The sequence below is a fragment of the Erinaceus europaeus genome, chromosome 3 (genome assembly GCF_950295315.1).
Source record: "Erinaceus europaeus chromosome 3, mEriEur2.1, whole genome shotgun sequence".
Taxonomy (NCBI): domain Eukaryota; kingdom Metazoa; phylum Chordata; class Mammalia; order Eulipotyphla; family Erinaceidae; genus Erinaceus; species Erinaceus europaeus.
The window spans coordinates 9,264,804-9,336,892 of NC_080164.1; the positions used below are offsets into that span (position 1 = coordinate 9,264,804).

The window sequence follows — 72,089 nt, forward strand, 5'->3', positions numbered from 1 at the left end:
GTGAGAGTGTTTTGCAGAAAACTGAGAAATGTTACATATGCACCAACAACAGTATTTACTGTTGACTATAAAGCATTAATTCCTTCCATTTTTTTTTTTTTGCCTCCAGGGCTATCACTGGGCCTCAGTGCTGGTGCTAGAATCCACTGTCCTAACAGCCTTTTTTTTTCTTTTCTTTCCTTTTATTTATTATTATTTTTTTTTGTATAGGACAGAAAGAAATTGAGAGAGGAGGGGATGGTAGAGAGGGCACCAGAATGCCAGGCTAGCATCACAGGCGAGAGACCAGGAACTCATGGTGGCATGGTAATACAATTCTTTATTAAGGCAGGAGCTCCAGAGTCAGGTGTGAGCACAGCAGGTTAAGCCACATGGCGCCAATCAGCAATGACTGCCTCTTTCTCTGCACACCAGCCCTTCTCCAGGTCAGGACACAGGAGAGAAAAAGAGTGAAACCAGGAACAGAAGTGGGTTTTATGGGATAAAACCACAAGTGGCAAGTCAGGAACAGAGATGGCTAGGAAAGGGGGCAGAGAACGAAAAAGGCATGCTGGGAACTTCCTTAACTACCATTGCTATGGTTTTAGCTGGCAGGAATAATGTACCCTGCAGGCAGGGTGGGTCTTGAGGTAGGAAGAAGATCAGGCAAAACAATGATTATGTAAATAGGCCATAATGTCAGCAGTGGAGGATGGAGCAGGGGGGCTGCCCAACATCAAAGAAAGATAGAAACCTGCAGACCTGCTTCACTGCCTGTGAAGTGACTCCCCTACAGGTGGGCAGCACAGAGCTTGAACTGGGATCTTTGAGCCGGTCCTTGTGCTTTGCACCACGTGTGCTTAAATCACTGCACTACTACCCAACTCCAGCCCAGTAATTTTTTTTAATGGCAGTCACACAGCCCCTTGCTGTGAGCCTTTTACCCTGAGCACTTTATCTGTATCCAGCCCTCACACTGTTTACACCACAAGTGGCAGAGCCAGGATGTGAACTGATGTCCCCTGGCCCTGAGCCTTGCCTACATCCACACAATCTGGACTGAAGTGAATGATTAAATCCCAGGCCCTCGGTAGCCCCCTCCCCAAATATGCTGACCTCCCAGGGGGAGCAGGAAGAAGAGAAACTATAGGGGTGTTTGTGGTTGTTATAAAAGCTATAGTAGTTATTGTTACAGTTGAGTAGGAGAAACAAAATTCACAAACTGAGATCTAATTAGCTTCATGAAAAAAAATCTGAGGGTCAGGGCAGCAGTGCACCTGGTGAAGAAAAATTGACTGGCAGGGCAGCACCAAGTGGAGGGGCCTTATAGATGGAAAGAGGGTGTGAGAGGGGCTATAACCAAAGACTCTCATGTGTGAGGCTCTGTGGTCCCGGGTTCGATCCCCAGCATCACCACCATAAGACAACAAAAATTCAATAATCCAAAGTTTGGGGGGTATAAAAGTGGTGTTGGGGTGGGAGGTAGGAAGTGGTGTAGATAGTAGTGTGCAGAGTTTACCATGCATAAGGACCTGAGTTCAAGCCTCCCGATCCTCATCTGGAAACACTGAAGCAAGGCTACAGGTGTCTGACTTTCTCTCCTCTCTATCTTTGCCTCCACTCTCCATTTCTTTCTGTCTTATTAAATTAAAAAAAAGAGAAGGGGGAGGAAGAAAGGAAGGAAGGAAGGAAGGAAGGAAGGAAAGAAGGAAGGAAGGAAGGAAGGAAGAAGGGAGGATAGAAGGGAGGGAGGGAAAACAAACATCTACCAGGAGCAGTAGATTTGCTATGTAGACATTAAGCCCCAGTGATAACAATGGTGAGAAATTTAAAAATTAAATAAAATAAAGCAGAGGAGATAGAATAATGGTTATGCAAAAGGCATTCATACCTAAAGTCCCAGGCTCAATCTAGCACTACCACAATAAGCCAGAGCTGAGATGTCTGTCATGCTACCTACCTATCTATCTATCTATCTATCTATCTATCTATCTATCTATCTATTTCCTATCTATCTAGCATCTATCTGTCTAATCTATCTACCTATCTATATCTCTCTCTTTAAATAACAAAATGTTCAAAATAACTTCAACAACAAAAGAGAAAGAGAGAGCACAATCATCCCAGAGGAGACTCTAGAACCTCAAAGTCAGTTTAACTATAAAAAAAAAATGGTGGTGACCTCCAGAGGCAGGGCTACAGAGCAGCAGCAGCTGTGTTTCTCTCCCCTCCTCTCCTGGGTCAACAAGGAATACCAAAGGAGACCACCTGGGACTGCAACAAGTCAATACTAGCATGGCTTCAGGAAGCCACCAAATCACCAGTGAGTACAAACACGTGTGAATTGTAGACAGAGAGGAGCCTAGGGAGAGATTAAGTGGCTGGTAACAGTCAGGCAGTTTACCAGTTAAGATGCCATCTCCAGTCTGTTTCACCAACAAAAAGATGGATGAAGGGAGGAGAGGACCCTCCCACAAGACTCACCAAATGCAACTGTGAGTCCCCAAGCTACTGTCCTCAGATTTTAGAGGAGAAGGGGAGAGGCCCTGTGCTGAAAGTAGGAGATAGAAAACTAACGAGGAAACTCAGGAGAAGATCTATAGGTCAGTGGCTTAGCGGTGGGACTGTGAGAGTCTCTGCATTACCAATGGATTATCTCTGCCCCCCTTTGCTTTATCTCTTGCTCAGTAGTCAGTGATTAAGTTAAGAAGCCAACTTATAGCTTAAATGCCCTCAGGCTCCCATAGCCTACAGGGAAGAAAAAGGACAAAAGAGGCTTTTAAGCCACTGTGCTCCAACTCAGGGATTAAAATAATATTCATATTGAAACAACTGTCAATTTCCACAACTGTGAACCCTTTAATTACTCATCACAGCTAATGAAGTTGAAACAGTTATCAAAAACCTTCCCAAGAATAAAATCCTGGACCAGATGGTTTTACTAATAAATTCTACAAAATCTTCAAAGAATAACTAATACTTCTACTTTTAAAAGTCATCCAGAAGATTGAAGATACTGGAATACTCCCAGATTCTATAAAGCCAGCATCACTTTGATTCCAAAAGCATACAGGGACACAACCAAAAAATAAAACTACAGACCAATATCTCTGATGAACATAGATGCTTAAATATTGAACAAAATTCTAGTGAACTGGAAACAGAAGTATATTAAAAAGACTGTTCATCATGACCAAATGGGGTTTATCCCAGGAATGCAAGCTTGATTTAATATATGTAAATCAATCAATGTGATCCACCACATCAATAAAAGCAAGAACAAAAACCACATGTTCATATCAATAGATGCAGAGAAAGCCTTTGACAAAATCCAGCATCCCTTTATGATCAAAATATTACAAGAAATGGGAATAGATGGAAAATTCCTGAAGATAGTGGAGTCTATATATAGCAAACCTACAGCCAACATCATACTCAATGGTGAAAAACAGGAAGTATGTCCTCTCAGATCAGGTACTAGACAGGGTTGTCCACTATCAACATTATTATTCAAAATAGTGTTGGAAGTTCTTGCCATAGCAATCAGGCAGGAGCAAGCAATCAAAAGGGTGCAGATTGGAAGAGAAGAAGTCAAACTCTCCCTATTTGCAAATGACATGGTAGTATACATAGAAAAACCTAAGGAATCCAGCAAGAAGCTTATGAAAATCATCAGGCAATACAGTAAGGTGTCAGGCTACAAAATTCACATTCAAAAGTCAGTGGCATTCCTCTATGCAAACACTAAGTTAGAAGAAATTGAAATCCAGAAATCAATTCCTTTTACTATAGCAACAAAAACAATAAAATATCTAAGAACAAGCCTAACCAAAGAAGTGAAAGATTTGTATATTGAAAATTATGAGTCACTACTCATGGAAATTGAAAAAGACACAAAGAAATGGAAAGATATTCCATGTTCATGGGTTGGAAGAACTAACATCATCAAAATGAATGTACTACCCAGAGCCATATACAAATTTAATGCTATCCCCATCAATATCCCAAACACATTCTTAGGAGATTAGAACAAATGCTACAAATGTTTATCTGGAACCAGAAAAGACCTAGAATTGCCAAAACAGTCTTGAGAAGATAGAACAGAACTGGAGGCATCACACTCCCAGATCTCAAATTGTATTACAGGGCCATTGTCATCAAAACTGCTTGGTGCTGGAACATGAATAGACACACTGACCAGTGGAATAGAATTTTGAGCCCAGAAGTAAGCCCCCACACCTATGGACATCTAATCTTTTACAAAGGTGCCCAGACTATTAAATGGGGGAAGCAGAGTCCCTTCAACAAATGGTGTTGGATAAAATGGGTTGAAACAAGCAGAAGAATGAAACTAAACCACTATATTTCACCAAATGCAAAAGTAAATTCCAAATGGATCAAGGACTTGGACGTTAGACCAGAAACTATCAGATACTCAGAGGAAAATATTAGCAGAACTCTTTTCCACACAAATTTTAAAGACATTTTCAATGAAACAAATCCAATTACAAAGAAAACTAAGGCAAGCATAAACCTATGGGACTACATCAAAGTAAAAAGCTTCTGCACAGCAAAAGAAACCACTGCCCAAAGAGACCCCTCACAGAATGGGAGAAGATCTTCACATGCCATTCATCAGATGATAGGCTAATAACCAAAATATAAAAATAGCTTGCCAAACTCAACAACAAGAAAAAAATAACCCCATCCAAAAATAGGGAGAGGACATGGACAGATTATCCACCACAGAAGAGATCCCAAAGGACGAGAAACACATGAAAAAATGCTCCAAGTCTTTGATTGTAAGAGAAATGCAAATAAGGAAAACAATGAGATAACACTTCACTCCTGTGAGAATGTCTTACATCAGAAAAAGTAACAGCAGCAAATTCTGGAGTTGTTGTGTGGTCAAAGGAACCCTTCTGCACTGCCGGTGGGAATGTCAATTGGTCCAAGCTCTGTGGAGAACAGTCTGGAAAATTCTCAGAAGGGTAGCAATGGACCTACCTTATGATCCTGAAATTCCCCTTCTGGGAATATCCTATGGAACCCAACACACCCATCCAAAAAGATCTGTGTACACGTATGTTCTTAGCAGCACAATTTGTAATAGCCAAAACCTTGATACAATCCATTTGTCCAACAACAGATGAGTGGCTGAGCAAGCTGTGGTTTATATACAATATGGAATACTACACAGCTATTAAAAACGGTGATTTCACGTTTTCAGCTCATCTTGGATGGACCTTGAAAAAATCATGTTAAGTAAAATAAGTCAGAAGTATGAATATGGAATAATCTCCATCTCAGGCAGAAGTTGAAAAACAAGTTCAGAAGAGAAAACACAAGTAGAACCTGAACTGGAATTGACCTATTGCACCAAAGTAAAAAACTCTGAGGTGCTTTAGGGGGAGAATACTGGTCCAGAAAGGATGACAGAGGACCTAGTGGGGGTTGTATTATTATGTAGAAAACTGGGAAATGTTATGCATGTACAAACTATTGTATTTACTATCAAATGTAAAACATTAATTCCCCAACAAAGAAATTTGAAAGAAAGAAAGGAAGGAAGGAAGGAAGGAAGGAAGGAAGGAAGGAAGGAAGGAAGAAAGGGGACTAAAATAGACCACCTCACCTCATGCATCTCTTGTGGAAATAAATGAGAGACTCCACACCCAGGCCTTAGTTCCTAAGCAGCTGATTCTCTATGGGTGATGTTAGATAATGACAGAAGCAGGTACACTATTTCTGGTGAGAGTGTGAAAGGCAGTGTTAGCCAGTGGGGGGGGGGGGGGGCGGGATTTGAACAGGTGCTGACAGTAGAGTGTGCCAGCCTGCAAGGAATCCCCAGACAGTCCGAGACGCTTCCCCATACCCACCTTCCCTGTCGCCTTCTCCAGAGCTTCAGCGCAACTGTGGGTGCTAGAATGGTTCAGTGCTGTCATCCTTGTCCTGCTTTCTGTGGATGCTCCCCTCAGCCCCTGCTTTCTCTTAATAGCCATCCTGTCATGCATTCAGCTAGCATTACTGGTTGGTTTTCTTTTCCTTTTTCTTAATTTATTTTATTTATTTTGGATAGAAACAGAAAGAAATCAAGAGGGAAGGGGAAGGTAGAAAGGAAGAGCAAGAAAGAGAAACACTCACAGCTCTTCTTCAAAGCTCATGAAGCTATCCCCACTCAGGTAGGGACCAGGGGCTGGACCTGGAGCTTTGCACATGGTGATATGAATGCTCAAGCAGATGCAGCACTGCCTAGCTTTGACTTCTTTTCTTGGGCAGCACAGGCAAGACAATTAAATACCCAGATGGGGTAAGAAGTTGTCAGTGGAATCACTGCTAACAGGTGTCCTGAGCCCTCAGGGTGAGGCCATGAGTTGGAACAACCTCTGTCCTAAGATCCTGGTTGCCCTCCAGAAAAGAGAGGACAGGGAAAGCCTCCGGCCTTATTGAATGTGGCTCAGGCTGGGGCCTCCTGGATGAGACTGGGATCTGGCAGGCCCCTCAGCTCTACCTTGGAAACTGCATCACTGTCCCCACCCAACCACTCACCAGCTCAGAGAGGTTGACCAGTGAGGTGTTACCTCACCCTGGTGCTGCCAGACATTGTAGGAATCTGAGTTCCAGTGCCAGCAGAGCAAGCTGACTGAACTACATGCCACTCATGCACCTATGCTTACTTTCTGTTCTTCTCAATCTGCCTGGTTCTTCTTAATTGTTCTGGTCTCTGCAGAAGCCAGGAAGGTTCTAGATGATCTAGCTGATGCTTCTCAGTGACCTCTCTGGAGCTTCAGTATAAAAATCAGAAACACTTCAAGACACTGTTTTCAGAGAGGGATGATGATTCTGGATAGAAGGGGTAAACTGAGCAATAGTGGGAAAAAATGATGGCAGAAAATACAAAAGGAAGGGGCCAGGTGGTGGTACACCTGGTTAAGTGCACACATTACAATGCATGAGGACCTGGGTTCAAGCCCCTGGTCCCCACTTGCAGGGGGCAAGCTCTCAATTTATCTTTGTCTCTATTAAATAAATAAATAAAAGTGTTTCTTAAGGTGCCAGGCTAGCTTCGCGGGCGGGAGACAGATGACCAGAGACTCATGGCTGAGCTGTACGCAGTTTCTCTGTATTCATGTAGAACGCAGCACAATCTAAGCCAAGCTATCTAAACTAACTATAATCACAATCCTGTCCTTATATATATATACTCGCCAAGTAGGGTGTAAACAGGATGTGATATAGAGAGGGTGGAGAGAAAAGAGACTGGTGAAAATCAGGGTGTGACGGGGGGGGGGGGGGAGCAAAAAGACATCATGAACCAGTGGGGATTAAACCAATGCCCTGCAGAAAGGGCGATGCTTAGTTAACAGTGGTTATGTAAATAGACTACAGTGTTAAGCAGGGGGGATTAAACCAATGAAACAGAAGGGGTTTCCGAAGCAGAATTAGAAGCAAACCAACATTAAAGGAAATACAAAAGGGCAGGCAGAAATGAGGGGGTTGAAAAGCACAAGTTGGGGACACAAAGAGGGACTCCTGGGACTCCAGAAAGTTCCCATCTGGTGTACCAAGATGGCGGGATGTTCTTCTCAGGAGCTCTCGTCGATCAGGCTAACTGTTCTCTCTTCTGCATGCAGTGGCGAGGCAGGGAGGCCTTGGGGACAGAACAGCAGGGGAGTCCTCTTGGCCAGGCTTTGCTGGCTGGGCTGGGCTGGTGAGCAAAGACCAAGGGAATAAATGCCACATCAGGAGACGTTCAAGGCAGACCCATGTAGTAGATTCTTCAAATGAATCCCAAAACCTATAAATGAGCGACGTTTTGTGAATCTAAACTATGTACATCTCCTGAGGGTCTGATTTTCCCTGTGCACCGCAACTGTGAGATTCCTAACCGAGTGGAGAAATCTCTTCCTTCTGCCCCAGCTGCAAATAAAATGACAGCTGTTGGTTCAAAAATTCAGGGCATGAGTGGCTTCTGCAGGAACCTTCCACTTAGTCCTGTGGCCTTCTGCTCCAGAAACCCACCGTCTTCTTTCTCTGGGCCTATTGAATTAACAGTGAGCGGGCTTGCGACCCTGTACAGCAACCTTCCCTGAGAATGCACACCTTAAGTGCCTCAAGATATCCTAGGAACATCAAAGCAGAGGAAAATTATTCTTTGACTATCCCATAGAATACAAATCCTGACATCCCACTGCTGGAAACAAAAGCTCAGGACTGCTCCTGCTGTGCCCACTAAGAAAAAAAAAAAAAAAGAGGAACTTGTTCCAGCCCTACAAGGCTTTAGCCTACCGTCACCTGCGTTTATTTTTTCCTTCAGGCTTTTCCCTGAGGCTCAGTGCCTGCACTACAAATTCACTGCTCCTGTGGCTAATTTTTGGATAGAACAGATAGAAATTTAGAGGCAAGGGGAAGATAGAAAAGAAGAGAGAAAGATAGACACCTGCAGACATGCTTTACGGCTTGTGAAATGACTCCTCTGCAGGTGGGGAGCTGGGGACTTGAACCGGGACCCTGGAGCGAGTCCTTGCACTTCATACTATGTGTGCTTAACAAGGTGAACCACCGCCTACCTCTGTCAGGGCATTTACAGTGAAGGAAGAAGAGAAAAGATGCCTTTATTTAGTATTGCCTGCCAAAATGGGCATGAAACCTGCGGAAGGACACGCTTTGGGCCTCTCTGCTCAAGCCGCATGCTAGAAGCTGTTGCCTCCTCTTTAAGGCAAGGTTCCCCTTTGGAAAAGGAAGAACCTGCTCCTGCAGAAATAATCAGCGCTTGCCATGCACCAGGCCAAGCCCAACAGGCCAGACCTCTTCACTTCTCTAAAGGCTCCCCATAAGTCTGTCTTGTCCCAGTGCTGATGGAGGAAGGAAAAATAGCACAGGCATTGTCTTACCACTATAGCATCTGAGACATGGCTGCTAGCATGGGAATGTTTCTAGAAACAGCTAGGACATGGTTCCTTGTGTGAGCCGAAAGGAGGGCAAGCAGTTCTGGATTCAACTGTGAAATCGTTCAAGCTATCTGATTTTTTTTTGTTTTGTTCTAGAAATGAAAACTAAAGAGTCACCAAAGACAAACATTTCATGGTTTCTCCTACAGCTGAAAGAGCTCTGTTGAATTCTGGGATTTCTGCCCATGCCTCCATGATGAGAGGCCAGCATCCATGAATAACTTTGCTGGCCTCCCCACTGGCAAATCTTTGTGTCACTAATGCCCATCAAGTTCGCAAGAATGAGAATTGTAGACAGATGGATTTCCCTCAAGCCACAGAGAATAAACATTTTTATTTAAAGAGTATATATTGGTGGTGGGGGGAGGGTTTCAGGCAACAGCACATCTGGTTGAGTACACAGGTTACAGTGCACAGGGACGCACGTTCAAGACGCCAGTCCCCACCTGCAGGAGGAAAATTTCTTGAGAGGTGAAGCAGTGCTGCAGATGTCTCTCTCTTCCTTTCTATCTCCCCTTTCCCTCTAAATTTATCTCTGCCTTTACCAAGTAAATAAATAATTTCTCTACTTTTCTCTCTACATCTTTCTGCTTCTCTCTCTCTCTCTCTCTCTCTGTCTTTCACCTTCTACCTATAGGGAAGACAAAAGAATGGCCTCTGGGATCAACGGAATTATGCAGGTACTAATCCCTAGTGATAACCCTGGTGGTAGAAAAAAAAAGAATAAATTAACTTAATAATAGCCTTTAATGCTTTAATGTTATTAATGCTTCTTTTGCAAAATGCCCAGGTTCTGAAGTGATGCCTTGAACTCTGGTTATGTACCTATGCATCAAGCTCAACCCCTGACTCTTTCATAGGGACACCATGTGACAAGGGCCCTACCACCTGTACTATGGAGGTCACTGGGAATTAGGCAGAAAGGACTCAAAGTGACCCCAAGTCAGTATCTTTCTAAGAGTGTCCTTTCAACTCTACCTCTGTAACCATGCTTTCTCTTCCTCTGTACCTGAGGGGCGTAGACATTCCCTAGTATCCTCCCCACTTCCAAACACTGCTAATCTCTCTCTCTGTCTCTATCTCTCTCTCTCTCCTCTTTCTTTTATTTCTTTATTAGGGGATTAATGGCTTATGGTCAACAGTAAATAAAATAGTTTGTACTTGCATAACATTTCCACTTAACAATAGCCTAGCCCTCACCAGGTCCTCCTCTGCCATCATGTTCCAGGGCCTGAAGCCCCCACCCCCCATCCCAAAGTCTTTTACTTTGGTGCAATACACCAACTCCAGTACAAGTTCTGCTTTGTGTTTTCCCTTATGATCTGTTTTTCAATTTCTGCTATGAGTGAGATCATCCCATATTCATCCTTCTGTTTCTGACTTATTTCACTTAAAATGACTTCTTCACACTCCATCTAAGATGGACAAAAATGGTGAAGTCACCTTTTTCATAGCTGGTAGTATTCCATTGTGTATATAAACCACAACTTGCTCAGCCACTCATCTGTTGTTGAACAGCTGGGTTGCTCCCATATTTTCAATATTAAAAATTATGCTCCTACCAACATAGGTGTATACAAATCTTTTTGGATAGGTGTGTTTGGTTCCTTAGGATCTATCCCCAGGAGAGGAATTGCAGGGCTATAGGACAGGCCTACATCTAGCCTTCTAAGGTTTTTCTGCTACTGATCTTCTCTTCAGATCCACTGCCCTGAATAGCTGAATCACCCAGTTATAATCTTGAGTTGATCCAAGGCTCAAGTGCAGAGATTGCCTTGCCTACCTTTCTACCTCTAATGGGAGAGAAATGCAGAATTACACTACTAAATGCTTCTATATAACAAGAGTGGTGGATGGATCTGTCAGTCATAAGTAAATGAATAAATCCAAGAAGAAATTCCCATGAAAGTTTTGAACCCTGATGGTGAGAGTACTGACCTCCCCCACCCCACCCCCAGAGTTCATCCCAAGTCGTCCAGCTTGACCAAATGAAGGTTGACCACCTTCATCACCAGGATTCATTCTGAATCATATATCTTCCCCAGAATGTCACTGTCTGTCTGGGTTGCATCGCAGGAGAGAGAAAAGACCAGGAACTAATGGCGGCATGGTAATACAATTCTTTATTGATGCGGGAGCTCCAGAGTTGGGTGTGAGCACAGCAGGTTTAGGCCACATGGAGCTAGCAAAATGGCTGCCTCCCACTATGCACACCAACCCTTCTCCACTATGCACACCAGCCCTTCTCCAGGTCTGGACACAGGAGAGAAAGAGAGTGAAACCAGAATAGCAGTGGGAATTATAGGGTAAAGACAGAAGTGGCAAGTCAGGAATGGGATTGGCTAGGAAAGGGGGTGGAGAGAGGCAAAAGGCATGCTGGGAAGGTGGAAGCATCCTTAACAACAGTTGCGATGGTTTTAACTGAATTAGCAATACCCTGAGGAGATAAAGTGGTGTGGATATTTCAGGCAAAACAATGATTATGTAAGCAGAGCAGGGGGGCTGGCTGTAAGGCTCAACAGCTGTCCCCATTACTTAGTCATGATGACAACTTAACCGGAGGAACAGCAGGTACTAGTGCTGTCACACCTGCTTGAGACTGGGAAGAGATGTGACCTCTCTGTTTGGAAGTTCCTTGAAGGTCATCTTCTGAGGGGCTAGAAATTCCCCAGCATCTTCTCCGCTTCCTTAGTATCAAGATCTTGAGCTCAATTTCTCATAGGAGGTTAGTGGTCCTCAGTGGACCCCAAATAAAGGTCTTTAGCTGAGCCTGACCCCTAAGCTAACCCACCCTCATCACCATACTCCCAAGAATAAGAGGATTTGGCTTGCATGGAAATACATCTCTCCCTGAATTGAGATGAAGATTTTCTTATGAGAGTAGCCTGCCAAGACAGAACAACTCCAATGATGGGATATGAATATAGAAGATACCTCTCTTGCTCCTCTCCCAGGAGACACCAAACTGAGTCTCCCTGAGGGCATGACCTGCAGAGCAGCAGAACCTAGATGGGACCAATATTCACGTCCACTGGTAGCCTTTTCCTCCAAGTGCCCAAATCGGTGGAACAACATACAGCAATGCCAAAGACACAGGACTATGTCCCAATCTCTCCCATCCCCAGTAGAACAAGATTAAAGAATGCCGTTGTCCTGTGATAGTCATTAGGATCGACCAGTCACATTCCTATTATACAGATGGGGAAAGTGAGTCACAGATTCCTGTTTTCTTGGCCCTGCAGAACTTACACATGATTTACCATGTGAGGGTCACTAGTGGTCAGCCAGTGGGGCTGGGCTGGAAGGCTGGGATTCTTCCACAATTCTTCCAGAAGATCCCCATTACCAGCCTGGGCTTCCTACTGAAGCCACTGAGTGGAGGAAATAGTAATGGAGATTGAAAGGCACTCTGCATTTGACCTTCTGCAACCCCACCTTTTTTTTTCAGTAGAACCCGATATGACTCAATCACATCTGTTCTCAATAGCAAATATAAAAAATGACCTGCAGTTTTAAGACCTGAAAAACATAAACTTATGTTAAGACTGGAGATAGATGGAGAGAGGAAAGAAGGGATATATATATATATATGTATATATATATATATATATGATAGATTATATATAATATATATATATATTAGATGATAGAGATTGAGATCTATGAACTTTGCAGATGATGTCATTCAAGTGCACACACTTTGCAGTAACAATCATCCTGAGGCCATACCCTGGACCTGAGCTCTCCTACCTGGAGAACATAAGCCATCCTGGTCCCCCTGAGTGGTATCCAGGAGACTGGTCATGTAGTAGGCCTATAGGGTCAGGGTCGGTCTTCTGGATACCACCAGGACCTGCACTACAGAAAATATCAACTTATCTCATTCCTCACTTGAAACTTGGGGCTAAACTCCAGAAAAGGTGTTGGGAATGACATTCTGAAAAGTTCAGAACAAGCTGGGCTCTGCCACAGTCCCAGGGAATCTCCCAGAATTGATCAGAGGTCAGTGAACCTTTTGAGAATCTAGAGGCTCCTCACCGGCCCTGGACTGGGTGCTCCTGGTGACTATTCTGAGTGTGGAAGTCAGTTAAAATGATGCTCAGACTGACCTGACAGTCAAGTGGAAATGCAGTGTGACCAGCTTCCTTCCCAAAGAATCTTGCCCACTTTACTCATTTCCAGTCTCACCTCCTGCATCACTCACTTTCATCAGGGGCTGTGGGAGCTCGTGAATAGTGGGAAGTTAAGAGAGACCCTTGGGGGACATTGGAAGGTTCAGTACGACAAGTCATCCTCAAGCTACACATGTCAGAGACTCCTTCTGGGCCAGGTACTGTGCCTGGGGCCAGGGACTTATGGACCTTCTGGAGTTCAATCCCAGATAAGACTCACACAGACCACACACATTCAAGGCTCAAATGAAACATCCTGAACTCCAGGAGGGAGAATGGATAGTTATGATGAAAATACATCTGTAAAGTCCAGAACCTGTCAAACACTGTCATTATATCAGTTTCTATGTGACACCAGTTATGACTAATATGTGGGTAGAGAACCTTTGCCAGTTGCCAGGACCCTGAGAATCAACACATGCCAGGGCTGAGGGAAATTCACTTCAGTCATATGCCATTGATCTGAAGAAATGTGGAGGGACCCACACAAGGCACTCTGAGCTGGGGCAGTACCAAGAGTGAGCTGCTGTTGCCAGCTTCTTTCAGAGTTCTTATTGATAAACTTACACATTATATCACAAAGGAATGAGGTACATTGAAGTTTTTCTTTTTTTAATTAAAACATACATCAGTGGTAAATGTCAAGGCACTAATAATAGGTAGTTAAACATCAGTATAAAAACATATTTAATAAGATATTTAATATCAGAATCAATAACATATTTTCATGGTGGTAGAAAACATTAGAAATTTATGTAAAGGTGTTTAAAACTACCATTGTCTTGGGAGCTGGGCAGGAGCACAGTTGGTTAAGCACACATAAAGTGCACTGACAAGCGTAAGGATACCAGTTCGATCCCTCAACTCCCCACCTGCAGAGGGGTTGCTTCCCAGGTTGTGAAGAAGGTCTGCATGTGTCTATCTTTCTCTCACCCTCTCTGTCTTCCCCTCCACTCTCGATTTCTCTCTGTCCTATGCTATAATAATGACAACAATAAAACTAATAACAGCAACTACAACAATGATAAACAAGGGCAACAAAAGGGAAAAAACAGCCTCCAGGGACAGTGGATTCATAGTGCAGGCACAAATCCCCAACAATAACCCTGGAGACAAAAAACAAAACAACAACAAAAAAAAAAACTGCCATTGTCCGAATGTCATTACATCTGATACATTCTTTTAATGTCATAAGATATTGAGCTTATGGACTTTCAGAGGCAGGGATATGGAGCAGCAGCAGCTGTGAGTCTCTCCTCTCCTCTCTTGGGTCAAGTAGGAATACCAAAGGAGATTACCAAGTACTGCAACAAGGCAGGACTAAAATGACTTCAGGAACCCATAAAACCACCGATGAGTGCAAACAAGTGTGGCTCATGGCCAGGGAGGAACCTAAGGAGAGATTGAGCGGTTGGTAACAGTCTGGCAGTTTACCAGTTGAGGCACCACTTCCAGTCTGGTTTACCAAAAAAAGATGGCGGAAGGGAAAAGAGAACTCCCCTAAGATAAGACTCACCAAATGCTACTGTGAGTCTCCATTGCTACTACCGTCAGAGGCTGGAACAGCAGAGGGGAGGCCCTTGTGCTGACATCTGGGAAAAGAAAACTGACCAGGAAACTCAGGGGAAGAGCTAAACCTCGGTGGCCTAGCAGTGGGGCAGTATAGTGGGAGACTTTCCACATTGTTCTCCTAATGAGAACATGGGGAATAATTACATCAGAATCTACAGACTATAAACGGGATATGTTTAGACACTCACAGGGCCCAGAAGTGCTGCCCAGCTTGACAGAGAGGCAGAATTGAGCTTGGAGCTTTGGATCCTTGGGGTGTGAGAGTCTCTTTGCATAACCACTGTGCTATCTCTCCCCCAATCCTGCTTTATCTTTTGGTCAGGAGGGAGTGATTAAGGTAAGAAGCCTACTTATAGCTTAAAAGCCCTCAGGCTCCCATAGTCTACAAGGGAAAAAAAGAACAAAAGATACTTCTAACAGCCTCTTTAATCAAACTCAGGGATTGAAATAATATTGAAACAACTGTTAGTTTGTGAACTCTTTAAGTACCTCATTTAGACACAAGTCAATCCAAGCAAGAGTGATCAGTAATTTGAAAAGTACTGAGATGCCGGGCTAGCATGGGGGTGCCTATTCCCAGGCGCATACTCTCTAGGTTGGAGAGAACATGACTGGAGCTACTCACTCAGTGACTTGAGGGAAATGACTCAGAAACCAAGCAAATGGCCTTCCTGGTCATTGGTACTGATGTTAAAGAAAAACTAAAATGAAACGGCCCCATCACTATTATGAACAGAGAAAGATTTTTCTTTCATTGCCTTTGAATCATCTGTGCATCTTTTAGCCTTTTCACCATCTTGCTTTTTCTGAGTCTGATTTCCTGCTGAAACAGAGTGAGAGCCAGACTGCCCGCTCTGATCAAGTACTTTCTCATCTTTGCAGATGAAGATCTTTGGTAACTGGGTACCAGCTTCTGGTGGGGATCTTATTTTCACTTCATTTTTGGAGATGTCTAGGATTAGAAGGGTGTCAGAGATAGAGTGTTTCTTTAAAATACAATAATTCACATCTTCATCCAAGTAAAATGAAAAGCTATCATCCTTTGTTCAGTCTAGGCTGAATACAATAGCTGAGTCATTGTCTATGACTCTGTGAGCCTCATTCAATGAAAAGCTACTGACATTGACCACCATGTACCCATCCTTGAAGAACCCAAAGGTGTTCAGATGAACCTTATGTCTCACATCATCCTTGAGCACCAGGTGAAGGCTGCAGTCTAGTTTGGGCATGGCTAACAGTTGCAGTAGCCCCAGTAGAAGGAGTGGTTGAAGCCTGGTTGCACAATTTTCAAACACTGAGAGAGGGACTGCATAATATAATGTATAAAATGATTAAACCAACAAGAAGAAATATTGAAGAAAAGAACCAGGACAAAAGTACAGCTAAAAGCCCCCAAAGGTTGAATCACAGAATAATGAGGTCAAAATCCAAACTCTTGTTAAGGAAATAATAACAAGTAAAGAGTTTGAAAGAATTGTCATCAGAAATGCAGAAACAACAAATGAGACTCTGGAAGAAAACACTAATTATCTTAAGGTTATTAGAGAGCTGAAAGCTGAAATAGCTGAGCTAAGAACACAACTAGCTGAACAAGATAAAACAGTATCAGAACAGGGTAACAAAATAGATGAACTCCAGAAAACAGTACAGAGGAGAGAGAATAGAATAAATGAGGCTGAAGACAGAATCAGTAAGATTGAGGACGAATTAGAGACAACTAAAAAAGAAGTAAAATATCTCAAAAAGAGACTAAGAGATACTGAAAACAACAACAGAAACCTATGGGATGACTTCAAAAGAAATAATATACGCATTATTGGCTTACCAGAGGAAGAAAGAGAGGGAAGGGAAGAAAGCATTCTTCAGGACATAATAGCTGAAAACATCTCTAGTCTAGACAACATCAAAGACATAAAGGTTCAAGAAGCCTAGAGGATCCCAAACAGAATAAACAAAGACTTAAAGACACCAGGACATATTATATATAGAATGAAAAGGAATAAAGATAAAGAAAGGATCCTGAAGGCTGCAAGAGAAAAAACAAAGAGTCACCTACAGAGGAAAACCCATAATTTGGAACAGACTTCTCCACACAAACACTACAGGCTAGAAGACAATGGCAAGATATCTATAGAGTGCTAAATAAGAAAGGCTTTGAACCAAGACTATTGTATCCTGCTAGACACTCATTCAGACTAGATGGAGGCATAAAAGCCTTCTCAGACAAGCAACAGTTGAAAGAATCAACTATCACCAAGCCTGCCCTGAGAAAAGTTTTGAAAAGTCTCCTATAAACAGTTAGACCACCATAAATATACCATATATCAGAATACTCAAAAATCTACAATAATAGCATTAAAATATCTTCAATCTATGATATCAATAAATATCAATGTCATGAATTCACCCATTAAAAGGCACAGAGTAGGAAGATGGATCATAAAACACAACCCAATAATATGCCGTCTACAGGAAACCCACCTAACTCAACCAGACAAACACAGATACAAAGTGAAAGAATGGAAAACCATCAGACAAGCCAATGGCCCACAAAAAAGAGGAGGAACAGCTATTGTTATATTTGACATGATAGACTTCAAAATAAATAAAATTTAAAAAGATAGGGATAAACATAATTTAATACTCAGAGGATCAGTCAACCAAGAGGACTTAACAATTATTAACACCTATGCACCCAATGAGAAGCCATCTAAATATATCAAACAGCTACTGAGAGAGCTACAGCAATATATCAACAGCGACATAGTCATAGTAGGGGATGTGAACACCCCACTATCCCAACTTGACAAATCCTCCAGGCAGAAAATCAACAAAGAACTGAGGTATCTAAATGAGGAGCTAGATATACTAGACCTACTGGGCATTTTCAAGTCATTTACCCCAAGAAACGGGAATACACATTTTACTAATTTTACTGTAGCAGCAATAAAATATCTAGGAATAAATCTAACCAAAGAAGTGAAAGATTTGTATACTGAAAATTATGAGTCACTACTCAAAGAAATAGAAAAAGACACAGAGAAGTGGAAAAACATTCCATGTTGATAGGTTGGAAGAATTAACATTATCAAAGTAAATATACTACACAGAGCCATATACAAATTTAATGCTATCCCCATCAAGATCCCAAACACATTTTTTAGGAGAATAGAAAAAATGTTACAAATGTTTATCTGGAACCAGAATAGACATAGAATTGCCAAAACAATCTTGAGAAGATAGAACAGAACTGGGAGCATCACACTCCCAGATCTCAAATTGTATTATACAGCCATTGTGATCAAAACAGCTTGGTGCTGGAACATGAATAGACACACTAACTCACAGGCAGAAATTGAAAAACAAGTTCAGAAGAGAAAATACTAGTAGAACCTGAACTGGAGTTGGTGCATTGCACCAAAGTAAAAGACTCTGGGGTGGGTGGGAGGGAGAGTACCACTCCAAATAGGATGACAGATAACCTAGTGAGAGTTGTATTGTTATGTGGAAAACTGAAAAATGTTACGCATGTACAAACTATTGTATTTACTGTCAAATGTAAAACATTAATCCCCCCAATAAAGAAATTTAAAAAAAAAGTCTTTGGGGTGGGAGGGAGGGTTCAGGTCCTGGAACATGATGACAGAGAGTACCTAGCAGGGGTTGAATTATTATGTGGAAAACACAAAAGTGTTAAACACATACAAACTACTGTATTTTACTATTGTCTGTAAATCATTAATCCCCCAATAAAGAAAAAAATTCTAAAATGATATTGAATTTTATCCAGTTATCCTATGAACAATCTCTAGACCCTCAGGGCAGCAGCCAGACATCAAAGTGCTAGGTGATTGCATGCAGTGATACAACCCTTATACTTAGCCTGTGGTCCAAGAAAAATATCTGGTATATCCAGACTTTGCCCTAGAGCAGGATCCTTATACTAAAGGGCACAGCCTGAAAAACAGGCCTCACGATGCTATTAGTCAAAGGAATGTACATGTAAGACAAACAAAACATATTTTTTTCAAACATAGATGCAAAGGTAACAATCAGTACGATTTCTGATAACAAGTATCAGGGAAGTCTAGGATCAGAAAACGATTTATATGATTGTTTCAATTGATTTATATGATAGTTTCAAATTTTTTCACACATTTTCAAAAGGACATGGCCACATCATGCCAGTGTCAAAATGCCACAATCTCCTCTACCACCATCCACTGAACCGTCTTCACTCTCTGCCTCCCCATAAATATGTCTACTCTCTCTGGCAGTCTCAAATCTGTAGTCCAAATCCCAGGGTTAGTTGTGCCTGTCTTTGATGTGCTTCCTTATACCCCAACTTTGAATAAAATCCTCCAATATCTGTCCTTTTCCTTCTGACTATCTCACTTAACATAACTTAATCCCTTCCAATTCTACATATGTTGGAGTAAATGGCAAGGTTTTCTCTCTCTTATAACTCACTGGTATTCGAAAGCAGACATACACCACATTTTCTTGATCTGATCATCTGTTTAGGGTGCTTGGATTAGTTCCATAATGACTATTGTAAGTGGCATTATATTTCTTTTTCTCTTTCTTTCTTTCTTTTCTTTTCTTTTTTTTTTTTTTTTTTTTTTTTTTTTGGTTTTAAGACAAAGACAGAAAAGGAGAAATGCAGAGAAGGAGCAAAGAGGGGATCATAACACCAAAATTTCCTTCACTGTGGTGGGGGCCAACCTCAAAGTTAGGTCATGCAAATAACAAAGCAGCACACTGGTCAACCAACACTGGTTGTGTTTCCATATTCTTCAGAAAGATGGCGAGGGATGAAGTTGCTGGATCATAGTGTAATCTATGTCCTGCAGAATACATCAGGTTTCTGAATTAGACAAAATTTCATTGTTTTCTTTAGTTCTAGGTGATAATCCAGAGGGACAATGACTATATATTCCCATATAGTTCCCATTTGTTTTCCTCAAGATGGAGACAAAGAAGCTAGCATGCACCTAGCACCTATATGTTCACACATCAGGCAAGATGGCTGCACTCTCTTCTTACTTCCGGGACTGATTAAAACTGGGCATAAGGAGGGGCCTGGGACTGGCTCATGTAGAGTTCATATGCCTTCTGTGTGTGGGGCCCTGTAGTCAGTGCACTCCCAGCACCACGTGGTCATGGACAGCACCAAGGGAACTTCATGGACTTTGAAGCAGTGCTGTAATGACTCTCCCTCTCCTTTTCCATCTTTCTAAATATAAGATAGAACTTGGGCTGGGGGTGGGGGGGTCAGATAGTAGCACAGCAGATTAAGCGCACATAGCACCAAGCACAAGGACCAACCTAAGGATAACGATTCTAGCCCCCAGCATAAAGATTCCAGTTTGAGCCCCAGGCTCCCCACCTGCAGGGGAGTCACTTCACAGGCCACAAAGCAGGTCTGCAGGTGTCTATCTTTCTCTCCCCCTCTCTGTCTCCCCTCCTCTCTCAATTTCTCTCTCTCCTATCAAACAACAACAACAGCAATGACAGTGATAATAATAATAAGGGTGACAAAATGGGAAAAATGGCCTCTAGAAGCAGTGGATTCATAGTGCAGGCACCACACCCAGCAATAACCCTGGAGGCACCAAAAAAAAAAATTGGGCTGGGGGTAGCACCACATCTAATACATATATGTCAAGTGGCGGTATACTTGGTTGAGTGCACATGTTTCAATAATCAAGGACCCAGGTTCAATCCTCCAATCCCCACCTGCTGAAGGTGGAGAAGGAAAATGTTTCACAGTGAAGCAGTGCTGCAAGTGTGTGTCTTTATCCCTCTGTATCTCCCCCCTTCCCTCTCAATTTTTATCTGTCTCCAGACAAAATAAGTAAATAAAAAATTTAAGAAAGTAAAAGGCTTTAGCCTCTATGTTACCTCTCCAACCACATCCACATTTTTATTGATAGATAGACTGATTGATTGATTGATTGATTGATTGATTGATGAGCAGAAGGAATCAGGAAAACCCTTCTAGAAGAAGTGGCAAGTCTAGGTCACTATGAGTGAGGTTTGAATGATGAGAAGGCCTGAAAGAAAGACTTCTCCGTGGGAACATGCCAGCAGATCTCATGCCTAAGCAAGATGTCAATGTGTTGGCCAACCCAGTGAGCAATTCAAGCAGAATCCAGAGGGCGGGTGGGGGAACCTTGGCAGGGACCCAGCTCTGTTCTCAGTCCCCAAGCCCCAGCAGGCCAGCACCTTCAGGCTTCCCCGCCAGGTCCCCAGTGGTGAGAAGCCTCCAGGGTTACAGGAGCTTAGTTCCACCCAGGCCCCAGAGAACTGGAGGTCAGAGAGACTTCCCCAAATTTGGCTTAAGAAAACAGTCACCAGCTGCCCTCACCAGAGCTTCTCTTCAATCAGGAAGGCGATGACAAAATAAACAGAGGGGACAGAATTCCTGGGGACACTGAGACTCCAAAGGGTCTTTCCCCTCCATGGCAGGCCATCAGTGGGAATTTCACAGCTCAGGCAGCAGCAGGCACAGGGAGAGGCAGAGTCACCCTCAGGGTTCCCTGGGGACATGCAGGGATGGGGAAGGGGGACATGAGGCAGGTCAATGAAACTCACAAGAGAAGCCAGAGGCCTGAATTCCAGCCTCACCCCCAATACCAGAGTAACACACACACACATATATATATATATATATATATATCCCTCTCTTTCCCTCTCTTCATCTTAGTAAATAAGCTTTAAAAGAGAGAGAGGTTTTGTCTTTGATATAGTGATATGAATTTTAATTTGCATATAGAAAGAAGAATGAATTTATTTAGGTACAAGTTTAGTTACTGATATTTACACTCAGATAAATTTAAATTTAATGTACATCTATGGCAATATGGAAATATATATATATATGTATAGACATATACATATATCCGCATGTATACCTATAAGCCATGTGTATAAACACGTACATAAACATATAACATAAACGTGTGTGTGTATTAACTATGTGTATGTCTCACCGCCCACCTTTCTGAAGGCTAGGGACTGAGGCACTACACTGCTGAGTTTATCTGAGTTAATTTCCTACATTCAACACTTCAACATTTTCTTCATTCTTCAAAGCCCATCTCAAGAACCTCTTTCAAGTCACCTTCTCCAAACCGCAGGAGAGGTTCTCCCTCTTCCAAGGTCCTATGAGGTGCTTGAGGCATCCATGATCCAAAACAGCAGCTAGTTATTCAATTACTGCTTGAAGAAGGGCTCCTGCAGGACAGAATTCTCAGACTCCTGCAGAGGCTGCTCCAAGCAGGACTGCCCTCTGTAAAGGTGTGGATGCCCAAGCTGCTCTGTCAGCAGAGTGGATCAGAGAACGTTCACACACAGGATCCCTCCTTCAGAGGTTAGCTTGGATCTTGAACCCACACTCCTAAGCATATACCAGAAACAACTCGAGTTTCCTACAAGACTAAATGTAAAACCTAAAGCTGTAAAGAAAAAACAAAATAAAATAGAGTCATTATTAATGTATGCCAGTCTCTTGCCCTTATTTAGCTTTTGCGGTCCTTACTTTGATAAGGTTAGCTTTGGAGTGACTGAGGGAAGTGTAATAGGAAGCAGGTGAGGAAGGTAGGTATCTAGGTCTAAGTAGAAACTATTTCATTGGGATCTTTATGGTGGCTTTATTGCTCCGGGACCAAAAATTTGCTGATCCCAACCTTATCAATGCAACACATATCACCTCAGCATGCTTCACTTCGGACTGTGTCTGGAGATGTCAGGTGTGCAATGTCAACTCTTCTGCCTCATTACTTGGGTGAGGCCTTTCCTTTCTCATAGGATTCTCTAATTCCACTTTGGCTGGTTCACTTCCTAACAAAGGCCCCAAACCTAGATATTGACCTAGTCCCATGATATAAGGCATATGTTCACATGCATCCATAAATTAGGGCAAAATATATACCTGAAAGCAAAATTGCACAATATGGTCTGCAGTGAGTCAATAAATGAAGCAAGCAAAGTTCCCATATTTGAAAAGCTCCTCTATTCCCTGATTCAGCTGTCTAGCCCTTTTTCCAGCCATGATATCATCTCCCCAGACAATAACTTGGGTCCACCTGTATATCAGATGACAGGCTCAGGCAAAATCTAGTAAAGTCATGGGCCCTTTGGAATATACTTAAAATAGACCTATTAGCTCTTTCCAAAATGGAGACCTCAAATTTTCACCTGCAATATTCTTGGCTTTAGGTTCATGATTAGTCAACAATGTGTTCTGCTTTCTATCTTAACTTCTTTTTTTTTTTCAGCCACCAGGTTCCAGAAGCTACCGTGTTGCCAACCAGACTTCACTGGGCAGTGTGTCCTGGAGCCTCGCTTCCCCAAAGCTCTGCCCCACTAGGGAAAGAGAGAGGCAGGCTGGGAGTATGGATCGACCTGCCAACACCCATGTTCAGCAGGGAAGCAATTACAGAAGCCAGACTTTCCACCTTCTGCACCCCATAATGATCCTGGGTCCATACTTCCAGAGGATTAAAGAATAGGAAAGCTATCAGAGAAGGGGATGCAATATTGAATTCTGTTGGTGGGAATTATGTGGAACTGTGCCCCTCTTATCCTTTGGTCTTGTCAGTGTTTCCATTTTATAAATAAAAATTAAAAAAAAGAAAAGAAAAGAAAACAGAGGAACGGATTAAGAACCAGGGGGGTAAGCACAACAAAACACAAAAGCACAGATGATAGAAAAATTAATAGCTTGGGCTTCTGCTCATTAAAAGACATAAACAATGAAATGACAAACCACGGGAAAATATTTACAAGAAATATCCAACAAAGAACTAGAGCCCATGCTGTATTTAAGAAACTCTCCTAAGTTAATTTTATAAAGACAATGTAAAGACAGGAAAGGACTTTGCTATATGGTTTACAAGAAAGAAATCCACATGGTTAACAAACACATGACAAGATGTTTACACTTCTTTATGTGTCTAAGAACAAGGGGTTTCTCCTATACAACCACAATTATGCAAATATGAAATGCTACATGACTGATACAGATGAAATGGTACTGAGATCATGCTTGCAATCCAAAGTTTATAAATACAATTGGGCCAGGTCGCTCAAAGAAGAAAGATGTTTAATGCCATTGGTAACCAGGGCAAATACAAATTAAAACTACAATGGTGACTGACCACATATCCACCAGCATGACTGAAATCAACTATCAGTCCCAAGTGGTGGCAAAGTTAGAGAGCCGCTGGATCTTCCATATTTTGCTGGTAGAGAGTAAAATGGTATCATTTTTCCAGAGTGGACAAATATTCATTAAAGTCATATTTATTTTTTTACTGTTTTGTTTTATATTGCTTTCCTTTGCTTTAGCAGAGCACTGCTCAGCTCTTGCTTATGATGGTGCAGAGGGCTGAACCTCGGACTTTGGAACTTCAGACACGAGAGTCTCCTTGCATAACCATGAGGCTGTCTCCCCTGCCCTAAAGTACTATTTGTATGCACACCTACCTACCTTCTTACAAATGCAGGAATTTCATCCCTATGCCAAGAAATGAAAACGGATGTCTACAAAAGATACATGGAGGGCTACAAAAGATACATGGAGGGCTACAAAAGATACACGGACTTGTACAAAAGATACATGGAGGGCTACAAAAGATACACAGATGTCTACAAAAGATACATGTAAGTACTCCCAACATTTTTTTTTGTAATCAAAACACTCCAAAGTATAAACAGTGCAATGGTAACAGATTACGAGCTAGGGACTATGGATGTGACCATGAACGGGATGTATCTCCTTCCTCAAGAAAGAATGAACGGAGATCACAGAACTTTCATGTATAGCCCCTGGGCTCAGCGCCAGCACCACATATGCCAGGAAAGGGCAGAGCAGTGCTCCGCTAGTCTTTCCCCACTCTCAATCTCTTTCCCCATAAAATAAATCTTTTTTGAAAATTAAGAAAAACAAGAGAATACAGATCATAAATGGTAAAGAAAAACAAAAAATGGAAATCATAAATGGTAAAGAGGTAGTCTCTGGGGTCATGTGGTAGTGCACCCGATTACACACAGTACTAAGCACAAGGACCCAGGCAAGGACTCAGAATCAGGTCCGGGCTCCTCTCCAGCAGGGGAGGACACTTCACAAGTGGTGAAGCAGATCTTAAGGTGTCTCTCTTTCTCTATCCCTCTTTATCTCCCCCTCCTCTCTCAATTTCTTTCTGTCCTATCCAATAAAATGGGAAAAATGGACACTAGGAGCAGTGGATCCATGGTGCTGGCACCAAGCCCCAGCAGTAACCCGGGGGGGGGGGGGGGAAGAGGTAGCCTCTCCTCACAATAGAAAAAAACTGTCTAAAAGAAACAGCAAATGAAGAAAAAATAAGTAGCCCTATGGTATTTTCCATATGCCTACCTTTTTTAGTAGCGGCAGCTTCTTCTAAGCCTTGCCAATAACCGTTTGTGCTGCAGCCCATACCCAGGCTTGCACACGTGTACACCCACAGAGAGAGAGAGGTGGCAGTGACTCCTCCCTCAGTGCCCTGGGTCTGGGATGTGCAGCAGTGCACAAACATCTGGATCTCAAAGAACCCACCAGAACTGAGCTATCCCCCAAATTAATCTCAGCAAGAAACTTGCAGAAGCTAACTTCCAGGTAAGAGCTAATTTCCACATAATGCCAAGATGACTCAAGTTTGAACTGCTTCTATACCTGCCTCTCCTCCCAGAGAAAGTCCCACCCTTCTCCTTTGGTTTGGGGTCTTGTCTTTAGATGGAGAGAGGCCATAAGAGGAAAAGAAAGATAGTCCTTGACCTTCTGGCTCCCAGCAGCCCCACCTAGTCCCCCAGGGAAAGAAGAAATCCAAACAAAAGCCCATTCTCACAGACAGTCCTTCCAAAAAAAAAAAAAAAAAAAAGCAAGCTCTAGGAATGCCGGTGTGGTGTGAATAAGGGGAAAAATGCACAACTCCAAAAGAGGAAGTCTAAGAAGCCATTTCTTCCATTGAGTGTAGTATGAACATTAAAAGGACAAGAAAGTGGGTAGGAAGGAATCCCCAGACACTCTCAACTAACTTGCTACGGGGGCTTTTGGCCTCCAGTTACCAAGAATTTTCTTGGACTGAATCTGATTTTCAGTGACCCAAGAGGTGTCCCGTTATTTTTAATGTGTCAAATTCTATATCGGAAAGGCACTCGTTTCCAAAGTTTGGTTCCTTCAATGGGGTAAGATAATAGCAAACCCCACCCTGGCTGGACATGGAGCTCAGTGGTGAGTGCATACCGTGCATTCATGAGGCCTTGGGTACAATCCATAGCACTACATAAAAGCGAAAGAGACAGAATCAATATAGTGTCCTCAACGGCAGGAAAAAGTGTCTTTGGTTTTGGTTTCTGTCTCATATTAAAAACTAAAATCTCAGGGAGTCGGGTGGTAGCACAGTGGGTTAAGCATATGTGGCTCAAAGCTCAAGGACCAACATAATGATCCCGGTTCAAGCCCCTGGCTCCCCACCTGCAAGGGAGTTGCTTCACAGGCGGTGAAGCAGGTCTGCAGGTGTCTGTCTTTCTCTCCCCCTCTCTGTCTTCCCTTCCTCTCTCTATTTCTCTCTGTCCTACCCAACAACAATGACATCAATAACAACAACAATAATGACAACAACAAGGGCAACTAAACGGAATAAATAAATATTTTTAAAAAAAACTAAAATCTCCACTCTGCCTGCTTCACAAGGGTGGAGAAGGGCTTTGCAGAAAACACAGATGTGACATGCTAAAACTTCTTGAACTGTCTGGGTAGAGAAGATAAAGGATCTATATTCAGTGGAATACTACTCTGCAACTAAAAAAAAAAACGCGATTGGATCATTTGGAACAAACTGATAACTCTGGAAGTGATTGAGTAAGTAAACTAAAAAAAAAAAAAATGAAGGACAACTACCAGATGGTTTTGCTTAAATATGGGATATAGTTGACTAAAGTAAATAAACTTGCAAAAAAAAAAAAAAAAAAAAAAACAATGTACGGTTACCAAACTGTGTAACTGTGTAAAAGTATAAGGACTTTTTAAGATCTAGGGTGGTCAGAGGCTGTGAGGACAGAAAAAAAAGATATATTTTTTATTTATTTGAAAAAGGAGACAGTAGGCCGGGCCGTGGCGCACCTGGCTAAGCGCACATGTTGCAGCGTGCAAGGACCCGGTTCAAGCCCCCGTCCCCCCCTGCAGAAGGAAAGCTTTGTGAGTGGTGAAGCAGGGCTGCAGGTGTCTCTCTGTCTCTCTCCTTCTCCCTATCACCCCCTTCCTTCTCGATTTCTGGCTGTCTCTATCCAATAAGTAAATAAAGATAATTTTTTTTAAAAAAATTTTAAAGAGACAGTAACAAAACTGTAGGATAAGAGGGGTACAACTCCACACAATTCCCACAACCAGATCTCAGTATCCCATCCCCTCCCTTGATAGTTTTCCTATTCTTTATCCCTCTAGGAGTATGGACCCAAGGTCATTGTGGGATGCAGAAGGTGGAAGGTCTGGCTTCTGTAATTGCTTCCCCAGAAAAAAAAAAAAATATATATATATATATATATATATATATATTTAACTCCTTGCATTGTTTGTAAGCCTCGTAGACCCTGAGGTGCAAACATCCCAGCCCTGGTTACCCTCTGGTCTTCAGGGCTTATAATGAAAAGAACGTGAGTTAACAGTTCTGGCTCTGTTTCTCTGAGTGGGATTCGGAATCTGCTGCAAGGCCATGTTAATTGCTCCTAGAGATCTGCTGCAAAGGTGGTGCTGAGCCCCGGGAGCCCTAAGGAGAATGAGCCTTGACTACAACGCTAGCCTCCAGTCAACAGGGTGGCGATGATCCCCGCCATGCAGAGGGATCCACCTTGCCTCCCTCCGTGCTTAGGAGGAGCAAGCAACCTCGAGCTGGCCACATAAAATCCAGACACAAAGATGCAGATTTGTCCCTGCCTTCACCCACCCCCATCCTCCCGCCTAGGCACTGTGCTCACAGCTGTGCTCCGGCCTGCAGATGGCCATCTTTGCATCTGGGCATCTGTGGACACTGCAGCTAATGGGAAGACGTCATTTTCGCTTCTGAGAGCATAGCGCCCCGGGGAAGTCAGGGTGGGCTTGGGCTCACGTGACACAAAAGCAGGTGCCACTCCTAGATCTAAGACCGTGTGATTCCCAAGGCCCATCTCAGGCATATGGGATGTCAGCTTTGTCCTCCACTGTGACCCTGAATCCAGCTTTCAAACCCTATCCTGCCACTAGGGACACTGCAACTTCAGATACTGGACAGAGTCTAAATCTAAGGGACTCTACCTCAGTTGCCTGCATCCACACACACCCCATTTTTTCCCATCAGCTCCTGAGAACAATGCCCTCTCCCTTTCATGCCTGTGCTCTGCGAGAGATGTTGGTGAGAGTAGACCAGCAAAAGGATAGTGAAGGTCTGTCCCCACCACACAGAGGTGGATGGATCAGCAAAGGCCTGCACGTCTCCCCTCCGGGGGTGCTGCTTGCTGAGCCTGGTGGAAGTGGTAACTGGGGAGCACAGGTAGGGTGAGGAGGAAGCATGAGAGGTGCATTAAGATTCCAGATGCCCCAGTTGTTCATCTGTGGAACTGCAGCCCAGAATGGCATGCAGGAACAGTGGTAGGTACAGCACTGTCTCCTGAGCAAGGGTGAGGGTGGGAGATGGGAGAGAAAAGAAAAAAAAGTGGGCTGTCAATCAGAGGCACGTGCCACCCTCTCCCAACAAAGAGAAATCATTAAAAAAGGAGACTGAAATTGGACCAGTCATCCCAGGGGAGAAAGGACAGGTGCCCGGGGTGGAGGAGATACGTGGAGAATCTGGAGGGCAAATGCAAGGGTTTGCAGGTAGAAGGCACAGCTGAGTCCAAAGAGTGCAGAAAAGAACATTACTCAGTGGGCACAGCACAAGCCTTACTTGGTATGAGAGCCTGGCGTCAGTTCCCAGCGCCATATGGGAGTACCGTGGGTGTCTCCACAGGAAATCTGTGCTTGGCGGATCATTGCTTTGTCACCTCTCCCTCAGCCCCCTCTATTTCTTTCTGTAAAAATAAAGAATGAAAAATGGGCTAGGAACTATATCAGATATATGCAGGTGGGTGGATGGATGGATGGATGGATGGATGGATGGATGGATGGATGAAAGTAAAGAGGAAGAGGAGGAGAGGCAGGCAAGCGTCCCAGTTTTGAAAACTATGGAAGTCCAGTCAGCTGGAGCACAGGAAGCAAGGTTGAGCTATCCATGTGAGAGTGGTCACTGGACACACAAGTCTCTCAGAGGGGTGGAGGGATGGACGGATGAAGAGATGAAGGAAAGACATAACAGCCAGACTCACCCTATGGAGCAACAGTGTCCTCTGTGACAGTCAATAACACTCATTAGATCAATTAGAATTCAATAAAGGCAAAAACATGGCACCTCAGTTGCATTAGCATTAGCTACACTTTGAGGCTCTGACAGTCACCTGTGACTAGTGGTACCTTGCTGGCCAGTGCAGATCTAGAATGTTCCATCACCCTGGAAAGTTCTTTTGGATATCCCTACTTTAGAATACTAGTACCTTTGCCTTAAAATAAAACAAATTGAAGTCAAGAAGGCCAGACTGGGGAGAACATGTAAGGAAAGAGAGGACAAGGTCTGGAAAAGCCAGTTGCTGGAGGGAGGGGATAGACCAAGGATATGGGTTTCTCTCAACAATGGCGGGTTCTCTAGCAAGGTCAGCAGTCATTTGGAAAGAGAAGAGAGAGGGGAGAGGCATGAGCAGATGTGTTGGTGCTCCCACTTTGGTCCTGCTCAGTGTGAGATGCTCCAGATGGGGCAGATGATATTCAGAGTGTCTGAGAGTCAGAGCTGACGTCTGTATGGGACTGTGAGACTGTACACTGAGGGATTCTGTGGGAGTCGGGGGCTCATATGGGTGCTGGAGTGTTCTTTCCTGTGTAGTGACAGTCCTCTGGGCAGAGAGGCTGAGCCCCTTTGGGGCTGGAGCTCTGGACAGCAGGGTAAGAATAGAATGGCTTCTGCACCTCTGTGGCCATGGACATGAGCTACCCAGGGACCAAGGGCATTCTGGTAAGAGTCTCCCTCTCTCCTCTAAGATAGAAATTATGCCATAAAGTTGCAGGAGTAATCCCAGTCACTGGACACAGCCTGGGACTCGGGGACAGGGGGCAGATGGGCACGGGGACAGCAGCAGGCACAGCAGCACAGGGTATGGCAAGCACCTGGCACTGGCTCAGAGACCTGGCGGGTAGCTCAGGAAGGGGCCTGGGCACGTCCCCACCTCAGCCCCCATGCACGGGATGAGAGGGCACCAGAATGTTGTTCTCTAAAGCCACTGGAACACTTCCTGTCAGTCCTGTAATTGAGTATTACAGTATTTAAATTACAAATCGAAGGTTATTTTTACAGGTGTCGTTTTAAATAGAACACAAAATTTCTTGACATTACCTCAGCCCCACCACACAAACAGCTGCTCTGGCCGCCTGCATGTGTGCGACACATGGCTGAGAGTGACAAATTGTGTGTGTGTGTGTGTGTGTGTGTGTGTGTGTGTGTGTGTGTGTGTGTGTATCCCAAGTCCAGCAGGGATTGTGTGAAGGGTGTGAGTGTCCATGTGATCACTGTCTAAAATGGGTAAGTGCATATAAATGTGGGTGAGGAAGTCATATCTGTGCCCACAGGAAGGGGCCAGGGACAGTAAGATGCCCTGCTTCCACCAGTGACTGCCCATAGGCAGGAAGAACTTGGCAGGTCTCTGTCCCCTCTAGGAATACCTCACCTTCCAGAAGGTGGCCAAGCTCCACCCTGGGGGCAGGGGTGCTGTGGGGGTAGCCCACGGTGGTGCTACAGTGCCCTCCAGTGGACACTGCCCCCTCCCCAACACTCGGTCAGACTCGGGCTGAAGAGAAAAGCACCACCTGTACTCTTCCTGTGTCTACCTGAATTTCTAGACATCCACCCACCCAAAGTGGGGCGGGAAGAGGCTACCCCAAATCTCCTTTAGCTCCCAAAACCCAAGGTCGAGAGGGACGCTAGTTGTGACTCTAATTCTCCTACTAGGACCCTATCGCCTCCCCCATTGGGCCCTGTCTCCCTGATATACCTTTCCCATCATGCCATTGCTCCACATCAAGGATGTGGGCAGCTGGGACTCCTCCAACAGATTCCCTTGAGCCCTCAGGAGAGATTAGCCTCTGCCACCCAGAGGCCCTTCCTTAAGGCACAGCTGGGTCTCTCAATGGCTCTGAGCCCTGAATGCCTCTGGGAACCCCAGAGTACAAGGCCTGGACCGTCACCTTCTCTCCCCATCAACACAGCATGGACTGCAGGAAGATGCTCTTCAGAGTAGAAGCTGTTCGCTTGCAGGTGAGAGATAGCCCTAGTCTTTGGAAAGAGATGGAGAGACAGAAAGAAAACACAGATACCATGTTCCCGCCATCACACTCTGTCCTGGACACTGGTCACAAAGATGAGGCTCTGATGTATTTTGTTTATTTTTTTATTATCTTTATTTATTTATTGGATAGAGACAGTCAGAAATCCAGTAGAAGGGAGAGACAGAGAGGGAAAGAGACAGAAAGACACCTGTGACCCTGCTTTATCACTCCCAAAGCTTTCTCCCTGCAGGTGGGGACAGGGGACCTGAACCTGGGTCCTTGCGCATTGCAACACATGTGCTCAACCAGGTGCGCCACCACCTACCCCCCCCACCCCCAGGCTCTGTTCTTGAATAGTGTGAGTGGCTCAAACGTGGCAGCTAGTTTAGGAGGCCATTTTCAAAAAAGGGAACGGGAGATCTCAGGAAGAGGCTGAAACCTAACAAAGGAAACCTCTGGCTTCCACGGTAGAAGAATGTTATTCACGGCACGATCAGGCCAATAGACTAGGATAAAGTACAACTGTCGTGTCAGCTGTGTGAGCACAGTGGCCTTGGTTGGGTCGCCCAGGCTGAATGGATCTGTGGCAGCAGAGGCCCTGAGGCACGGGCCATTCCAGAGGAAAGCAGGGCCCTCCAACCACAGGGAGTCAGAGACCCAAGGACCGCCACCCAAAACCTGACTTCCCTCTTTCAGTGGCTGGTGACATTGGGATAAGGTGCAAACTCAGAATCTTCTGGACTCACTCCGGGCAGCTCAGTGGTCCAGGTCCAGCCTGCAAGGGTCTGTATCCCTTAGAGCCTATCACCTGAGCATCCAACCCCTGGGGAGCTGGCCCACTCAGAGGCCCAGACATCCTCCCACCCTCTCCTCCCAGCCCAGCCGGTGTTGTTCCACTCCCAGCTCACTGAAGGAAGAGAGGGCAGGCAGAAGCCTCTGTGTGATGTGAGACGGCACGAAAGAGCAGCAAAGTTGTCAGTACAAGATGCTCAATCAACAGGGCGCTGAGAATGTGAACTGAAGGGCTCTGAAGATGTTTCTCAGCTGTGTCTGGAGCGAGTATAGCTGCTCAGCCCTAAAGCCAGGTGGCCAGCTTGTCCCCTGAGCTCTGAGCAGCCTTCTTCCAGGACCAGGGGCCCTGGCATGCACAGAACACAACTCCCTCCTGCCTCCTGACACACCCCTCCCTGCCCAAACACTAGAACCACCACAGGATATCAGAGCTGAGGAAGAGAGAAGGGCATGGGGTCGTGGGGTTAGTTAGAGCTCGATCCCCAACTCACAAAAATGTGTGTGAAATGTGGGAGCTTGCTCCCTGGTGCACAGAATGTGTGTGAAAGACTGAGCCGAAAGGCAGAGCAAGTCAGCGATGGCAGCCCCTATGATTTCCGGTTCCCCGATCTCTCTTCCCAGTCTGTGACCTGGGGGTGGATGGTGGCACAGTTGCTAGAGTACACGGGGACTCTGGTTCAAGCTCCCTGCTCCCCACCTGTGGGGGGGGGGTGATTCACAGGCAGTGAAACAATGCTGCTGGTGTTTCTCTTTCTCTCTAGTTACCCCTCCACTCTCAATTTTACTGTACCTATCAAAGAAGAAAGAGAGAGAGATAAAGGAAGGAAGCAGAGAGAGAGGGAGAGAGAGAGAAGGGAAGAACAGTTACTAAATATGCAACCTTTTGCTTTGTGTTTTCTTTCCTTATTATTATTATTATTATTATTATTATTATTATTATTATTACTGAAAGAGAGGAGACCTCTGCTCTGTTATCATGCTGTAGGGTCAAACCCCAGGCCAGACACAGACATGCAAGGCATGCCCTCTACAGCCGAGCCATCTCCCCAGGTCCCTTGTGACCTTTTGTTTTGACTCTTGATGATGTCGTTGCTCATCTTCACTCTCTTATTCTTCACGGGAAACTCAGAAGGACCTTCACAGGCCACAGACACATCAGATAGGGCAGTGGCCCAGGCCTCAGCCTGCTGTAGCTACCAAGCCTGCCCTCTCTCAGCGCACCTCTCCACATCTTGCAGGGCTACACATGGCACCATGACAGAAGCAGCTGGTGGTCTTCCTCCAGCAGCACAGCTGGGGGGGGGGGTGAGAAAGAGGGTGAGAATGGAGGTGAGACACAAGAGGACAAGAGGATGCCCGCTGAGTGCCTTTATGTACCACAGAACAGAAACCAGCATCGGAGTTGACGGCTCTTGAGCGCTTGTGGATCCGGAGTCCTGTGCCAAGCGCTTTACACAGCTTATCTCATTTAACTTTTACAACCCATCCATGAAGGGGTCCAACTGTTCTCCCTCAGAACAGCTACAGAGCAAGACGGTGCCAGCTCCCCCCAGGCCGCAGCCCTGCCTTTCCAGCTCCTCCATTTGTCTGGCCCCTATTTTCTAAACTGTGGGAAGCAACTCCTCAGAGGGCTTATTAAATCAATGCAGTGGCTCACACGGTGTGATTTAAACAATAGCCTGGAGCTGTGTGTGCAGTGCCTATTCTGTGTGGTAGAGGCCAGTGTGCAAGGGAGTGTATGCCATCTGTATGGTCACACACACACACACACACACACACACACACACACACACCATCGCTATGGTCAGAACATGCCACGGGATATCATTTGTGAATGCACTCCTTCCTGTGCATAACTGTCACAAATATCTAAGTGAGGAAGAATCTAGAAACAGTGGCTAGAGGGCTGGGTGAAATGCACCCAGTTGAACACATATATTACAAGTGCACAAGGATCCAGGTTCAAGTCCCCATCCCCACAAGCTTCACAAGTGGTGAAGCAGGGCTGCAGTTCTCTCTCTGTCTCTCTCTCTGTCTCTGTCTCTCTCTCTCCTATCTATCTATCTATCTGTCTGTCTGTCTGTCTATTTATCTTCCCCTTCATTCTCTATTTCTCTCTGTCTCTGGTTTATAGTTAATGGTATTTATATTATTTCCTCATATATGGGAGCTACTCTCTGCCCTGTTCCAGCTTTCTGTTCTCTATTCTGACACCATCTTCCCACCTGCATGTTAGCTGTCAGGCTCAGACAAAAATTAAAGCCATAGGCAACTTGGAGCATGCCTAAAACAGACTTCTTAGCTTCTTCCCACATGAAGGCCCTTAGATCTATCGGCTCTATTCTTACCTTTAGGTTCCTGATTATTACACAAATTTTCCTGTTTTGTATCTTATCAATTTTCAACTATCAATTTGCAGATGCTACTGTAACTCCATCCTGACTTCCCTGGGCAGATGAATTCACCAATGTGACCTGGATCCCCTCCTCCCCAGAGCCCTGCCCCACTAGAGAAAGAGAGAGACAGGTTGAGAGTATGGATCCACCTGCCAATGTCCAGGTACAGTGGAATAGCAAGTGTAGAATCCAGACATCCCACCTTCTGCACCACATAAAGATCCTGGGTCCATACTCCCAGAGGGATAAAGAATAGGGAAGCTTCCAGTAGAAGTGGTTGGACACAGAGCTCTGGTGGTGGGAACCGCATGGAATTGTACCTGTTATCTTACAATCTTGTCAATCATTATTAAAATACTAGTAAAAAAACAAGTGAGTAAATACAAAACAAAAAGAAGCAGTTGCTGGAGGGCATGGTTCTCCCTCCTCTCCTCTGTCTGGGCACTTCTATCTAGTTCTCCACACTTTGCTGTGTGGTCTCTTAATCACTCCCTGTGTCTGCCCCCACAATCCACTGCTGCCCAGGGCTACTGGGAACAACCAGTGAGCCCTGTGGGCTTGGCTGAGCCTGGGCCATGGGCAAGCTGAGTTGCCCGGTTGAGGGGCAGAGTCCTGAGAGAGCCTTTACCATCTTCTTCTATCTGTCCAGCAGGACTGATATCTCCCAGAAGAGGCATAACATGCCTATCACTCCAAGCTGTCAGGCTAGTGCCTTTGTCTACAGAATTAGCACAGGGGCACCTGCAGGCTGGCGTCCTCATTAAACTATTTTCTGCATCTTGAGCCCATAAGGATGGTTCCAGGGGACCTTTCAAATCAACACTTCATTTGCAGTGGCCTCTCCGGATTGAGAAGGGTGGTCCCAATTTCCTTGGCAGAGCTGCAGAGGGGCCTGGGCCTCTCTGAGTTCTTCCCGCCGGTCAAGCCGAGCTGTGCCAGGAGCTGGTGGCAGCCTTGCTCTCAGCATGGGGCAGTTCCAGTGCAGAGCTTGGATTTAATTTGTTCGTATTCTGTGATGTTTCTCTTTAACCCAAAGGGCACTCTTTGAAAGAACAGATTCACTGGTAGTGGTGTTCCAGAAAAAGGAGACAGTATGGAATAGAAGGTTCCAGAAGCTGTCCCAGACCAATGCTCCCCTATTCTACTTCTGAGAGCCCCATCCCTATACTCTGTGTGACTCTCTGGACTCATATTTTTTAACTTTGTCCCATGACTACCAGTCCAAGGAGGAGGTCATGAGGCACAGTTGGGACTCTGGCCAGAAATTAACTTACCTTCTCCCTGAGAAGACAGAACCCCAAGGGTTAATGACAGACTGGAAACACAAAGAGGCAGTGTGGAGGGTCAGAGTTAGAACCAGAAGATTTCAGGAAAAGATGCCTATGGACAGATAAACTGTGAAAGTGGTGGGTTCCTAGAAATAGGAGTTGATGTGAGCTCTTAACAAAAAAAAAAAAAAAAAAAAAAAAGCAGTAGATAAAGCAACCACTTAGAAGCTAAGGGAAGAAATGAGTGAAAAGGAGGGAGATGAGAACTCTGGAACATTTGGGGGGGGGACAGGTGGAGAGATTGGTTTAGCGAAATCAAGAGTCTTGTTTACAGGCACTGAGGCGGACACAGACCCAAGGGCAGTAGAGCTTCTCTACCAGGTTCCAAGTAGATGCAGGCACATGTCCACATGGAGACTCTCAGCCTCAGGGCTGGTGTGGGGGACACCGGGGCTGCTAAGCCTTGATTCAGTCTGAGGCAGTCCCACCCCACCCCCAGCAGATAGGATGTGGGTTTGCAGGCCGCAAAGGGGAGTAGTCGTGGAGATCATATCCCATTCCTGCATGCTGCCCCCACGTCAAGTCAGTCAGACACCCTCCCTCTCTCTCTGCTGGGAATCATGCTGAGTGCTTGGAATTCAGCAATGAATCAGACCTCACACACCCCTACGCTCAAGACACAAGTGAGTGAAAAATCCCACCTTGGGAGAACAGCAGAGCAGGGACAGAGGTGTCTGTGGGGGGTGGGGGGGAGGAGACTCCTCACAAAGCTGACAGCTAACTGAATTTTAAAGGAAGAGGGGGAGTCCACCAGTGGATGGAGAGGAGGAGAAAAGGACATTCCGGAGCAAAGGAAGAGCACGAACAGAGGCAAAGTGGCCAGGGACCAGGGAAAGTGGAGGCAGGATCTAGAAACTGTCAAGACGGCTGGACATCTGCCAACATGTGGGACAAGGAGGATGTAGACTGTCTCCTCCAACACCACGTCTGCTCCTGGAGAAGAGAAAGGAGGAGTGGGGAGCAGTAGTACTGCCCCCATCCCCAAGAATGAGATTGCGGCTCCTGCTCTTCCAATGCTGGACACCCCCTGAGGTACCCTCCTCACTGGAGCACCACCAGACCCACAGTTACCAATATCCTTCCAGAATGCATATTCTCAGGACAGGAAGGTCTGCAACCTTGCTTAGAGAGGAAAGCACAGTCTTTATAACTGTCCTTTCTAACCTTCCGAAGAATTATCACCCCACTGGCCTTCCGAAGGGCTGAACCTCCCCAGTATTCAAGGTCAGGTGAAGACATAAAGGATTTCCAGAGAATTGAGAAGAGAGTCCTGGTCTGCTTTCAACCCTTGCCTATTGTGAGTAATGCAGCAGTGAACTAAATGCCATCAGCGGATGACTAGAGAGAGATATTATGGGATAGATATATATCCCGTAAGATATATATTTTTTCCAGTGGATTACTCTAATTTTTTAAAAAGATGATATTGTATATTTTTCAATAAAATGGATGTAGCTGGAGCTGATTATACTCCGTGAAGTAAGAGGGCAAAGACAATTGCTGGATGGTTTCACTTATGTGTAGAACACAGATCATTAAAGCACAGGAACTTTCACAAAATAATAAAAGAATCAGACTATCTGCCATACTTTGTGAGAACTGTGGCGTTTATGAGGGCGTGGGAACACACAACTCTGGCTGTAGCTGTGGTGTGAAGCTACAGCCCCTGGACTCTTATTGACCATCATTAAGTCGCTAGTAAGAAAAGGAGAGTTCTGATTGAAATCTCCCAACGAAGAAGCTGTTCTCAGTGAAAATACACCTGACAAGAACATTCTAGTTTGCAGGCTTTTCCACCAGCAGACACTTCTTTTAAAAGGCAGGGAGAAAGGTGACTCTGTAATTTGGTAAAAAGTGAAGAAGAAGACCATGAACCATTTGGAGGAAAGACAAAAGCTGATTGATCTACTGGTCTGTATCTAAGTCATTGTAAACCCTAAATCTGGAAGGACACAATTCAGGTTTTTGAAAGACAGCAATTATTGACAATAAAGAAAAGCAGAAGAATTATTGCAGTTTCCACTGGAGGGAAAAAGACACAGAATTCTGCTTATAAGGGTGGTATAGAGTCATACACACCGTATTATCTTATAATTTTGTAAATCTCTATTAAACAATTTCTAAAAGAAAACCAGAGAAGAGCAGATGCAAAGGCTAAGTGCACTTGGCAAGGAATATAGGCATCTCAAAGGTACAGACGAGATCGGGTGTGTTCAGGGTGGCATGGCCATAGACATCAAAGGTACAGACGAGATCAGGTGTGTTCAGGGTGGCATGGCCATAGACATCAAAGGTACAGACGAGATCAGGTGTGTTCAGGGTGGCATGGCCATAGACATCAAAGGTACAGACGAGATCAGGTGTGTTCAGGGTGGCATGGCCATAGACATCAATCGTACAGCTTGTGACTGCAGCGTCTCAATACCCTCCACCTCCAGCAGATGCCAAAGGAAGCAGATCTGAGCCCAGATCACAGAGATCGGAAAATGCCTCCCTTCTTGTCCAGACTCCCAAAGTCCCACTCATTGTGCTACCTCCCTCCCCCCATCCTGTGTGGCCTTCCCTTTCTACCTACCCATATCCTGCTCTCCAGAGAGCTGGTGCTTAGCTGCAGGAAAGGGAAGTCAGTCAATATATGTTCCCAACCTCTGGTCCCAAACTGGTAACCCGGGGAGATGCTCTTCTCACAAATCCTGATTCTTCTGCAAAGTCTTCCTACAAGCTTTCTTCCTTGTCCCAACATCCTAGAGCCCATTAAACCCATTTACACTTTCAGGTGGGGACTATTTGAAAAAGAGAATCAGGTTTCAGTCAGTCTCTACACCCCAAGATCTGTGAGCCTCCTCAGTGGTTCCAATCTCAGGCATGGACACCTTGACAGAGTCCAAGGAACAACATGTTCTGTCCAGGATTTTACTGGAAGCCTAAATAAAGCTCCTGAAAATTAAACCTACTTCTTTTTTCTATAGAGTTTTATTATTATGTTTGTTTATTTATTTATTGAATAGACATAGACAGAAATCAAGAGGGAAAGGGGTGATAGAGAGGGAGAAAAACAGACACCTGCAATACTAATTCACCACTAGCAAAGCTTTCCCCCTATTGGTGGGGACCAGGGGTTCTAACCTGGGTCCTTGAACATTATAACATGTGCGCTTAACCAGGTACTCCATCACCCAGTGTCCCCTCCCCTTTATTATTTTTTTAATCCTAGGCTCCTGGTGGTTATTTTTGTTTTCTTTCTACTTTATTTTTACAGGACAGAGAGAAATTGAGAGGAAAGGGGAGATGACGATGATAGACAGGTGATAGATGATAGATAGATAGATAGATAGATAGATAGATAGATAGATAGATGATAGAAGACAGAAAGAGACACCTGCAGTCCTGTTTCAATCCTCATGAAGAATTCTCCCTGCAGGTGGTAAATGGAGGTTTGAGCCCAGATCCTTGTGCATGGTGAAATGTGCACTTAACCAAGTGCACCACTGCCAGCCTCCAACCTTATTTTTTATTATTACTTATTATTACTTATTTTCATTATTTGCCCTTCCTTTATTCCACAGCTATGTTTTCAGCCCCTGGTGAAGATTAGGACGGGAACACTTAGGTTGATCCCAGAGAGGAAGCAGGGCAGATATTGGAACCTAGGTGTTAGTAATGTCCAGTGACTTCTCTGGAGTTCTTGAGTGTTCTGAAGAACAGTGACATCCTTCTGTTTGCTGTCCTGCAGGGCTGCAGGTGTCACTCTTTCTCTCTCCCTCTTGATTTCTTCCTCCAATTTCAATTTCTCCCTTTCTATCCACAATAAATAAATAAAATTAATGAATAGTGTTGAACATGCAGAAAATCAACATTATATGAATAATAATGAAGAGTGTAGCAGATAATTGAAATGCTGGAATCAGCTGACAAGGGTTTTACAAGAATCCTAAGAGGCTCATGGTGGCCAGAAGGGACAGTGGAAGGTGGTAGACAGGTGAAGGTGAGCCCGGTCACACCATACTCATGAAAGAAGCCTGATCCTGATGCAGAAGGGTCTGCATGGAAGTCTTCAAGTAGGTAAGTGAAGGTCAACTCCATACCTTAAAAAGATAAGACTGGAACCCTGGAGACTGCACAGAGGTAGCACATGGAACTTGCATGTGAGAGGTCCCAGGTTCAAGCCTCTTCACCTCCAACAGCCAAAAGCAAGCTATGCTTAGCAAAGAACTGAAGATGGTCACATCCAAGAGAGAACCTTCCCCAGAAGAAAAGAAACTTTGCCATGCTTGAGGCCCTAGGTTCTAACACCCTGGCCGGTAGAGAGACAGCTTCACAAGCTCTGGACTGGTGCTGTGTTGTCTCTCATACTCTATCTAGAAAGTGAAAGAGTTGGCTGGGATGCAGATACCCCAGTGAAGTTGAATTGGGGGGGGAGGCAACAAGAAGGAGAAGAAATATGACTCTAGGTGAAGGGTAAGAAGTCGATTAGGGTCGGCAGTATATTATAGATTACTTGGATACTGTAATGCATTGCCATCTGTGTGACCCGGGTTCAAATCAAGCCCCCATCCTATGGAAGGAAATTTTGTTGCTGTGATATCCCTCTCTCTATATATATATCTCTCTCTGCCTCCATCTCTGTCAAAAAAATAAAAATAAATTAATCAATAAACCATCTCTGCCCCCTCCAAAAAGAAAACAAATCAATCAAAGTCAAGCCTCAAGACATTCAATGTATCCTCCCCTGACATATTGAATAAAGAGAGCAGAAACTTCACATTTCCCCCATAAAGCCTATATTTCCCCCAGTCCTGGAACGTCTAGGGTGGAGCTCACTTTCCTGCATGCTTCTCTCAATTCATACCAAATAATATTGCATCCACTTCTTCTTCTAGCGTTTGCCCTTCTTCCGTAGCCAGTCAACAGCATCAGGTTGAGCCTGATGTAAAGTTTCGAGACCTCCTTTGAATCTGGAGAGGTGGCAGTCATTGACTATGTGGGTCATAGTCTGTCTGTAGCCGCAGGGGCAGTTCGGTTCGTCTCTGGCTCCCCAGCGATGGAACATAGCGGCGCACCGGCCGTGGCCTGTTCCATAGCGATTGAGGAGGGCCCAATCATAACGTGCTAGGTCAAAGCCGGGTGGACGCTTGCAGGGGTCTGTGATGAGGTGTTTGTTCTTTACCTCAGCTGACTGCCAACTCTGTTTCCAAGAGTCTGGAACAGAGAAGTTCAGTGTAGGCATAGGGGACCGGATTGGGTGACGAGACGTCAAGCGTTGGACAGGGTGGGCGAAGATATCCGCGTATATTGGCAGGTCCGGTCGAGCGTAGACGTGGGAAATGAACTTAGATGATGCCGCATCCTGACGAATATCTGGTGGGGCGATGTTGCTAAGAACTGGCAGCCATGGAACTGGGGTGGAACGGATGGTTCCAGAAATTATCCTCATGGAGGAATATAATTTGGAATCAACCAAGTGGACATGGGGGCTACGGAACCATACTGGGGCACAGTATTCTGCAGTGGAATAACATAATGCCAGAGACGATGATCGTAGTGTGGAAGCGCTCGCGCCCCATGAGGAGCTGGCCAGTCTTGCAATGTTATTCCTCGCACCCACCTTTGCTGCAGTTTTTATGAGATGTTTGTGAAATGACAGGGTGCGATCGAGAGTAACGCCAAGATAGACTGGCTGGGCTTCATGCCGGATTCTCATATCACCAAGCTGCACATTAAGCTCACGCGAGGCCGAGGCATGGTGTAGATACAAAACAGATGATACCGTTTTTGCAGTGCTAGGGATTAGTCGCCATTTTTTACAGTAATCAGATATCAGAGACATGTCTTTCGTGAGTGTTTCCTCAAGGATGTCGAACTTGGATGCCTGAGTTGCACAGCAGATGTCATCGGCGTAGATGAACTTCCTTGAAGAAGTTTCTGGGAGGTCATTGATGTAAATATTAAATAGCGTAGGAGCCAGAACAGAGCCCTGGGGGAGGCCACTTGAGACAAGTCTCCATCTGCTAGACTTGTCACCCAGATGCACCCGGAATCTTCTGTTTTGGAGAAGAAACGATATAGTGTTGGCCACCCATGGAGGCAAGCATCTTGAGATCTTGACTAGGAGACCATGGTGCCAGACCGTGTCATAGGCTGCTGTGAGATCAACAAAGACAGCACCCGTCTTTAAATTCTTCTGGAATCCATTTTCAATGTAAGTTGAGAGGGCCAGGACTTGTTTGCAGGTAGATCTTCCTGGGCGGAAACCAGCTTGGGGGGGTGATAGGAATTTCTCTGTAAGATGAGAAATACGTGACAGAAGCAGCCTCTCAAGGAGTTTGTAACACACGGAGAGGAGAGAAATTGGTCTATAGCTGGCGGCCAGTGTTGGGTCTTTCTTTGGTTTCAAAACCGCTATTACCTTCGCACGACGCCAAACTTTGGGCATAGACTCAGATTCCAAGATGTGGGACAGGAATGAAGCAAGCCACTTCTTTGCCGCAGGACCCAGGTTAAGAATGAGTTCTGGGGTGATGTTATCATAGCCAGCAGCTGTTCCCGGTTTAACCCTCTTCAAAGCGTCTTCCAGTTCAGACAGTGTAAAGGGAGAGAGTTTTGGAGATGGACAAGATAACTGGAAGTGTGATGACCACTTGTGGGAAATTTCTCTTTTCCAGACTGGGTCCATCTTAGCACGGCCAACTATTGTTCCATTACTATTGGAACTATTCATCTCGTCAACGTATATAAGCCTCCCAGTGCCTCATGGGATAATGAGGTCCTGCCTAGCCCGAATCACCCAGCTGTTTACGTTGGAGACTTTAATAGTCATCACCAAGACTGGGGATATTCCTCCACTCGTGCTGACGGCTCTATCTTAGCTGACTGGGCTTCAGCGAATGACCTCTCCCTACTATAGGATCCCAAACAGCTAGGCTCTTTTCACAGTGCTAGATGGAATAAAGACTCATCACCCGACCTGTGCTGGATTAGCAAGTCAAAGGCCAAGCCTTTCCCGCTATGAGACAAGTTCTCAAGATCTTCCCGCACAGTCATCACCGCCCAGCTATCATCCACATTGGTCTCCAGCTCCCACTGACTCTGTGCTCGGAGAAACTAAGATGGAACTTTCGGAAAGCAAACTGGCGTCTGTTCAGTGATCTTACCAACAAATCTATTCCTGCAATTCCAATTAACTCTATCCCCTCTGAAGATTCCTACAGGCGCTTCCGCCAAGCCATCTTCAAAGCAGCTTCCCAAGCCATTCCTCGTGGGAGACGTGCTAACTATACACCTTGTCTTGATGCTGAATGCGAGCAACTACTAAAGCAGTATGATGAGTCGGGTGATCCAGATGTGGCTGACCATCTCATTGCCTCCCTGGATGCAGCACGCCAAGCCCGCTGGCAACAACTCATAGAAAGTCTGAATTGCATCCACTGATCCCAACCTAATCCTAACGCAACGAGTACCACCTCAGCATGCTTCACTTCAGACTGTGTCCAGAGACTTCAGGTGTGGAATGTCTACCCTACAGCCTTATCACTCACATAAGACCTTCCCTTTCATAGTATTCTCTAACTCCATCCCAAGTGGTTCACTTCCTAACAAAGTCCCAAAACCTAAATATAGACAAGGTCCCATGAGACAAAGCATATGTTCACACATATCCATAAACTAGGTCAAAATATGTACCTGAAAGCAAAAATACACAATAGTCTACAGTGAGTCAGTATAAAGTCACTAATGAAATAGTATCTAATTAGACTTAGATACCCTCCTCACCTACTTCCTACTATACTTGCCTCACTCACTCCAAAGCTAACCTTAGCAAAGCAAGGACTGCAAAAGCTGAATAAGAGCAAGAGACTGGCATACTGTAATGATGACTCTTTAGTCACTATAAGGCCACCCCATCAGCTGGGGCCCTACTCAGGGAGTCCTGAGATTCCCAAACAGACATGATAGACCTAGACCTCGAATAAATCTCTCTCTCCATTGTTACCTGTTGTTGTGGTGGTCTGGTGTCGGGCTGCACCGCGGAGAAGAGAGCGGACGTCCAGAGCAAAGGGGTACACAAATCTTTATTATAGGATGGGGGGGTTTGGTTCAGACCACGTGGAGCCAGCCGGCAATGGCCGTCCCCACTACCTGACCACGGGGGGGGGGAGAGCAGGGAGCGAGACCTCAGAGAGGGAGAGCTGAGAGCCCAGAGAGAGGGGGGGTGAGGGGGCTTTTTATTGGGCGACAACCAGGGGTGGCGTGTAGGGCCAGGATTGGCTGAAGGGGGCAATGCTAGGGTTTCGCGCGGTGTAGTAAAACCTGGGGGCAGAGACTGCATCAGAATAACTCCTCAGCAACAGTTACCAGTCATCTCTATAAGAAACAACACAATAGAACCCTTTCTGCCCCCCCCAATAGGACCTTCCCCTCAACTTGGATCAACAAAAGTAGAGAATGTTCCATCCCATGGGAGTCGGGCGGTAGTGCAGCCTGTTAAGCACACGTGGCGAGAATGTTCCATCCTCCAAAGGGAGGATGGACAACATACTCAATGCTACACCTGAGGAAGATGGGTCCTGATATTGGGGCAGCTTGGAATATTCCTACTCGTGATCATAGAATATGCGCTCAGATCTACAGGGGGTGCAGAAGTGATTTATAAGATTATAAGTTAATAGAAGTATAGACTAACACCATACCCACCACTAAAGGTCCAGCTTTCTAGTCCTAGTCTCAACTCTGACACCATCTTCCCAGACAATACTTTCAGCCCATCTGCATGTTAGCTATCAGGCTCTGGCAGAAATTACTAAAGCCGGGAGCCCCTTGGAATATACCTAAAATAGACTTCCTAGCTCATTCCAAGTTGAAGATACCAAATTTCATCTCCTCTATTTATACCATTGGGTTCCTGTTTATTAGACAATTTGTCCTGTTTTTTATCTTAAAGATTTTCAGCCACCAAGTTGCACATGCTACCATGATGCCATCCTGACTTCCCTGGAAAGATGAACTCACTGTTTCTTGAAGTCTCACCTCTTTCCCTAGTGGAGTAGGACTCTGGAGAGGTGAGACTTCAAGAAACAGGTATAGATCAACCTACCAATGCCCATGCCCAGCAGGGAAATAATAACAGAAGCCAGACCTTCTACCTTCTGCATCCCATAAAGAATTTAGGTCCATACTCCTCCTAGAGGGATAAAGAATAGAGAAGCTTCTAATGGAGGGGATGAGACACAGAACTCTGATGGTGGGAACTATGTGAAATTGTGCCCCTGTCATCTTAAAATCTTGTTAACCACTATTAAGTCACTAATAAAAACTTAAAATAAATAAATAAAAGTCAAGCCTACAAGTAGAGACCAGAGGGAGACAGCTGCTTTACCTCATGGGGGGAGGTGACAGTGATCAGGGCAAGCACAGTTTTTAAGGAAAGACGAAAGCGACACAGCTTCCAGAATTGTCTGGAGAAAGGATCTTCCAGCACACAACATGGGTGTGGAAAGCAGGAAAGGGTCTGAAACAGTCTAAACTCTTATGAGTCAGGTACATGGATGGCAGGTAGTGTTTGCTGAGGGGGCCACAGCTGGAGGGCAGGTGAGTGGGTGGGGGGAGGGAGATGGGCTCACATCCCCTGTACAAGGTTGCATGCCATCCCTTCCTGAACCTGCCCCCCAGCAAGTTATTTTTAGTTTTTTATACTTTTTAAATTATCTTTATTCATTGAATAGAAACAGCCAGATATTGAGAAGAGGGGGGAGAAAGAGAGGGAGACAGACACCTGCATCCCTGCTTCACCACTTGTGAGGCTTTCCTCTGCAGGTGGGGACCAGGGGCTTGAATCCGGGTCTTTGCACACTGTAATATGTGTGTTCAACCAGGTGAGCCACCACCTGCCTCCCCCACAAGTTCTTTGCACTGCTTCTGCCCACCCCTACCCCCAGTTGACACCTGACAGAAGAGTCTTAGTCACCTAAATAGGAAAAAAAAAAAAAAGGGAGGGGAGTACAGGTTTTCCACAGCTGTTATGGGAACCAACAGAGGAATCTCATAGCCACCAGAGGGGTCAGCTACCCCCCACCATTACTCTCTCCAGCCCTGTCTTATGGCCTTGTTTAGAAAGGGGGTCTAGGGGCAGACCGCACAGACCAGGCTGCTCACACCCCACACTCCACCCCCCTCACCGGGGCCTGTGAATTCTAGTTCACACGGCACAACTCTCTCCCACACAGGAGAGGCCTTCTTGTTCTTCCTCTCACACAGTCAATCATCACGTCTGAGCGAGCCCAACGCGAAGGTAGTGTCACTTAGCCAGGCTGCAATTAGCAGATTAGCGGCTTGTTGCTCTTGTCCCGTGTCCCACTCCATGACCTCATGAAGGCCCAGCGACTCAGCCCCAGTCACTCCAGGAAAGAGCCCATCGGCTTCTCAAGCAAAAAGGAAAAAAAAAAAAGAAAAAGAAAAAGAAAAACCCTCCCCCGGCCTGTCACCGTGAGTTTCCCCGTTGTAGAGCTAAACTACAATTGATGTTCTGTCTCTATCAATTTCTCAGGAATGCCGGGCCATGAGCCCAGTATTAATGAAGACAGCAGAGAGGCAGGCATGGGCTGGCCCTTCTCCAGAGCTGATGGGGAGCAGGGATCCAGAGGAATTCCCCAGACCCTGAGAGGCCCAAATAGGCAAAACAAGCGGGCCTGGGGGTCAACATGAGGCCTATGAGGACAGACAGAGGCCAAAAAATCTCAGGAGAAGGTCTCTGTGGAGGGAAAAAGCCCACCTGAAGACCAGCCTTTAACTGTCAGGTATCTCATTCAGCCTCTGAGAAAGGACACTTTCCTCCAGCATGAATCTCTCCTCATATGCCATATATGTATGTAGCATGTATTATATGGTAGTGCATGATTACACACATATACACACTTACACGCATACTCACAGTCCTATTCACACACACACACTCACACTTACACTCATATACAATCACACACACACAAATACACACGGACTTACACACACGCACACATACAGAAACTCACAGACACACACACTCACATACTCACACACACAAATATACACAGGCTCACATACAGTCACACTCACACACACACAAATACTCACAATCGCACGCATACATACATAAAGTCTACATGACACAGCAGGGAATTGTGACAAGACCAGAATGACCTCTCAAGACATCTGCCTTCAGCCCAATCCCCAGGCCCCTGTCAGAACGGCCTTTCAAATCAGAAAACTCCCCAGGCCCCACCCCAATGGGAGAAGAACCTTGATTGGTGTGGGAGGCCACGCTGGTATCACATTAAAAGGCAATAAAAAGCTTGTCTTCATCTCAGTTTGAGAAACGAGCCGAAACTGGTCGTAGGGGCTCCTGTTTCTTAGACACTCATCTGGGGGCTTCTGGTTACTGGGCGCGTCTTTCAATCATAGTAATTCCTTAATCCTGCCAAGCCAACCAGCTCCACTGTAGCTTCTACTGGCTTCAGTTAAGAAGACCAATTCCACTAAACCATCAATCCCATCAAACCAATTGACTGACACCTGGATGTAGCTCTCTCTGCGCCTTCCAGGGTTGCCTGGTCACCCAGTGTCATGGCGGGCTGACCCTCCTGTGGTCAGTAATCAGGCCTATTTCACAAATGACCCTGGGAATCAAAGCAAACACATGGAGGGTTCTCCCTGTGCTCATCAAGCAGAGGGAGTATTGTCACAGCCTGAGGATTTCCACACTGTCCGTAAGGAATGCATTTTTGTTCAGATGCCAGAGGCCTTCAGCTCCACCTGGAATCTCCATACTGTTGTAAAGACTAAGAGTAGGCAATATGCCTTCTTCTTCTCCTATTTTTTTTCTTCCTCATTTGTAGGGGGAAGGGTAATGGTTGTTGACAATGGCTTCAATTTCTCACCTCGCCATATATATATGCAATAGGGCCTCAAGATGCTCTTCACCTCCTCTCCCCTCTCCTTTCCCAGAGTCCTTCACCCTTTCCAAATTTCACTTTATGATTTTTTTTCTCCTTCCTTCTTTCTTTCTTTCTCCCCCCTCCTCCCCCCCCAGAGCACTGCTAGGCTCTAGTTTATGGTGGTGCTAAACCCTGAACCTGGGAACTCAGAGCCTCAGGCATGAACATCTATCTGCATAATCTTTTTGTTATCTGCCCAGCCCAGCTGTCCTTCTTTCTTCAGTTCCAGCTGTGAGACCCATTCAGTAATTTTCCTTTTGTTTCTGCCTTATTTCACTTAACATGATGTCTTCAAGTTCCATCAAAGATGAGGAAAAGATGACTTCACCATTTTTAATAGCTGAGTAATATTTTGTTGTATAAATACCACAATTTTGTTAGCCACTTATATGTCAGTGGACATCTGGGTTGCTTCCAAGTTTTAGCTATTAAAAGTTAGGCTGCTATGAATATAGGTATACACAGATCTCTTCTGAGAAGTTTTGGGTTTTTTTTTTAGTTTTTATTTATAAAATGGAAACACTGACAAGACTATAGGATAAGGGGGGTATAATTCCACACAATTCCCACCACCAGAACTCTGTATTCCATCTCCTCCCCTGATAGCTTTCCTATTCACTAACCCTCTGGGAGTATGGACCCAGGGTCATTGTGGGATGTGGAAGGTAGAAGGTCTGGCTTCTGTAATTGCTTCCCCACTGAACATGGGTGTTGGCAGGTCGATCCATACTCCCAGCCTGGCTCTCCCTAGTGGGGCAGAGCTCTGGGGAAGCAGGGCTCCAGGACACATTGGTGGGTCATCTGCCCGGGGAAGTCTGGTTGGCAACATGGCAGCTTCTGGAACCTGGTGGCTGAAAAAAATAGTTAGCATATAAAGCCAAACAAATTGTTGACTAATCATGATCCTAAAGCCAAGAATATTGCATATGAAGATTTGGCGTCTCGGTTTTGGAAATAGTTGTAGGTCTATTTTAGGTATATTCCAAGAGGCCCATGACTTTATAAGTTTTTGCCTGAGCCTGACATCTGATATGCAGGTGGACCCAAGTTATTGTCTGGGGAGATGACATCATGGCTGGAAAAAGGGCTAAAAAGCTAGGGAAGAGAGTAGTTCCTAAATATGGGGAAAATGGTCCAGGAGGTGGGGCAGTGGATAAAGCTTTGAATTCTCAAGCATGAGGTCCAAATATGGGGAAAATGTATAAATATTTTTTACTGTAGACCCCAGTGATTGGAGCTGGGGCCCATATTCAGCACAGGAACCTTTGTAACCTCTGCATCCCTATACATACGAGCTCACATTCTGTGATCATAAGTAGGAAAATTCCAAGCTGCCCAAATTTCAGGACCCATCTTCCTCAGGTGGTAGATAGAGTATGTTATCCAACCTCCCTTTGGGGGGTGGAACATTCTCTACTGTTGTTGATCCACACAGAGGGCAAGGTCCTATGGGGGCCTTACCCCCCGCCACTTTGGGTAAGTCTTCAGCAGTGAAATTGCTGGGTCATGGGGTCGGTCCATTTCTAGAGTTCTGAGAAATTTCCAGACTGTTTTCCACAAGTTTGGGCCAATTTACATTCCCACCAACAGTGCAGAAGTGTCCTTTTTTTCCTAATCCTCTCCAACATTTGTTGTTTCTATCCTTTCTAGTGTGCACATATTTACAGGTATCTCACAATGGTATCTCATTGTTGAGGTGAAGTGTTTTATCCCTCCTGACTTACCTCGCCAGGGAATGTTCAAAAGTCTCTCAGTAGTCACAGTGCAATACCTCTTACATGTGCTGTGAAGGGGGTTCTGTGGGAAACAGATTTATAACAGATAAAATAACTAGTTTGATGGTGTCAGTCAAAATGGAGGAATGGGGGGGAAAAGGATGAGGGTTCTGGGTGGTGGTGCACCTGGTTGAATGCACATGTTACAATGAGCAAGGACCCATGTTCAAACCCCTGGTCCCAACCTGCAAAAAGAAAGCTTTGTGGGTGGTGAAGCAGGACTGCAAGGGTCTCTCTGTCTCTCCCCTTCTCTATCTCCCCCTTCCCTCTAGATTTCTGGCTGTCTCTATCTAATAAAAATATATAACAAAAAAAATTGAAAATAAAGAAAGGATGAGAATTACAGAAAGAAAAAACATCTGTATTTGCGGGAAATAGGGATAAGCAACAACTCAGTCTATGGCAACTTTGTTCAGCTTTCATTTTCCCATTTGCAAAGTGAGGCTACCAGCAAGTTCTATGTGCATTTAACCCATTTCCTTCTACTTATCCAGCCATCTTGTCTGGAAGGCACACATTCTCAGATCCAGGAGATTCTATCCAGAACATTCTGAAATCCTCTGAAAGGCAGGACACATGGAAGGCGTGTGCCTTCTCCTGTGGCATGATCGGAAGGTGCTTTTCAGTAATGAGACTGTCCACACTGTCTTGGAGGGATGCTCAGGGTGAACTCTGATTGACTCAACAGAGCAGAAACGAGGAGACTGAAAGAAATGGCAAATAGCACCTAAGTTGGAAAAAAAGATTAGCAGGTTACAGGCCTGTATTCCCATTTGTAATCAAAGACAAAAGGTAGAAAAACCTTGTGTGAAGGATCTGTTATAGCTAGGGGTGCCCAAAGCTATTTATACGAAGAATCAAGTCTTGGCTCTGAATCTCTGAGCACTCAGGGGAATGGAATTTTGCATCTGTAAATTAAAGCTCTTTTCCACTATGGGCATTGAGTCCAGGGGACCTATGGGATGCCTTAGTTGTTCAAAAGCCTCTTATTTGCCTTAGTCCTCTGTCCTCCATCTCTGTGCCTCACTCTTTCTGTTTAAAGTGCACCAACATTGTAAGGATGGGCCAGGTAGGTGAGGCTGCACAAGGCTTACGAGCTACTCTGTTAGGGTGCCCACCTTTCCATTCTCACTCTGGACAATGAGTACTTACTTACCGTCATGGTGATAGATTACAAGAACCTCCTTCCATGGTGGGCTGGTGAAATAGCTCTCTTGGATAGTGGGATGCTGGTTTACCATGGGAACAACCCAAGATGGAGCCCAGCCCCAGCTGCACTGAAGGAAGCTTGGGTGATGTAGCATCTCTCTCTCTCTCTCTCTCTCTCTCTCTCTCTCTCTCTCTCTCTCTCTCTCTTCCCTCTCTCCCTTTATCTAGAAGGAGAAGGAAAGGGAGGAGAAAAAAATAAAGAAAAGGGAGGTAGAAGAAGGAAAAGAAGGGAACAAAAAGGAGAAGGAAAGGGAGGAGAAGCAGAAGAAGTAGAGGGGGAGAAGAAAGCAATGACAGAGAAGGAGAAAACGACTGATGTGATCAGAGAGGTGGCACAGTGGATAAAGCAGCAGATTCTGAAGCATGAGGTCCTGATATCAATCCCCAGCTGCACATGTACCAGAGTAATGTCTGGATCTTTCTCTCACTCCTCCTATCTTTCTCATTAATAAATAAAACCTTTGGGGGAAGAAATGAAGACAGTGAAGGGGAAGAAGCAGGAGTAGGAACAGCGGCAGAAGCAGCAGGCTCTATGGCACCAGTTATGCTGGACTCAATCTCTTTTCCACTCTTCCTTTCCAGAAAGGCCAGTGATTCCTGGGAAGTTGTGATGCTGCAGGGTCAGAGGCAAAGTCTTAGAGATTCAAGGGTGGCCTGTCCTCCCACACAGCATCCGGATTAGACCAACACACATTTCCAGCACAGCTCTGTCATGTTTTGTTTTAACATCTCCTTTGTTCCCCACCACCCAAAACCATGAGCAACCGCAAGGCATAGATGAGGTCTCAATCTCAAGTCACAGAATAAGAGTGTTTGAATAACCAAATAGAAATGGAAACGTTTATGGCGTCCAGGCCAGGTCATGCGAAGGGAGAAGTGACCTGTGATAAAAGGGGGAATCTACATGGCTTCACTGAAAAGAAGGGTTAGAAGAAAAAAAAAGAAGGAGATAAGGAGGAGAAGGAGGGGAAAGAAGAGGAGGAGAAAGAGGAAGAAGAGAAGGAAGAGAGAGAGGAGGAGGAAATGGTGATGCTAAAACCATCCCAGAAGGCAAGCTGGATGGACAGCTACTCAGTAAGCCAGCTACTCAGATGCACAGTGGTGTGGAAGGGGATCCAGTGGAGCTGATGGAGCAGGTGAGATGCCCAGAAGTTAGAAATCAGGAGAAACATGGACAGACAGCAGGACCTGAGCCTAGAACAGATGGACAGGCCTGTTCAAATGGAGAAGTAGAGGGGTTTGGTTTAGTTTTTAAAGATAGACATCAACATTATCCTCCTCTCTCTCTCTCTCTCTCTCTCTCTCTCTCTCTCTCTCTCTCTCTCTCACCTCAGGGGCTGGGCAGTAGAGCACCTGGTTAAGCACATATATTACCATGCACAAGGACCCAGGTTCGAGCCCCTGCTCCCCACCCGCAGGAAGGAAGTTTTATGAGTAGGGAAGCAGGTCTTCGGGTGTCTGTCTTTCTATCTCTCTCTTTATCATCCCTCCCCCTCTCAATTTCTCTCTGTCCTATCAAGTATAATAGAAATAAAAAGGGAATAAAATGGAAAAAAGGTCACCGGGAAAGGTGGATTTGTAGTATCGGCACCAAGCCCCAGAGATAAACCTGTCAGCAATTTTATTTAAAAAAGTCAACAATTTGTTCTGCTTTATATATTAACTCTTTTTCAGCCACCAGGTTCCAGGTGAAAACATAATGCCCACCTGACTTCCCTGAGAAGACAACCCCACCAGTGAGTCCTGGAGCCACACCTCCCCAGAGCCCTCCTCCACTAGGGAAAGAAAGAGACAGGCAGGGAGTGTGGATCGATCTGTCAATGTCTGTGTTCAGTAGGGAAGAAATTATAGAAGCCAGACCTTCCACCTTCTGCATCCCCGTAGTGATCCTGGGTCCATACTCCCAGAGAAATAAAGAATAGGAAAGCTTTCAAGAAAGGAGATGGGATACAGAATTCTGGTGGTGGGGATTGTGCGGAATTGTACCCCTCTTATCCTATGATCTTGTCAGTGTTTCCATTTTATAAATAAAAAGTTTAAAATAAAAAAAGAAACAAAGGCAAAAAGTATCTATCCTCTTGTTACTGCTGTTTCACAGTTCACAAAGTATAAAAAAAAATTCAGAGATGGGCAAATATTTGAGGCTCGGAGGCAAAGGACCCAGTGACTTGCATGGGGGAACTGTGAGGGAGAAGACTGAAAGGATGGCAGATGGTGCCCCTCCATAGGGATTATCAGGGTCAAGCAATGTGCAGTGAATCCAGCTGGCCAGTCTTCAGGAAACCTGGATTGCTAGTCTTCCAACTTCTGAGGGCTTCCCTTTCTACTCTGGTCTTCTCACAGAGCTTTGGCCACTGTCATATAGCAATGTTCTGAGATCATTATGTGATGAAGAACTAGAAGCCTCTCCTGACCAGGGTTCAGGGCCCCGGCTTGATTTGCGAAGCACCTGGTCAGGTAGGGAGGGGGAGACAGAGGCCCAGTGAGGACGCTGCTGCCTTCAGCCCCCACTCCAGCTGGGGGAAGCAGAATCAGCCATTGAAGCTTATGAGACTGTGTTTTGTCTGGCTTCTGGCCACAGGCAAGGAAAAAAAAAAAAAGCAACAAAAGGAAATAGGAGAAGATACGGCTTATTGGCGTGGAAGGCCTAATGACAAGCACATTTGCATGTATTTCTGCAAGGAGAGCTTGCCCTCTCTGTGGCCTGTGTGGGCTGTTTTTCTCCTGTGCTCCAAAGGGCAGAGCCAGGTGCAAGCTCCAGAGACAGCCTCCTATCTCACACTCCCAGCCCCCCTGGCTTAACATGGCTGTGGGTCTTCTTGTCTGAGCCACCGTCCGACATGCCTGATCAGTCATTAACGCTCTAGGTCCCCTGGCTTCTCGGAGGGATGGCCCTCCTGGAAGACAAGAGCCATGCTCAGTTCTGGGTAAGTGATGGGAGGATAACCTTTCTGTGTTAGCACGCATGAGTCCAGTCCCAAGTTCAACACCAATATCAGCTGTGTCCTTTGATTCTCGTAGACCCCTATGAAGTGATGATGGGTCTTAGGCCCACTTTAAGGATGACACAGCTGGGCATCATAGGATGGACTCTTTCCACTTGACTGCCTGCCTACATAAGAGGAGAGCTGTGAACAGCATTAAAGATCACCAAAGGGAGTCAGGCGGTAGTGCAGCAGGTTAAGCACACCTGGCGCAAAGCTCAAGGACTGCCATAAGGATCCTGGTTCGAGCCCCGGCTCCCCACCTACAGGGGTGTCACTTCACAGGTGGTGAAGCAGGTCTGCAGGTGTCTGTCTTTCTCTCCCCCTCTCTGTTTTCCTCTCCTCTCTCCATTTCTCTCTGTCCTATCCAACAATGATGACATCGATAACAACAACAATAAAACAAGGGCAACAAAAGGGAATATATAAATAAATATTTTTTAAATAAATCACCAAAAGTTAAGGACTCTGGGTGTGGGGGTAGGAGGCTTTCAGGTCCTGGTGCTTGATGGTGGAGGAGGACCTAGGCTGGGGGGGGGGGCTGTTTTTCAGAAAACTTAGAAATGTTACACAGGGACCAACAACTGTGTTTACTGTAAACCATAATCCCCCCATAAGAAAAAGTTATTTTTTAAGGAAAAAAATAAAAGATCATTAAGCAACAAGGGCAGAAAGGGAAACCACAAAGAGAAACTTGAGCTGGATGTAGTGTATTACACCAAAGCAAAGGACTCTGGGGAAGGGGGTAGAGAGCGGTCTGAGGGGGGGATGTTTGGGGTCCCTGGTGCTTGATGGTAGCAAAGAACCAAAGGTGAGGATGAGAGTGTTTTACTGACACCCAGCATGGGGAGAGTAGAGGTTGTATCCATGTGTCAATAACTGGACTGTAATCCATCAAACCCCCTGATAAAAAAAAGGAAAAGTGATTAATAATAATAATAATAATGCCCATGACCTTCAAAACTGGAAAGGACTTTAATAAATTTTCCAATCTCGTTATCATGCCCTTGATGAACTTGAGGTCCAGGATGGGGGGTGGGGGGCTGGTTTCCCCAAGGTTACAGAGAGCTCAAAAGAGAATGGTGTAGGGACCCCAGCCCCTATCCCCATCATAGTCTTGAGGCCTCGTGAGTGAAAGCATAATTCGGGAAGAGGAGGGGGTCTCCACCATCAAAAGGCTGAACATCCTAAAAACTGAGTTTCCCCAAATAGCTGGGCAAGGGAACTACCAGGAGTGTTGTTCACAGGGGTGCTGCTACTTGCCAAAGAGGGTGGGGAGATGAGTGAACAGCCTCAGGGCATCTACACATCTGTCAGCCTGAGACCCCGGCTTCCATCAACACCCTGGCAGCTGAAGCCCCAAGCCCTGCTCTCCTCACAGCACAGGCCCAAGCTAAGCTCAGGGAGAGAGAGAACACACTGGCCGAGGCCCTGCCAACCCTGGACTGCAGGTATTGGATCATACAGAGTGTCAGCTCTGATCTGCTTCTTTAATCCGCCATCCCACTCCTGCAGCCTAACAATCAGGATAAAAATAAAAGGGAGACAGGACACAGAGTAAGAAATAATCAGAAGAAGTGGTCTATGGAGTAGCTGCCATTCACTCTCCCCAAACCAACTACTGAACACAAGAAATTGAACTGGACACATAATCTACAGTTGAAAAATCTACAGCCTCAAGTGGGTGCCCACACACAGCTGGAGAAAATATTGCAGTGGGTTGGAAGACACAGTCAAAACCAGTGCTCTGGGCAGCAGTGGTTCAGTGCCGACCCACGCCATCTTGGACAGTAATGCAGTTATCAGACCCCCCACACAGAGAGAGAAAAAAAGAAATAGGAGCTTAAAACTTCTCAATCTTTGACTCAGGATTTTTTTGTTTTTTGTTTTTCCCTGAGTCTGAGTTTAAGATGGACACAAAAATCAGCCCACAAGATAGCCCAAAACACCCCTCACACACCCACTGCTGAGGATTATACAAACAAGAGAACCCCAGAGATCACAACAGCACTACCTGATGGCCAACAATAACCAACACCATGCATGTGGAAACAAAGAGGCAAACAGCTAAATATGCCACAATAAATAGAGAGAAACAAATCATATGAAATCCAAGAAATTCCAGATGCAGAGAGTCTATAAGAGACAAGAGTCTATATAGAGAAAGCTTATGAGAACTCTACAAGAACTTAAGCAAGAATTGAAAGAGCATTTTACTTAGGAATTAAGACACATAAGAGAGGAACTCAGAACAGAATCTGATAAGAAGCTACAAAGCTTGAAAGAAGAACTTCAAGCAAAGTTCACTAAGCAGATAGGAAGCATGAAAAGAAAATTTTCAAACACAACTTCAAGAATTGAAAGATAACTTTAGTTCAGTTCCAACTCAGGTAGAAAGCTTAGGAAATAGACTCACACATGCAGAAGGAAGAATTTCTAATCTAGAAGACACAATTAACCCACTCTTTCAATTCAAGGTGAGTGAGAGGAAAGGTTTAGAAAGAATGGAGCTACTCTCTGTGAAATTGGAGACTGTATAAAATGGTCAAATATACAAGGTATAGGAATAGCTGAGGAGGTAGACCAGGTCAAAGACCCAGAAGTAGCTTTCAGAGAAAATTTAGCTGAAAATTTCCCTCACCTAGGCAATCCTCAGAACATACATATTTTGGAGGCAGACAAATCACCCAGGTTTGTAAATCCAAAATGACCAACACCAAGGCACATTATTGTAAAATTATAAAAACTCAGCGACAAGGAAAAGTCTTTCAGGATGCTAGGGAAAGGAAAGAAGTTACATACAAAGGCAGAACTATCAGACTGTCTTCAGATTTTTCTTCACAAATCCTAGAGGCAAGGAAAGAGTGGACTTACATATGCAAGGCACTAACTAAAGGAGAGACGACTCCAGCCACAAATTTTGTATCCTTCAAAATTATCCTTCAAGTATGAGGGAGAAATAAAGGTTTTTCTCAAATATTCAAAAACTAAAGGAATTTACCACAATCAACCCCACCTTACAAGAAATACTGAATGGAGTTGTATAGAAAAGGAGGAAGAAAAGGAACACTTGCTCTCAGTGAGGTGAACAGCAGTAGACTAGAAACAAGAACACAATTAAATAGGAAAGAACAACAAGCAAATAGGAGAAGGAATTAAAAGACAAAGAAGCCCTATCAAATGTTTGGTAATCAAGATCAACTTTAAGACTTTTCTAGATATGCTATGCTAGTTATTACACACAAAGTAAACACAAAACAAAACAGGGAATAGAGAGTTACAGAAAGCACAAGAAAAATCAGTGAGGACTTCAACACAGAAACTCATCCACAAAAAAGATCAAATAAAAGCATATGGGCAAAGATTCAATAATTTTAAATAAACTCAAAACAAAAATCAGAATGGACATAAGTAAACCACATATATCAATAATTACCCTAAATGTGTATGACCTCAATTCACCTGTCAAAAGACTCAGAGTACCTAAATGGATTGAAGAACAATATCCATTCGTTATGTCTTCAGGAAACACATATCACAGCAAAGACAAACAGGAACTGAATATAAGAGGTTGGAGCAAGATGTTCCAAGCTAGTAACTCAAAAAAGGGCAATGACAGCTGTCCTGTTCTCTGATAAAATAGACTTTCAGGCAAAGAAAGTAATCAGAGATAAAGACACTACACAATAAAGCATCAATCCAACAAAAAGATATAACCATCATATATATATACATCCCCCAAACTTAGAAACACCCAAATATATAAAACAAACACTTACTGAACTCAAGGGAGACAATAATAGTAGGAGATTTCAATACACCACTCACAGCAAAAGACAGAACATCTGGGCAAAAAATCAACAGAGAAACTGTGAACTTAAATGAAACCATAGATAAAATGGACCTAATCGATATATACAGAACTTTCCATCCTCAAAATAATGGATACACGTTCTTCTCAAGTACATCTGAAGCATTTGCAGGGATTAATCATATGCGGGGCCACAAAGACAGTCTAAACAAATATGTAAATATTAAAACTATAAAATATATCCTCTCAGACCACAAAGGCATGAAACTATAAATCATCCAAAAAAGGAAAAGAAATTTCGGCAAATTCTGGTGACTGAACAAAATGCTGCTGAACAATAAATGGGTCACTGAAGAGGTCAAAAAAGAAATTAAGAATTACCTTGATACCAGTGTAAATGAAGAAACCAGTTACCAAACCCTATGGGATGTAGCAAAAGCAGTACTAAAAGGGAAGTTTTTAGCAATACAGGCCCAGATTAATAAATAGGAGAAATCACTACTAAACCATCTAACAACCCACCTCAGCCAACCAGAAGTGGAGCAACAAAAAGAAGCAACTGTAGGAGGAGATAGTAAATAGTTAAAATTAGGGAAGAAATCAATGAAATCGAAAAAAAAAGAAGAGCATTAGGAAGATTAATGAAACCAAGAGCTGGTTCTTTGAAAGGATAAATACAATAGATAAGCCACTAGCTACACTCACCAAGGGAAAAAGAGAGAATGCTATGGTAAAATCACTCAAAAATGAAAGAGGAGCTATTACAACAGATGAGGCAGGGAATTCAAAAGGTTACGCAAGAATATTACAGACATTTGTATGGAACCAAATTTGACAACTTTGAAGAAATGGACACATTCTTAGAGTCATACGAACTGCCAACCTTGACACAAATGGAAGTAAATAAAATTAACATACCAATCACTAGTAAAGAAATTGAAACAGTAATCAAAAGCCTACCCAAGAACAAAAGCCTGGGCCTTGATGGCTATGGTAATAAATTTTACAAAACATTCAAAAAAGAACTAACACCCATCCTCCTCAAAATTTTCCAGAAAATAGAAGAGGGAACACTCCCAAATACATTCTTTATTATTTTTTTAAATAATTTTTATTTATAAAATGGAAACACTGACAAAACCCATAGGCTAAGAGGGGTAAACTCCACACAATTACCACCACTAGAACTCTGTATCCCATCCCCTCCCCTGATAGCTTTCCTATTCTTTATCCCTCTGGGAGCATGGATCCAGGGTTATTACGGGATGCAGAAGGTGGAAGGTCTGACTTCTGTAATGGCTTCCCCACTGAGCATGGGCATTGACAGGTTGATCTATGCTCCCAGCCTGCCTCTCTCTTCCCCTGGTGGGTCAGGGTTCTAGGGAAGCAGACTTCAGAAAACATTGGTGGGGTCATTGTCCCAGGGAAGTCCTGTTGGCATCACGGTAGCATCTGCAACTTGGTGGCTGAAAGAAGAGTTAACATATAGAGCCAAACAAATTGTTGACTAACCATGAACCTAAAGGCTGGAATAGTGAAAATGAAGGGTTGGGGGTCTCCGTTTTGTAGGTAGTTAGTAGGCCCATGACCAAACACATTCTATGAGGCTAACGTCACCCTGATCCCCAAACCAGGAAAGGACTCTGCCAAAAAAGAAAACTATAGACCTATATCTCTGATGAACACTGATGCAAAGATCTTTGGTTAACATATAAAGAGAATAATTGATCAATATCAGTGGGATTCATTCCTGGGAAACAGAGATAGTTCGACATTCATAAGTCAATAAATGTAAACCATTATAATAGCAAAAAGAAAGATTAAAAATCACATGATTTTATCAATGGATGCAGAAAAAGCATTCAGCAAGGTACAACACCCATTTATGGGAAAGGCCTTCCAGAAGCTGGGAGTGAAAGGAAAAAATCCCTTCATATAATAAAGACTATCTATGATAAGCCCATGGCTAACATCATAGTAAATGGAGAAAAATTGAAAGCTTTTCCACTAAAATCAGGAACTAGACAAGGGTGACCACTCTCACCATTTTTATTCAACATAGTCCTAGAAGTCCTCGCCGTTGTAGTCAGACAAGAAATAGATATCAAAGGAATCCAAACTGGAAAGGATGAAGTTAAACTCTCATTATTTGCAGATGATATGTTGGTATACCTAGAGGACCCCGGAAACTCTGCCAAGGAACTACAGGAAATCATCAATAAATTCAGTAAAGTAGAAGGCTACAAAAATCATACCCATAGATCTGTGGCATTTATTTACGCAAAAAAAAAATGGATCAGAGGAAACAAAACTGAAGGAGGCAATACCACTTACAATTGAGCCCAAGAAGACCAAATACATAGGAATAAATCTAACAAAGGATGTAAAAGACTTTTTCAAGAAAACTATAAGACATCATTAAAAGGAATACAGTATAACACAAAAAAATGGAAGAACATCCCTTGTTCATGGATTTGGAGAACAAATATCATTAAAATGGCAATTCTGACAAAAGCAATCTATAGATTCAGTGTGATCCCTATTCAAATCCCAATGACATGTTTCAAGGAAATTGAACAGATTATTCAAAAATTCATGTGGAACTTTAAAAAACCATGAATAGCAAAAGCATTCCTAAGCAAAAAGAAGAAAAATGGAGGCATTACAATGCCCAGCTTCTGGTTGTACTACAAAGCAGTAGTAATCATAACAGTTTGATATTGGAACAAAAATGGTCATATGAACCAAGGGAATATGATAGAGAGCCCAGAACTCAATCCATACATGTACAGACACTTTATACATGACAAAGGGGCCAAATATGCCCATTTGGGAAAAGAAAGTCACTTTAACAAATGATGTTGGCAGAACTGCACAGCCATATGTAGAAAAATGAAACTAGAAGACTAATTAACACCATAGACCAAAATTAACTCAAAATGGATCAAAGATCTGGATATCAGACCTGAAAGTATAAAATACATAGAAGAATATGTCGGTGAAACATTTCATAACATTAACAATAAATACCTATTTGAAGACTTCACTCCATGGGCAAGGGAAACAAAGACAAGATTGAACAAATGGGAGTATATCAAATTAAAAAGCTCCCATACATAAAAGAAATCTCCATAAAGTTAAACAGGAAACCCAGCAAATGGGAGAACATATTCACAAATCATACTTCAGGCAAGCAGTTGATGTCAAACATCTATAAAGAACTCATACAGCTCAACAAAAAGAAAAAGAACAGCCCATTAAAGTGAACAGAGGACATGCATAGACAGTTCTCCAAAGAAGAGATATGCATGGCCCACAGTGGTATGCAGAAATGCTCTAATTCACTCATCACCAGAGAAATGAACATTAAAACCACAGTGAGATTCCACCTCACATCTGTAAGAATGACCTTCATCAACAAAACAAGAGAGGATAAGTGTTGGGAAGGGTGTGGAGAGAAAGGAACCCTAATACACTGGTTGTGGGAATCCAAAATGGTACAACCATTACAGAGAAGATTATGGAAAATCCTTAAGCACAAACAGATGGAAATACCTTAAAATTCAGCAATTCCACTCCTAGGCATTTATCCAAGAGATAATATCACTAATTCGAAGGGATATATGTACCACCATGTTCATAACCGCATTATCCACAACGGCAAAAACTTGGAAGCAGCCAAAATGTCCCTCGACAGATAACTGGATAAAAAAAGTTATGGGATATATATTCAATGGAGTACTACTCAGAAATAAAAAAGATGATTTTGCATCCTTTCATATAAAATGGATGGAATTCCAGAACATTACGCTTAGTGAAATAAGCAAAGAGGTAAAGGAAAGCTACAGCATGGTTTCACTCATATGTGTAACACACGTACTTAAAATAAACAACCAGACACAACACAACCCATATTTAAATTGGGAAAACTACAGTGGTTACCTAGGGGGGAGGAGGGAGGGCACACTTTCAGTAGCGGGAAAGATTTGAAATTTCAGTCTTATCACTATTTATTCGGGGGGGGATAGATTTAATATCTCAAGTTCCCTAACTGCCTAGACTATAGCCCTAAGCACAAATATTAGCTTTTGCTTAAAAACTTAATATCTCAGATTTTCAAGATGATAAAACTCTGATAATGGAATTAAATTATTCATGGAGCTCTAAAAATGTAACTGAAAATATAGCTCTGTAGACACCTACATCAACTACAGCTTTAGGCCAGATAGATCAAGGACCTTTTGGCCTTGTAAGTATCTAAAATACAAAGAGGTTCAGATACCACTAAAAGGGTTCACAGTATAGTGAAGTCAAGTATATTAATATAGATACTAAACACTGGATTATCATAGAAAAGAAATCCCCCAAGTAACATGGCTATAATAATAATTAATTATTTATATTTTAACTCTTTCTAAGACTATAAGAAAACCCTTGCATTTTCTTTAAGACCCTCATTTCTGCTAGTCCTGGTACCTGTAGGACATGCCCAGACTTGATATTCCTTCTGTATGGTTCCTGATCACCATACCTAACCTAAGTTACCTTTAACCAAATCACTACTGGTGCTGCCACCCACATTCTGCTGCTACTGAAATACTACTGTGGACTGTAACCGGAGATACCAAGTCTGAGAAGTCAACCTCACAGCTCTTCAAATCTGGTGAGACCTTTCCTAACACATGGGACTACCTACATCCAGGTTAGATGGCACATCATTTAACTAAGTAACAGATACCAGATTAGGCTAGGGTTTAGGGTACTGGGGAGAGGTATACACGTATCCATAAACAAGGGGATACGTATAACTCAAAGTCAAAGTACCCATTAATGGTTGAATTGCCTAAAGAAAGCACCATGAACTCTGTAATTGATTTAACTTAGACCAAATTAGCTGAGCAGCCTAACAGAAAGACACAAAGAAGACAGATCCCTAAAATCTAACTCTGGCTGGGCTCAACAAATGATAATCAAAGCCTAAACAACTGAGAGAAAATCTAAGATCATAGATAGAGGACTACGAAAGTTGGATAAGAACAAGAGTCTGGCCCAATTAATAATGGCCCATTCGGTCAATATCACACCACCTCATCATGTGGGACTCGGGTCAGGGAATCCTTGGATTCCTGTACACATATGATGAGCCTAGACCTCTAAAGGGATCCTCTCTCTCCACTACCACTGGTCGCTTCCATATGGAATGGCATCTTGTGGGCCCTCCCAGGACCTTGTCCTCACCATAAGGCAAAGATGATAGGGATAGCCCCAGTCTCCAAAGGGAGGCTGGAGGTATCCTGCCCTAGCACTTGAAAAAGACTGATCCTTAAATGAGTGCAGCCTGCAATGTTCCTCAGATGTGACCGTGAGCTCAGACCAAGGGTGACTTAGAGGTTACACAGGCTCTGGTGCTCAATATATATGCCCTGGAGCAGATGGATGGAGGTTAAATGTAAATTTTAGCTGCAGATTTTTTTTTCAAGAATGGGAGCTACTCCCTGCCCTAATCCAACTTTCTAGCCCTTTTCTCTACTCTGACACCATTCTCTCCGACAATATTCATGTCTGACCTCAAGCTAGCTACCAAACTCAAGCAAAACTACCATGGTTGTGTGCCCCCAGAAATATGCCTAAAATTATTTCCCTAGCTTTCTTCTAGCCTAAAATCTCTAATCTCATCTGCTCTAATCCTACTTTTTGTTTCCCCCTCATTAACCATTTTGTCTCAACTTAGGTCTTGCCACCTTTCAGACATCAAGCTACAAATGCTACCATGAATCTACCCCGACTTCTCTGGGCAGACAAGCTCACCAATGTGTCCTGGAACATCATATTTCCAGAGCTCTGGTCCAGTAGGGAGAAATAGAAACAGGCTGTCGACCTGTCAACACCCAGGATCAGTGAAGAAGTGCTGGGAAATTGTGCAGTCACATCTGCCATGTTGTCCCCTCGGGCTATTGCTAGTTCCAGCGAGAGTTGGGACATTCTCGGAGCGCCTGTTCCACCATGTTGTGCCCTCAGGGCATTGTCTACTTCCCCACCATAGTTGAAGTGCTTTGGTTACTCCTCCCCCTTCCCATTCTCATGAAAGCTACTCCTATAAAAGCCCTTCTTCTTCCGCACCTCACTCTCTTGCCAGCGCTTCACTCGGTGTTCATACACAGGAAAGGTTACTACGTGAGGCGGCCGTTTTCGCTACCTTCACGTGGCCCAACCTGTTTCTCTAGCACCCAGCTCTGAGGTGCCAGAGCAAATAAAGATTTGTGTTCCCTCTTCACTCCAGACCTTCTCTCTCTCTTCTCCGCAGTGCACAACAACAAAGAAACAATTATGGAAGTCAGAATTCCTACCTTCTGCTCCCCCAAATCAACCTTGGTCATGCTGGGGCGGGGGGAGATATGATGAAGATAAGAGGGCTCTGAACTCCAGCTCCAGCAGCAACCAGAGAGAGAGAAGGAAAAGTAGAGGGACATGTGGTGGTAGTTATGTTGTCATGAGTGGCTTGGAGGGGAAGAGAGGGTTGAATCAGAAACAAAAGAGGGCAAGCAGCTGTGTTTCTCTCCTCTCCTCCCCAGGGTCAACTAAGAATACCAAAGGAGATCATCTGGGACTGCAACAAGACAGGACTAGAATGACTTCAAGAACCCACCAAATCACTGGTGAGTGCAAAATACATGTGGCTTGCAGAGGAGCCTAGGGAGAGATTAAGTGGTTGGTAACAGTCCGGTAGTTTACCAGTTGAGACAGCACCTCCAGTCTGTTTCACCAACAAAGATGACTGAAGGGAGGAGAGGAGTCCCCTAAGACTCACCAAATGCAACTCTAAGTCTCCATTGCTACTGCCTTCAGAAGCTGGAGCTGCACCCTTTGCTGACACCAGGGGACAGAGAACCAGGAAACTCAGGAGAAGATATATACTTCGATGGCCTAGTGGTAGGACTGTGAGAGTCTCTTTGCATTACTACTGGATTATCTCTGCCACACCCTGCTTTATCTCTTGGTCAGGAGTAAAGGATTAAGCTAAGAAGCTTACTTATAGTTTAAAAGCCCTCAGCCTCCCATAGCCTAAAGGGAAGAAAAAGACCAAAAGAAGCTGGTAAACCACTGTGCTCCAACTCAGGGATTAAAATAATATTGAAACAACTGTCAATTTCCACAACTGTGAACCCTTTAATTACCTTACATAGACACAACTCAATCCAGGCAAGAGTGATCAGTAATATGAAAAGTACTGAGAGAGGAAACTCACAATATACTATATAGAATGGTTAAACCAACAGGAAGAAATATTAGAGAAACGAACCATGACAAGAGTCCGACTAAAAGCCCCCCAAAGGTTGAAGCACAAATTAATGAGGTCAATTTCCAAACAAGATCCCAACCACATTTTTTAGGAGAATATAACAAATGTTATAAATGTTTATCTGGAACCAGAAAAGCCTACAATTGCCAAAACAATCTTGAGAAGAAAGAAAAGAACTGGAAGCATCACACTCCCAGATCTCAAATTGTATTATAGGGCCATTGTCATCAAAACTGCTTGGTACTGGAACATGAATAGACACACTGACCAGTGGAATAGAACTGAGAGCCCAGAAGTAAGCCCCACACCTATGGACATCTAATCTTTGACAAAGGTGCCCAGACTATTAAACGGGGAAAGCAGAGTCTCTGCAACAAATGGTGTTGGAAAAAATGGGTTGAAACATGCAGAAGAATGAAACTAAACCATTATTTTTCCCCAAACAAAAAAGTAAATTCCAAGTGGATCAAGGCCTTGGATGTTACACCAGAAATTATCAGATACTTAGAGGAAAATATTGGCAGAACTCTTTTCCAAATAAATTTTAAAGACATTTTCAATGAAACAAATCCAATAACAAAGAAGACTAAAGCAAGCATAAACCTATAGGACTACATCAGATTAAAAAGGATCTTCATAGCAAAAGATTCCACTACCCAAACAAAGTATGAGTGAAGATCTTTACATACCATACATGAGACAAAAGGCTAATAACCAGAATATTAAGAGCTTGCCAAACTCAACAACAAGAAAACAAATAACCCCATCCAAAAATGGGGAGAGGACATGGACAGAATATTCACCACAGAAGAGATCCAATAGGCAGAGAAACATATGAAAAAATGTTCCAAGTCTTTGATTGTCAGAGAAATGCAAATAAAGACAACAATGAGATACCACTTCACTCCTGTGAGAATGTCATACATCAGAAAAGGTAACAGCAGCAAATTCTGGAGAGGTTGTGGGGTCAAAGGAACCCTCCTGCACTGCTGGTGGGAAGGTCAATTGGTCCAACCTCTGTGGAGAGCAGTCTGGGGAGCTCTCAGAAGGCTAGAAATGGACCTACCCTATGATCCTGTAATTCCTCTCCTGGGGATATATCCTAAGGAACCCAACACATTCATCCAAAAAGATCTGTGTTCACATATGTTCTTGGCAGCACAATTTGTAATAACCAAAACCTGGAAGCAACCCAGGTTTCAACAACAGATGAGTGGCTGAGCAATTTGTGGTATATATACACAATGGTATACTACTCAACTATTAAAAATGGTGACTTCACCATTTTCAGCTGATCTTGGATGGACCTTGATAAATTCATTTTAAGTGAAATAAATTAGAAATAGAAAGATGAATATAGGATGATCTTACTCTCATGCGGAAGTTGATAAACAGGATCAGAAGAGAAAACATAATTACAACCTGAACTGGAATTATTGTATTGCACCAAAGTAAAAGACTCTGGGTTAGGTGGGGTGGGGGAGAATGCAGGTCCAGAAAGGATGACAGAGGACCTAGTGGGGGTTGTATTGTTATATGGAAGACTTGGAAATGTTATGCATGTACAAACTATTGTATTTACTGTTGAATGTAAAACTATTCCCCAATAAAGAAATTTAAAATATATATATAAATAAATAAAAATAAAAGTCTCAAAAAATTAACAAAAGGGGGAAACTATGTATAAATGTGAACAGATTGTTGTAGAGATGATGGTTGGCCGATGTTTACAACCTTAGGGGAACTATGGTGGATCACAGTGGGGAGAGTGAAGAGTCAAAACCCTGGTGGTGAGAATGGTGTGAATTCAAACCCCTGTTGACATGTAATTCTGTAATATAGAAAGGAAGGAAGGGAGTAAGGAAGGAAGGAAGAAAGGAAGAAAGAAAGAGAGAAAAAAAAACAGAAGGATCAGAGAAGAGGGAGGAGTAAGACCACAGAGAACTTCAGAGAGTGTCACACTGTGACAACATGCCTGCTTACAAGGAACTCCTCTCTCTCTCTCTCTCACACGCACACGCACACGCACACGCACACACACACACACACACACACACACTAAGCCCAGTAGACCTGGACAGCCAGCCTTCCTGAGAAGCTAGTCTGGCAGCAAAGTTTCAAAGTCAGTAAAACTATGTCCACTGGCCCCTCAATGCCCCTTCTCCTATCAGGACACAGGCACTTGCTAAATCTCTAGCTAACTTCAGACTAGACATCCCCAGTCCCTGAGCCAAGAAGAGGCAGGTTGGGTTGTGTATGGGGTCCTCTGCCCAGACAAAACAGAAAGTCATCCTAAACTCTGTCCAGTATCCAATGGACCTTGTGGGCCTCAGGTTTGAAGTAGCCCCCAAGGCTACAGAGACTGGCAGTGCCTGGCTCATGGTAGAGATCCACAGCCATGTGCCAGCCTTCTGAGGCCAGGACTATTTGCAGTCTATATCAGGCAGGCAGAGACCCACTTAACAAGTCCAGTTCCCTGCAGGGGTAAAGTTTCATGAGTGCTGAAGCAGGCCTGCAGGTGTCTCTCTGTCTCTTTCCTTCTTTTTATCTCCCCCCTCCAGTGTCAATTTCTCTCTCCTTTTACCCAATAATAAAAATAAATAAATGGAATATTTTAAGAGGCCAGGTGATGGCACACCTGGTTGAGTGCACATGTTACAATGTGCAAGGATCTAGGTTCAAGGCCCTGGTCCCCACCTGCAGGGGGAAGCTTTGCAAGTGGTGAAGCAGTGCTGCAGGTGTCTCTCTTTCTCTCATCCTCTCAATCTCCCCCAACCCTACTGATTTCTGACTGTACCTATCCAATATATAAAGCTATATATATATAGATCTTATTTTTAAAAAGAAAGAAAGAAGACTTCTTCTGCTACACCAGGCTGCTGAGATCTGGCTTATGTGTTGGCCACAAGCACCGATACCACTTCCCCTGACTCACTGGATGAGACCTCATTCTTGCATTCTGAGGAGACTCCATGAGGACCCAAGTCCAGTTTTGTCTGACTCTCGGTCTTGATGAAGCTGTGAACTTGCTTCAAGCTCCTCGGAACATCTCTGTGAAGCTTCTCCAGGTCACAGCCAACAGGCCTGAGCCCATCAGGAGGACTTCACTTGCACCGCTGTCCCTCTCCTGCCAACCCCAGAGTCACCTGCTCAATGTCAGGCTTCCACAGCACCAGGTGTGGTGAGCACAGCTGGCCCATGGAGAAGCGTCACAATAGAGGCTCAAAGCCTCAGGGGCAAAGGAAGTGGAGGACCCTATTCAGCAAACACCCAAGGGCAGAAGCAAAAGCTGCCTGGTGTGATGTTAGAATGTGGAAACACAGGTTAGAATCCAGAAGTTGACACTGACATTAGACTCGCAACTATAAAATACATGTGAGGGACATATATCTAGACTCTCAATGTGTTCCAGTGGTCAGTGTGTTGATTTTTGTTCCATTATCACACAATTCAGATTATAATTGACCTATAGTATAATTTAAAGTTGAATTTTTGATATCTTCTTTTTTGTTCCTTTTTCTCATAATTCATTTGACAAATATGGATATTATCTGGCTCTGAATAAACTTTTGTAACTTTTGTTCTATTTCCTTAAAGAAATTCAGTGACTTTAATAGGGACTACATGGAATTAGTATATTTCTGTGGGTAAACTGACCATTGTACTGGTGTTATTTATTCCAATACATTAGCACTGAATATCTTTTCATAGCTTTTGTGTCTTCTTTTATTTCCTTTAGTAGTGGTTCATAATTTTCAGCATATGAGTATTTAATCTCTTTTTAAATTTCATTCATAATAGCTCTTTTTTTTTGCTGCTATTGTAATTAGCATTCATTTCTGGAAACATAAAAAACTACAGGGGGGTTGTTGGAGTTTATAAAAGTGGCAGATTTATTAGGTACTTAAAAACTGCAGTAGCAAAATAAGCAAAGAGAGAAAGACCAGGCAGTCATGTGGCATGGGCCACAGTCCTGAAGCATCATCTAACAGCATTCAGCTACAACATGTGTGGGTCCTAGGAGAAACGGCGCTACTCAAGTTCCAGAAGAAGAGACAGGAACAGCAACAGTTGAAGGGGACAAAAGGCAAAAGGTAAAAAGGCTGAATTTCCACCAGACACTTGCTTAAGTGACCTCTCTTACCCATAATTCCTTGTGAATTTACATCCTATGCTATAATCTGTTCTAGTCTCATGATGTCAGCCATATGGTAATTATGTACATAGCCCATAATACCTTTTGCTTATAGTCAATGTATTCCCAACAGTCTTCTAGTTTACTATTTGCATTTGTAATTTACTATTTGGTATTTCCAACGTAAGATTTATATTTCTTCATTTGTGTCCACCAACAAGAGCTTTATATGAACCCTTGGCTTCATATCATAAAAGAAAAAATGGATTGTATTGTCTTGTAAAGCATTATCCCCCCCCCAATAAAGTGACTTTCAAAAGTTTAAATAAATTCACAAGCTATACAGCTACCCCCCACTAAAAAAAAAAAAAAAAAAAAAAAAGAGTCCAGAAGCTGGGGCCAGGGTGTTATGTGCCTTGTAGAGCGGACATGCTTCCATGTGCAGGTATCCAGGTTCAAGCCCTCAAGTCCTCACCTGAGGAAGAGTAACTTCAAGAGCAGTGAAGCAGGGCTACATGTGTCTCTCATTCTCCCTCTCTACTTCAGCCTCCCCTCTCAGTTTCTCTCTGTCTCTATCCAAAAAATGAATAATTAAAATTAAAAATATTGGAAAAAATGCAGAAGCAGAATTATGGTCACATTCAGTATGTGCATACACACACACACACACACACACACACACACACACGAAAGGGTCAATCTGTAGAAGGTGCAATCAGTGAGTGTGGGATGGATTGAGCCAAAGGTGTCTCTCCTGCTGCCCAGCACCATGTCTCTCAGGAGTCCTAGAGATTTTTTTCTCATTAGCCTTCATTTTTCATCCATGGTTAGACTAACTTGCAGTGGAGAATTCAGAGAATGAGAAAGTCAGATGATGTGTGAACTCTGTGATATCCCCCTTCTCTCTCTCTCTCTCTTTTCTTTGATATGCCAGAAAGAAATTGAAGATGGGAGGTGATGAAGAGGGAGAGAAAGAGAGTGACACCTGCAGCTCTGCTTCACAGTTCAGAAGGCTTCCCCGAAGCAGGTGGAGACTGGTGGCTAGGACCTGGGTCTGGTTGAACATATGCGCTCAGTCGAGTGTACCACAACCCAGGCCCCGGTCCTCATTCTCTCTGACGCTGAAAACTTTTTAAACAACTAGATCTCTTGGCCCTGTCTGTGATTCTGTGCAAACAGACCAGTCGCATTCAATAATCTCTTCTTACTCAGTACAGCCACCAAAAAATCTGGGGGCCGACTGGAAGTTGGGTTCTGGTTCACATTGCAGTTGCCATCATGTCCAGGGCCAGGGCCAGGGCCCACCTGCACACCTGTCTGAGACCCTGGGTTTTGTGCAGAGCTGTCACTAGTCCACTGGGAGTATCGTGCATCCCTTGCTGAAGGAGCTTTGCTTTGGCAGTCGGAGGGGACCAAGCACAAGTGTCTGGTCAACTGGAAAGTGGGTGTTCAGAATGGGGCAGGGGGGTCTTGGGAAGCTCTTTGCTAGACCTGGTATAGCCCCTTACACACTCTCACAGAAACTTCTCTTCCCATGGCTAAGCAATGGGGCAGTGCAGAGAAATTTCTCCCTCTTTTCCTAATTATGTTCCATGTGCTTGCTTCTCTCCAATTGTCAGTGATATAATTCTATCTCCAAGGCAGTCAGATGCACTTGGAGAGCCTTGAATAATTCAGGTAGGTCCATGTTCACAGCCGCTTTATTCCCAATAGCAAAAACTTGGAAACAACCAGAATACCCTTCAACAGATGACCAGATACAAAAAGTATGGGAAATATATTCTGTGGAGTATTACTCAGCAATAAAAAATAGATGAGGTTGTGTCCTTTGGGATAATGTGGATGGAACTGAAGAATACGATGCTCACTGAAGCAAGTAAGGAGGTGAAGGACAACTACAGAATGGTCTCACTCATATGCAGAACAGTGACAATTAAACATATGAATGTGGAAAAAAATGCCAACCGTTAAGAATATGGGAGAACTATAGTGATTATCTGTGGGGATGAACACACAGATCTTTGGTGACAGGAGTGGTGACCAAAAAAAAGATTCTTTTTTGCTCAATAAAGCTCTAAAGTTAGAAAAAAAAAAAGTGAGTGAGTGTGTGAGTGAGTAAGCGAGTGAAAATAAATTTAGGTAGGAATGTGAGTGCATGTGTATGCACAAGTGAGTGGGTGTGTGCATGTGTGTACAAGTGTGTGTGTGTGTGTGTGTGTGTGTGTGTGTTGATACAAGAATGGAAGCAAATGTTAGGGAGGGAGTATGGTCCAGGGAGAAGAGGGGCAGCCTCTAGAGTCTTTCAAGGAGTGGATTCTAGAACTCCAGTAGAGGTACAGCCTTGCCAGCCCATTCCAGAATCTAATCTCTAGAGCTGGAAAATAAATCGTGTGTGTGTATGTGTGTGTGTGTGTGTGTGTGTGTGTGTGTATGTGTATGCACTTCTAGACTGGAATAGACCAAGGTTATGTCATATTTACCCTAGTGATGTCCATCAATAGTACAGATGTTCTGTAATGGGGCTGTACAGACATACAGGGTTCCAAACACAGCTGAAGACTTTGGAAGGCCAGGAGACTTCATGAAGCCTGAATGAGCAGAGCTGAGTCTCCAAAGACAAAAACCACCCCAGAGGACCTGCACACGCCGAGGCCAAGAGCTTGGAGCACCTTGGGGTGCAGTTCAGGGAGGGCCAGACATGTGGGGGTGCTGGTGATGGAGCAGTAGAGTGGGTACCTACAGCTGGGTAGGAACAGAGGGACCAGAGCTGACACTTTCACTGACCCATGATGGACAGAAGCACCCGGAAACACATGACATTCACATAAGCATTCGGGGCCACTTCCTCCCCAAAGTGGTGACTCTGGGAGCTCCTGAAAACCCTGGGGTCCAGCCCAGACACAGGAATGAGAGGAGCACAGGTCCATGGAGGGGGCTGCCTGCTAACCAGTGCCCTCTCCAGCCCCTGCTGTCTCCCTGCCAGTCAGTTGGGTCCCACACCACTGCTCTCCTGCCTCCTTCGTGCTCTGGATTCATATTTTCCTGACACAAACCATACCGAGTTTCAACACTTGGAGACTGCAGAGTAAACCATTTGTACATACCAGGTCTGGTAACACTTTAAATAATAGGCCAGTTAGTTAATGCTGCACTACAATAAAAATTCCCGTCCAAGTGTACATTACATCCTCATTACCGCCAAGTGATTTCAGCGTGATTAATGTTACCACAATAAATAGCTGAGAGATCACGGTAACCGCCAAGCTGCAGCTTCACACGAGGGCCCAGAGCACCCAGGCACCCCTCTTACCACA

The 72,089-nt window shown here is 44.2% G+C and overlaps 1 pseudogene; it reads right to left on the reverse strand.

The window, feature by feature from the left end:
* Window positions 1-15,321: 15,321 nt before the first annotated feature.
* Window positions 15,322-50,498, reverse strand: LOC103111321 (protein GPR107-like; annotated as a pseudogene).
* Window positions 50,499-72,089: the final 21,591 nt, after the last annotated feature.